The following is a 72,089-nucleotide window of genomic DNA, read 5'->3' as shown; positions in this document are numbered from 1 at the left end:
GCAGAATCAGGTCCTAAACCAGTCCCAAGCCTGTTTCACTGGTCAATATAGCAAAGACCAAACTCTGTTGCTTTCTGAAAGAGTTTTTAAGAAAGTTGGTTCCTTTCCTCACTGTCCAGCCCAACTTTTGCATGGAAATGTTTTAGCTGGAATTATGCTGGAAAACAGTCCAAAGCTGCATTTTCAAACATGGTTCAACGAAAAGTGGAGATGGAAGCATGTCATGCAGGGCCGGCTCCAGACCCCAGCGCGCCAAGCGCGCGCTTGGGGCGGCGTCCCAGTGGGAGGGCGGCAGGTGGCTCCGGTGGACCTCCCGCAGGCATGCCTGCAGAAGGTCCGCTGGGACCGTGGCTCCGGTAGACCTCCTGCAGACGTGCCTGCGGAGGGGCCACTGGTCCCGCGGCTCCGGTGGAGCATCCGCAGGTGAGCCTGCGGGAGGTTCACCGGAGCCGCGGGACCAGCAACTGCTAGAGCGCCCCCCGCGGCATGCCACCCTGCTTGGGGCGGCAGAAATCCTAGAGCCGCCCCTGACATCATGGAACCTTTCTCCCATTCAGGGCCAGCAATCATTGGATATAATGACAAAGAGTGTGTACTAGCACAAAAGCTAAAATAAATTTTGTTTTTATTTAATTTACTTTATCACTGATCCCTGATGAGGCAGAGGCTCATCATTATTTTGTAAATAATATGAATAATATTTTGGTTGCTTCTACACTGTCTATAGAGGAAGTGGGAGTGGGGTTGGGCTGTGGGCAGAATGTAACAGAAAATTGAGGTTGAGCAGAATTGTGGCCTGGTGTAAGTAGGTGAAATTCCATTGCTTCCTGCTGCTTGCACCTGGGCTTAATTTGGAGCACTATGTCTATAGTTTGTTTAATGAGGAGGAAATCTAAGAGCTGAAGTTCAACTAATTTTCAATTTGAATTCAACCTTTCATTCTTCTTTTATTCACTGCTCAAGCAGTCTGTTTATGAATATATAATATGGTATAAAGTCTGTCCTGTCTCAACGTTGTACATTACAGTACCTTCTTGCTTTGGCAGCTGTCTGCCTCTTCGGCTGAGTTATCTAGGTAAAATGAATGATTTTCCTTTCTTTTTTTCTTGATGCTGCAATATATTTTTCATACCAGCAACTGCCAAAACAAACAAATAATAAAAACCCTCTCATTTGGAACCAAGGACATGGTTTGCTGCTCTGGCAGCTGTTCTCCTACCCTCTTCTTGACTCTTGTTTTTCGCCAGGGTTGTTTTTGTTTCGTGGGTAAACAAATGTTACACTCCCCACCATAATTTTTAAAATGTTTTGTTTTTAAATAAGGCTGTGTATGTACATAAGAGTTTCCCACACATTGGTGTCTAACGTATGCAGCATACATAAGCCCCAATACAGCAAACATTTATGCACATGCAAAGTTAAGCAAATATGTGTTCACAGATTTGGGACTTTATTGCGTAAGTCTGAAGCATCCTTTATCTATCATTCCATTCCATTTTTTCTTTGCTTGATTTCATATTGGATGATTATATAGTTTAGTATTCAGTTTTATAAACCTTTCGATTTCCAACAAGGAGAGAGAACTCTCCTCTGTCTCATATTTTCCAAGAAAATGCCGCAATTGTTTTTCATTTGGTGGATACCACCTAGCCAGCCTTCCACTCACTTATCCTCCTTAGTCCTGCTGACGTCTCCCTTAACGTGCCACTGGCCCTACAGAAAACATTGCCCAGGCTCCATGACTGAGACTGAGCCTGAGCAGGTGGTTTAGGTCCCATAACAATTCTGCCCTTTCACACCTCTCCTTGAGAGTTGCGGGAGTTTTTTTTTCTTCCTAGGGATCAACTGCCTGAAACACCCAACAGTAGAATACCATAAATGAAGATTTATCATAAATGGTATGAAAATGGATTCAAAACAAAAGAAACCATTTACTTAACATCTCTAAACTAATTAAAGGCATTAGATTTGCTACATAAAAGAAGAGAATCTTCCATGTTCAATAAGCAAGTCCTGACCCTGACCTCTCCTGTGAGAATTTTAGCCCCAGGTTATATCAGAGAGATAATTTTCTTCCCCTCGTAGACAATCTCTTTTTTTTTTTTAAAGCCCCCAGTGTTAGAAATCATTACCATACTAGCGGATACAGTGCAACTTAAATCTTTTTAAATGGATGCATGATACGCAGCTATTAGGATAATCAGGATCAAAATGGGCATTTTATTCGCTGTCCCCAGGGCCGCTACTTTGCGTAGAAATTAAGATATTCATGTGGTTGTATTACTAGCAGTATAAGTTAATACAAATTGAACAAGGGTTGAACTCCATGAAACTGCAATAGCTGCTGCTTTGTATGCACTCATGCACTTGAAGGAGGTGATGCAAATGAGAAGTTTAAAAATCTGATCATGATTTATGATTCAATTTCCTTTTTTTCTTCTCACTGGTTAGATAAAGAAACTTGCCTGCTTAATCCTATTGAACATACTCAGTCATCAATAAATGTGAAGAATATGTCAAAGACCTAGTAAATTTTATGGCACCCTTTGCCATTCAACAATGGAAATTCAACTGAAAGTTGTGTGAAGAATAAATTAAACCAAGATGCTCTGGCTTGTTTTTTAAGTGAATTTTTGAATTTTATAAGCATCTGGAACAGGGTAAGGTGAACCAACATAGTTAAAGGATATGCTAGAAAGAAGAAGCTAGTTCTTTGCTGGGAACAACATTCTTTTTTGGCTTAAATTGTGTTTAAGGAAGATGAATTTATAAAGGAAACAACTTGTCACATACAAATAAATGAATTAAATCAACACTTCAGTATCTGTTTTTGCTGCTCTAAAAAGAAAGTCCAAATGCCACTGCCAGAGTGAGACCATAACACACAAAATATAATAATAATACTTTGCGTTTACATGGTATTTTCCATTCAAGGCCATCAATGGATTTTGCAAAGAATTAATACATTTGGCCTCTAATCCTGCCTCTGTGAAGCAGAGAAATATTACAATTGGGAAATCTGATACATGGGGTGAAATCCGGACCTCACTGAGGGCAATGAGAATTTTGCCATTGCCTTCAATGGAGCCAGGATTTCACTCTTGAAACATAAATTATCTAAATCCAAATTAACATCCTAAATAAGGGGCCTATTTCTTTCAGAGGTGCTCATCACCTGCTACTCCTATTGAACTCAGTGTAAATAGCTAAGTTACAAGGCAGTAGACAATCATTCCTAATGTGTCTGAGTCAAGTCTTGCTTAACCTGGTTTTATACCAGTTTAATGCTATTAACTTCAGTGAGTTTACTAATAATTCTCACCAGAATGAGACCTTAGGTCGAGAGGCCTAGATTTCTGCATTTTGGGAAGGATGGTCCTGTGGTTAAAGTACAAAAGTAGGAGACTGGAGATCTGGGTTCTATTCCTTGTTCTGCAACATATTTGTTGTGTAACCTTGGACAAGTTACTTAAAGTTACTGGACTATCTATATCTATCTATCTATCTCTATCTATTATATTTACTCTATCTATTAAGTGAGGCTAGAAATACCTCCCTACCTCATAAAATAATGTGATCCATTAATATTTGTAAAGCTCTTGTGATCTTTATATGGAAGGTGCTATAAAAAGGTAACATTTTTTTTATGTGTGTTTGTTTCTCTTAAGGTCCTCTAGTTCATGTATATTGCATTTTTTTTCTATATCTTGCTGCAGTGACTTCTGATGTGCAGGAGCTATTTGTCTGTAAGGATAGAGCATTTTTTTGTCATCTGGAATGAGTTAATAAACTAAAAAAAATGATTTTCTTCAAAGAAAAACATGTACTGTACACACTCATTTCATGTTTTTAATAGTCAGCCATAACAAGGATGTAGATAAACTGAGCACCTATAGCAATTCACCCACTTATAACAATGAACTAGGTATGTGATTTGAGATAACTGTGTGATCTACTAAGTTAAAGTTCAGCCCATTGGCCATGAATATTTTGTAGCCCAATAGTTATTACTAGGGCTGTCAAGTGATTAAAAAAATTAATCACGATTAATCACCTGTTAAAAATAATAGAATACCATTTATTTAAATATTTTTGGATTTTTTCTACATTTTCAAATATATTGATTTCAATTACAACACAGAATACAAAGTGCACAGTGCTCACTTCATATTTATTTTTTATTATTTGCAATATAAAAAACCAAAAGAAATAGTATTTTCCAATTCACCTAATACAAGTACTGTAGTGCAATCTCTTGATCATGAAAATTGAACTTACAAATGTAGAAATATGTATAAAATAAACTGAATTCAAAAATAAAACAAAGTATAATTTTAGAGCCCGCAAGTCCACTCAGTCCTACTTCTTGTTCAGCCAATCGCTCAGACAAAGAAGTTTGTTTACATTTTCAGGAGATAATGCTGCCTGCATCTTGTTTACAATGTCACCTGAAAGTGAGAACAGGCATTCTCGTGGCACTGTTGTAGCCGACGTCACAAAGATATTTACGTGCTCTATGTGCTAAAGATTCATATGTCCCTTCATGCTTCAACCACCATTCCAGGGCACATACATCTGTGCTGATGATGGGTTCTGCTCGATAACAATCCAAAACAGTGTGGACCAACACATGTTCATTTTCATTATCTGAGTCAGATGCCACCAGCAGAAGGCTGATTTTCTTTTTTGGTGATTTGAGTTCTGTAGTTTCTGCATCAGAGTGTTGCTCTTTTAAGACTTCTGAAAGCATGCTCCACACCCTCATCCCTCTCAGATTTTGGAAGGCACTTCAGGTTCTTAAACCTTGGTTCGAGTGCTGTAGCTATCTTTAGAAATCTCACATTGGTACCTTCCTTGCATTTTGTCAAATCTGCAGTGACGGTATTCTTAAAATGAACCACATGTGCTGGGTCATCATCCAAGACTGCTATAACATGAAATTTATGGCAGAATGTGGGTAAAAGAGAGCTGGGGACATACAATTCTCCCCCAAGTTCAGTTACAAATTTAATTAACGCATTTTTTTTTTAACAAGCATCATCAGCATCGAAGCATGTCCTCTGGAATGGTGGCTAAAGCACAAAGGGGCAAGCAGATTCAAACCTGTGTGGATGAAAAAACAAGCGTTATTATCCATAGGACAAGTGTCTTTCAAACTGCTAGGATGAAGCAAATACATCTGTCAGTATTTGTTCTGTTAGATTTCAGTGATACTCTAATGTGTTTTATAATGATATAGTATAACATTCATGTTTATGTAATATTTCATCATGTGCATTTTAAAATTATACTTAGCTGTACTTTCTTGGCACTTAGATTTTTATTTAAGGAAATTAACTTTTTACAAAATGAGCCCAGCAAAAATTCTGAATTTTGATTATTTTGTTTTCTTTCTTTTTTCCTTTTGAAAGCACAGATTCTTGGAAGGTTGCTTTGGTTTTTTTATTGAGTTTCAACTGGAACCTGGAAATTCTAATTGTACTTTGCAATGTAAGTGTATTGGGCAGATATATTCACTTAACCGAAAGGTTAAATAATTATTCTCACTTAAACCATTGTATTAAAATGGAATTTGGATTGTATTGTCCAGAGGCTTCGCTTTGAAAGGAGAGATTTCTTGTCTCCTCTTCATAAAAAATACCTCATAAAATAAACCTTAAACTAGAGTGCATTTTAGAAACTGCAGTTTAAAGAGAGTATAAGTCAAAAGTAGGGCTAATCAAATATTTCAAAATTTCAAATTTATAGCAGTGAGTTTTGACAGCCCCCCCCAAAAAAAACCCTTTTGATTAAATTTTTGTCAGCACTTTGATGTTTTTGACTTGCAGTAAAACTGATTGCATTTTTGATAGTTGAAACATTTGGTGGAAATTTCAAAAGCCTTATTTTCTTTAGGAAAAAAACCCATTAAATGTTTACTATTTTCCTGACCTACCTAGTGGGATTTTCAGAAGTGTTTAGGTGCTTAATTCCCATTGGTACCTAGTGGGATTCTCAAAGTGCCTATCTGCATCTTCAGGTGCCTAAAAACCTTTAAAAATCTGGCCTTAGTGACTTGCAATGAGGCTTAAGCTCCTAAATGCCTGTCACTTTTGAAAATAGGATTTAGGAGCCTAAGTCATTTAGGTGATTTTGAAAATGTTACTCCTTGTCTCTCAGAGGTTCTCTCCCTTCCTCCTAAAGCAAATCTTATGTTTCACCTTGCCGAAGGGGTCTTTTCTTTGTAATCCAGAATTACTTGTCCTATCACACTGAGTATTCAGCAATGTCATGACCTTAGGAGTATAGAACAGACTGTTGTTTGGGATAAAGTTTCTCTCTCACACGTAAGATGTGTCAATGGAACTGTCTCAGAAGGTTTGGGCTGCTGTCCATAATTCATAGTTCTTGACAAAGGCATGAGGATGCTTATTGTGGATTAGGGAGCGTTCACAAGAGGCTTGTCTGACTCTCAGTAAAGCCAGTCAAGATAGTCTGTGAAAGATGGTATCTCAGCTAGGTTGTGTAAGCCTGTGCAAGGTGGACAGTGATAGATGTAGTTTGGGGAGGAGAGACTGGACAGGCAGACGTAAGAGAAGAAGCCTAAAGAGCAAAGAGATATGAGAGCCAGAGGTAGTGCGGATCACAGAAACCAATAGGACTATGTGGATGAGTCCTAACTGGTATCTTGTTAAAAATCCATCATTTAGGATTCCTAGTAAATTCAGCTGTTGAGTACATCCATTTTTCAAAATGGAACCATTCAACAAGTACATCATGCTATTGTTTCTTAGCTTTTTTTATCATAATATCAAGAACAAATGAAAAGTTCTTCTAAATTTGCACCACTTAGAGCTGAGTTTGGCTTTTTGGGGAATGAAGTATCTTATATTTTCATCAGGAAACATGTAAATTTTTAACCCAAGTTTATTTTTGGATTCAGCCAAGTAATACTTTGCCCTTACAGTATCTTTCAGACAAAGATTCTGTGTGTCCTCTGTCTGCAGCAAACAGCCAACTGTTTACATAGATTAAGTGTTTTACCCTCATTTTACATAAGTGAGACACAATGAGGTTAAGTGGTTTGGTCAAGATGATGTCATGAATCAATGGCTGGGATGGGAATAGCACTTCTGATTCCTAGTCTTGTGCTTTAAAGATTTCCTTACTTCACCTTCATCCTGCATAGCTCCTGAACTAGTTAAACTCATCATATAATATACCTCTCTGCCCCTTTTTTCTTTATCATATTTATGATGGCTATAACTACTTCAGCAAACAGAGAACTTCCAATGCCTGGATGAGACTTCTCTTTTATGTTTTGCTATGCAATATTTTAATTTAATATTATGATGTATTTATTGTTGCTGCTTTCTTCATCCTTCTGTCTTTTCATTCCATTTTATTTAACATTTTATTAACAAATCAATGAAAAAGAGTGAATAGTTCCACTACGAAGTGGCACCGAAAAGCCGTAAAAATGGGAGTTGGGGGGTGGAATTAGATGTAACCTTCTGCGTATTAGTTTAACATTAGTTGAAATGTAGCATGCCTCTATCTAGCTTCTTCATAAAAACACCTGCACAATAGAAAACTGATAATTTCTGGTTGGTAAATTTATTTGGAAGATTCTAGATTCCTGAAGAGCAGAACTGAAGCATTTTATATGTCCTCACTTATGCTGAGGACAGAATTTGTTACGCTCTCAGACGTATACGAATATGTTTAACATATATGGTCTTTAATAGCATATGAAGAGCAAACATTGCCACCTAGTGGTTGGCTACAGTGAAGAGGAGGCATGGAAACCTTAATTTACACATCGGCACCTCTGAACAACATAATTATTGCCTCTGAAATAGTCTAGCCGCCAAATACAGAGGTCTAAATATTGGAAAGTAGAGACATGTCTTTATTTCCAAATGATTTTAATTGGACTCAATGAACGTTTTAAGGAAACAAAATACTTTAAAATAAAAAAAACCCCAACAGTTGCTTATAATTATGGATGGTTGTTGCATGTGAGTGAAAGTGATGTTGAGTAACATTTCAAAAATGTAATTGGGGGCCAGCTGCTGTACCACAGTGTGGATCTAAAGGGACACCTGAAGATTCTCCAAAGCATGAGGGAATCCCTGTTTGGCATAGAATTGGCATAGCTAGCTCTACATCACCCCTAGTGTAGGAGACATGATGGGTAGATAGTTGAGGAAATATAGTTTGGGTACAGAGCCTGTGCTCCAGCAGTCACCAGTTGGTATTATGTTCCCGAGGGTCCTGTTACCGTCCAGAATGAAACAGACCTATCCTGCCCTGCTGGGAGCTTAGATGGACTTAAGAATCAGTGCCCAGATTTCCAGTTGTTCTTCTGAATTCTACTGTTTGTTCTTATGTAAATTGTCACTCAATAGTAAAACTAAATCATTTTTACCAAGGTGTACAAAAAGGTTTACCTGGGATAATGTAAATAAATGAATTGCTAACTCTAAAGCCCCATGCTTCCCAGGAATTTAGTCCTCAGTAATAGTTGATATGTGGATGACAGCTTGCTCATCAAACAATTTTCAGCAGTTCACATGTTTCAATTACTGGGTATTTTCGTATATAATTTATAAAAACATAGTACAACATTTTCATATTTTTAGCTTTGAGGCTGAGTTTTAACCTAAAGCTAGAAACCATATGTGTAAATATTTATTGTAGGGCTAGAATTCCTTTGAATTTCACCTTGTGAAAACTTTAACTTATGCAGACCTGTGATGCTTCCATATTGAAAGTAAGTTAATTAGTGAGCAAGGGAAGGTCGGGGAGGGGAGAATGCACATCAACTTACAAAACAGCTTTAGCTAGGGATCTAAATTTAGACCTTATCGATATTAAGGAAATTTATACCAGTTCCACAACATTAATGTAGCTGCAGTGATGCAGACAGCTGTACTGGTCCAATGTAGGTTTCGCAATGGTGCTGCTTAATATGACAACATAACAAATTAAGTTGAATCTAATATAAGCCCCACTGTGCCGTGACACAGCATGTATAAATTAGATGTTTGCACTTGTATAACTACATGGAAGTAATTACCGTGGCACAATTTTTAATGTAGACAGCCCTAGCTATTGTTAACTTAAGAAAGTGAGTCTCAAATGGGCTCCTAACTGTATCACTGCCATATACGTTTTAACTTTATTCTTTGTTGAGAAATAGTTTTGGCAAAAGTTTCAAACTTGTGATCAAATTTGAACCTCCTTTTAAAAAAAATCAGCAATTAAAATTTTTTTTTATAGAAAACTTTATGAAAATCGTGAATAACCATTTTGATTTACTGAAAATCCAGTGTTGTCCCATCAGACTAGTCACGTGCTTAAAGTTAAGCATGTGGATAAATACTGAGGCTAATCTAAAAAATATTTAAAAGTAGTTGAGTTATAAGTGATTGAAAACTAGAGTTCATTGTTCTAGATCTTCATTTGTGTTACCGTAGTGCCTAGGAGCCTTACTCATGGACCAGGATCCCATTCTGCCTAGACACTGTACAAACACAGAACAAAAGGATGGTCCCTGCCCCAAGGAGCTTAGTCTTGCAATCTGTGCTACAATTTTACTTGTCAAAATCTGATCATCTTTCGCAAAATATTTTGGGGAGAAAAGTATTCATTTTATTCAAAATTGTTCATGTTTTTTCACTTATTGAAAAATTCAAATCATATATCAAAATGACAAAAGTTTAGAATTTTTATTCCCCCCACCCATTCTTTTTTTTTCCTACTGGCAGAAACAGAATTTCTCTTCCTTTTTTTACTTCCCTTCCCACCCAGCTCCCTTTTTCAACTAGGGGAGGTGAGGTGAAAGGAGAACAATTTTTTTTTAAAGTGACAAAAAGATGTGTGTTCTCATCATTTTGAAAAAAAATCAAAATATTTTTGAAACATTTTTGTACAATTTCATCAGAAAACGAAAAAAAATAAAAAAAAGCAAACCACAAAATTTTTCTTTGATTTTTTTTTTGTGACCAAAACCCCAATTTCAATGGGGGGTGGGGGGCGGGAAATCCAGCTCACTGGGAAACTTTTTTAGATGTAAGGTACAGACTTTCCACTAAGTTTAGGAGTACAATATTCTCTGCAGGACAATAGTATTGTACCTAATTTCTAAGCATGAAGATTTCACTGCAAGCAGCCCTTTCCACCTTTTGAGCTTGTCTGCAGGATTCAAGGAACGTGCAAAGAGTTAAGAGTCTGACAGGTCAAGTTAGTTGGAGCTCATTGGGCAACCAGGTCCAGAAACTCTATGTGCCAAGTAGGAATAGGAAGCAGGGAGCAGAAACAAAAATAAAAAGCCTAGAGAAAGGTACAGAGCACATGACTGTGAGTTTTATCACTAAACTAGCCAGGGAAAACTTCACAGAAATCAAATTGGCTTAAGACAAAAACACAGAAAGCAAGAAACCATCCTAGCAATGTAGCAACTTACATGAGTATAGAAAATGCCCAGCATTCAGGTAAATATATAGAAACTGTAATAAACCCAACCATTATGCTACAATGTCCAGAAAAAGCAGGAAAGTTCATGTATAGAGTGCAGAAAGGGATTCTTCAAGGGATTCTTCTTCAGAAAGGGAGTGCAGAAAAGGAAAAGATGTTCTTAAGCACAATAACTGAGGAAGCTAAAAACTCAAAAGATTGGCTATTTAAAATGTGCACAAATGGCACATGTGACATAAATGATAGACATTGGGGCACCTCTGCCATTGAAGATCAGGAGCAACTGAGGAGAGTACTGGGAAATGTGAGATCTAATAACCTTAAACTGAATAAATCCAAATGTAATTTTAAAACAACAGAAATAACCTACTTGGGAGAGAGATTAACCTCTGAGGGAATCCTTGTCTGATGAATCAAAGAATCGAGCAGCACCGTAAATGCCAAAATCTGAAGATAAAAAGGACATTCAAAGGCTGTGAGTCATGTTGAATTATGCCAGCAAATACATACCTAATTATGCAGCTTTCACAACTCACGTAAAATATCTCCACCACAAGGTCAATGAATGAGCGTGGATGCCAGAGCACAAAAGAGTTCAATGATTTAAAGCACATTCTGACATCAGCTCCAGGGCTTCAATTTTTTTACCAATTGAAAAACATCAAACCTTCCATACATACGTCAAAAGGAGGACTTGGAGCAGTATTATTACAGTATTGTGGATTGGTTGATAGTCTCATATGCATCTAGGGCTCTGCCAGCTGCAGAGAAGATGTATGCACAAATTAAAAATGAGGCACTAGGTCTGGAGTATGGATGTACAAGATTTCAGGACTTTCTCTATGATATCTTCAAAGCAGAAACTGATCACAAACCACTGATTGCACCACCAATGATAGTGACTACAAAAGCATGATCTGACCAGTCATCCCTGTAAACTGCATGCATGTGCAGCCTTGCAGCAACCCTGTATATATTTGTGCTGTTCAGAAACCTGTGTGGCCCCAGCAGGGCCATGATGTGGCCTTTTAATAGCCTGCTCTGCTCACTCCTCCCTCCCCTTCCCCTACCAACAGGCTGTGTGTGGCTCAGTCTCCTGCCTGTGGGAAGAGTGGAAACACTTCTGGTCTCGGGGACACACTGAATTGGTGTGGGAAGAGGTGGCAGCAGTGGTGTTGATGGAGGTGGGTGCTCCAGGATGCCCCTTAAGCTCAGATGAGGGGCCAGGCCAGATTCTGTGGTGTCAGCTGGGTCAGCAGATGTTCTGGAGCTGTAGCTTCCTGAAACCAAAGCACAACTCCTGCCCTCACATGCCTGCCTGGAAGTTGGTTTCCAGAGGTGTGGCTGCTGCTGCAGCCTAGAGGAATCATGGGGAGGGAGCTGTGGCTCCGGCCCCAGCCTGGAGGTGGGGTGATCTTGACATATACCTCTGCATAGGCTCCTGGCTAGACCGCCAAGGCTGCAAATGGCGGGTACAGATACTAGTATGTGATAGTGGGGAGGGAGCTCTCCTACGGCATCCCTTCCTGCACACCTCTCACCATACACCCCTCACACAGCCACCCCTATACACACAGTCCCCTATTTTGTTCTTGACCAAGTGTAAGCTCACTCAGTACAAAGACAATAGAGAGGAAGCTTTGGAGGTGACCCTGGAGTTCCAGTCTGGATTTCACTTGGTAATGGCAGACACACTCAAGCATATGCTCCATCTGATAATACTCAGCCTGACAATCTAAAACAAGCAGGAAACAAGCATGTGACTATGACAGGAGTGTCACGGTGCTGTACCTCCAGACATACTGGATGAATCAGAGACAGAAACAGCTAACAATGAAATGCTGCATGCAGCGATACAAGTGACAAGTAAAGGAGAAAAAACCCAGCACTTCCCACCTGCATATTCCCTCCACGTAAATGAGCTTTGAGTGATCTCAGGAGAGCTCTTGAAGGGAACACAGATCATGGTTCCCACAATGATGAAATGGAAAATATTGGAACAAATACCCAAAAGGGCACCTGGGAATGACCAAATCAAAAAAAGGAGCTAGAAAAGTTGTATTTTGGCCACAGATGACATTGAAGAAATGGTGAGCAGGTATGGATCATGTCAGTACAGAGATCCCAGCAAAAAGAACCAGTGATACCTTATGAACAACTCACTTTCTCAATTTCCCAGAAGTAGTCATAGAGTTTAAGGCCAGGAGGGGCCACCAGATCACCTAGTCTGACCTACTGTATATCACAGGCCACCACTCAGCATCTGTACAGTAAACCCAACCACCAAATTAGACCAAAGGATTATGGTCCAGAGGAGACTAGACTGCTGTGACACAGGCAGAGAATAGGTGGAACTGAGATGCACCACTGTCTGAGGCTCCCACAATAGCAGGAAAATTATTAAATGAGATATACCCAGATAATCCTAGAAAGTGACTGGCACCCAAATGTAGAAGAGGAAGGCAAACAAACAAAAGAAACAGACAAAATAAAACCAACCTCAAGGTACAAAAAGTAGGAATGTGCTAATTAAATTTACTGATAAATTAAATTAAATCCATGGCAGCAACAGTGGTCAAGCACATCATGGAATTCCAAAATGGTAATAACTGATAACGGACCACAGTTCAAGAATAGGGAATTCCTGGACTTTGCCAAAAAGTACGACTTTCATCATATCTAGTCCCAGATATCCTCAAACCAATGGATTAACTGACTGTGGAGTATGTAGAGTGAAGAATTTGCTAAAGACAAACAGATAGAAGATACGTATTTAGCACTACTCCAATATAGAGCTACATTGTTGCAATGTGGAAAGTCATCTGCTGAACTTGTCTACAACAGACATATGAATAATCAGTTACCAGATGTGGGACAAAAAACCAAGGATAACTAAGGAGTCAGTGATAGTGAGGAAAAGACAGAGAAAGTGAAATAATACCCCCCCCAAAAAAGATAATTACAGTAAAGAAGTCAGATTTCTTCCACAGTTTAAAAACAAAGTTTCAGTGATAATATGCCAAGATGATCAGTCAGTGCCACAGTGATGAAAGAAGAGTTGTTATGCTCATACTCAATGATCACAGATTAAGGCAAAATTTACAAAAGGAATCATAAGCATTGGCTCTAGATGCTGGACAACTTGGCTGAGAAAAGGGATGAGAATAGACATACAAACTGAAAACAATTCACATGAACCTGAGTCTCACAATGAACATGAGACTAAACAGTCTATTGTAGACAAGGATTTAAGTAAAGAGTGTTTGCAATATAGCTAATTGCGAAGATTGCTGAAACACCCTAAAAAAGTGATTCAAACATGTTAAGATTGTGTTTAAGCAACCCAAAGAGTTAAGTTGGTTACTGTATTTGTAATAGTTTGATAGTTCAAGTGTTTTAGTTCTGCAGGAAACGTAAAGGAATCTTTAAAAAAGGATGATGTACAGTAGAGTAAGTTCTACAGGAAATGTAGTAATGCCACACTTCCTGTACACACTACACGTAGTCTTTGGTTTCTGGGCATACTTACTGCTGGGGTGGGGTGGGGGAAGGAGGAGACAAACGGCAGTTGCAGGCTGCAACTACACAGAGTAATAGGAGGTTTTATTACCTCATTTCTGTACATAGTTATATTCATAATAAATACTTTGCCCGGAAACCAGTCTGCTTCTCCGCAAGATACTGCCGATGTAGCTGGCCTATGCAATTCTGAAATTCACTCTGAGAACAGAGCATACCTATTCTGTATGTAAAGGGAGGACTTCAGTGTATTGCAACTCTAATTCAAATCTAGCAGCACATACTTTCCAAAAGGTTGGGGGCAGGGAGGAATGCTCCTGGAACGAGACCTTCTTCCAGGCTAAAAGGGGTTAAAGATCAAGATGGACCAAAAATAGAACTTCCAGAGCTGAACCTCTGTGACTTTTGTGGAGTTCAGATTCAAATCCCAGGCTTTCAGATACAAAATTAGAAGTGGTCACTTATCCAAACGTGGTAGAAATCTTGCAAAAGCAACTTGTAAAGTATTGGATGCCTTTTATCCAAACCTAAGTGTGACATCTATACCTGATTAATCCCTGAGTCCAACATGCTTCCTCCTTAGTCCATCTTCAGTTCAAATTGAAAAGGCTCAACTGCAGCAGCATGTTAACTTTAGTAGAATCATTGGGATTAAAAAACTATTTTCAGAGGTGTACATATAATATAATTCAGGCTTTTATAGAAGCCAAGTAGCATTTGAGATTACAAGGTTCAAGAGCTGATTTGAAGATAAGCCTTGGATAAAATTGCATGTTGAAATGTTCTGTGTCTGTCCAAATACTTATATGGCCCCCACCACCATAGCATCTGAGCAGCTTTCACATATTTAAAACTAAAAATAACCATGACAAGATGTTTGATTGCTGCAGAAATGAACATAGCAGGTTCAAGAAGTGTGAACTCTCATGTATGGAAAAGAAATAGGAAGAGAAAAGCTTTGGCAATGAGTTGTTTAAATCTAGAATTAAGTGAGAAACTCAAGTGACCACCTTATTGAGTAGCCAATAGGTTAATCATGAATAGACACCTAGGGATATCTTTCTTGAACAAAGCCACCAAAGCTTTATTACCTCATAACAATTCTCAGTGACCAGAAGTGGCAATATAAAATAATTGCTTTTACTGCTGAACAGCGATCCAAGAGCATATGAATAACCCTCATTACTGGAGAAAGAATTTCCTGAAAATATGTGCCAATGAACCATTAATCAGAAAAGAAACCACCAGATTTTTCTAATACCAACTCCTTAAATAAATGAATTTGACAAGAGCAAATAAGGAGTAATCACTGTAGAAAAATCAAATGCTGCTTCAAAGGCTGAAGGAAACAGATGCCATATTGTGGGGTTTTGTAGCATGTGTTGAGTATTTTCAATTTTGTTGGCAAAATAATTATATATAGATGGAAAAATAAGCTTTTTCTGGTGAAGAAAAGGTGCCAGACAGGTGCATCTTTATGTTTAAGGAAAAATGGAACTATGGCAAATGTAGAAGAACCCTAGCTTTGATAGACTGCAGGTGAAAGCTGTGTTGTCTTCAGTGGGACTCATGCACATGTTTAAAATTAAGCACCTGCTTAACTGCTTTGCTGAACTGGTGCCAGAAAGGGATGAGTGTGTGTGTGTGGGGGGGGGGGGGGGAGGAGCAGAATGATGCTCCACAAAAGCACATCCTGTAAAATAAGCTACAGAGGGTGTTTTTACATTAAGAGACTGATCCTGCATTCCTTTTCACTTCGGAGTTTTGGATGTTGTATATTAATGCTCTGATCTTTCTCAGAGTTAAGTTAATGGAAAAACTCCTATTATCTTTGGTAGAGGAAAGAATGGATCCTAAATGGGGAAATATCAGTTATTCTTTAATCAGGTTTCAAAAATTGTTTGCTATGGTTTTTGAAAGAAATATGTTCATGAATAACATTTAATGTTATTTTCTTCAGTTTAATTCTGGAATTTTATTTCTGTGTTTTAGCTTAAACTTTTAGACAAAGCTTGTGGGCTTTTTTTAAATAGGTTGGGATTGTGTATTTTTCAAATATTTTCAAGGGGAAACAGCAATGGAGAAATAGGAGAAAGAGTCTGAAAGATAAATCCTTCTGAAAAGTAATCTAGTGAGGTTAAATTAATTTTAGGCCTACCAACCTTGACCACAATCTTTAAGAACAGGAGATCGAGCTTTCTTAGTAACTGATCCATATCTGTGGTACTCAAGACAACAAAATATATGAACTACCAATAATCTCATTGCTTTTACAATGGAATGTAAAATCCATTACCTTGGACCCAGTCTTCATACAGTAAAACAAACAAAACACTCTCAGTGCCTTTGGGAATGTGAAGCTAGAGGTCCTTCCTTGTGATTATTTTTGAACTAGTAATGTTCTTGTATGGTGATGAGGGCAATATGAAAATCAAGATGGACAGATGATGTTTATATTGTGACTTCTGACTAATCAACTTCTTGAAGTTGTCTGTCAGATTGTCAAGAAACATTAGAGGTGGGATAATGTCCAATGCAGGAAGGGAGACAATAAAGAGAATAAATTGGAGTTTGACAAGGACCAGTAACTGCAATGCATATGAGCCAAATCCTGCTCATCTCCTGCACGTGCGTTGTTCCCCAGAAGTTAGTAGGCCTATTCATGTGAGTAGGGTTTGAATACGAAAGGAATAGTTTGTCTCTATGAACTGAAAGTTTCTTTCTGCTTCTCATGTTGCATACACCCTCTAGCAAAGTATAATGGGCATCAGTAAGGTTGTATATTCAGATTCTGGATGAATTCAAATAGACCCAGGGATTTCAATATTTATATAGGGATGTCATGTGTCTTTTTTTTCTGCAGGAAACCATATTTGGGACTGAAATAATGAAAGGTCTGGTTTTGTCATTTATTTCCACTGTCCTGGAACAGAAATACAGAAAAAGGCCAGACCTTGCATTATTCTGAAACCACATAGGGCTCCCTAAAACATTTTTTTAAAAGTCTGTAAAACATAAAAACAAACAGTGGGATCCATGCACACTGCTTCTCATGAAGGTTAATGTTAAAATGAGTTCAGTTGCACAGAATTCCACACAATAGAGACAGCACATTATTTTACCATGCAAAGCTATATTCACAGTAAGACTTGGATGACATTTGTTGTATAACACTTGGATGAGTCCCTTTCCTTTCAGAATTTACTGCTGGAAGCTGCTGAATTCAATAATATGACCTTGATTAAATACTTGAAATAAAAAAAGATGAAATGTGATGCATGCTGCAGCAGCTTTCAATTCACGTGAAGTGCTATTGTGGTCATTAATATGACTGTGAAAACTCAAAGTGGGGTTCCTTATTTATGCTTTCTCAGGGCCAAATCACGTTGATTTTGCTCAGACGAACAGTGCTATGAGAATTCCTTAGGGAGTACTTGTTTGGAAGCAAAGTATGCAGAATCTGGCTCTTGGAGACTTGTGGATCTGAAACTTGGCCTTTCGCCAATATTACTTAATTGAAATGAAGACTTAAACTAAAGTTATAGTATTAGTTGCCAGTGTATACCTGCAATTTCTACAAGTACTTCTCCGTTTTTTAAATCTCAGTGAAGGAAGGTTCTTATAAATACACACATGAGATACATTATTGCAAATTACATGATGCACCCAATATGTAGTTTATATATGGCATAATAAATTGCAGTGCATAACATTGCTACATGCAGCCCCAGAATGAATAAGCAATGCAGTTAAGGTATTGCAAACTGTGCTAATAGGCTTGTCAGAAACACAGTAAAGACTGAGACAAGTAAAACTAGAAAAATCCCATTGTGTAGCCAATAATATTGAATTATTTTGATAGAAAATCAGTTTAGCTTTCAGCATTACTAAAAAGGAGGTTATTTAATATCGTTAGGCCAAATCCTACTCACCTTTCTCTCACAAGCAGTGCCACTGAAGTAAATGGTTGTGCATCTGTTATTGTCTTTGAATCCTGTCAAGGCTCAAGTCCCTTTTGTACTTTGAACTGTATAGAAATGTATCAGTGAATTCCATGCCTCAGACATCTACATGTCAGACAGGATGCAACAAGTGGATAAAACATATGAACAGAGTGGGTGTGGGGGAGAATGAGGTAATAATAAAATGCATAGAGTAACAGAAAAGCAGAAGTCTCAGCTTACCACTTGCCTAGTCAATGCCAGATAAAAGTGATTTGTAGGTATCACAATAGACATGGGCTAGAGTGGTGACTTTGTAACTTTTGATGAGGAGTTTCTCTTGTCCATGGGAAAGCAGGGAAAAAAGTCCATAGCAAATAAACAGTAGGATTTGGCTTCTTGAAATGTATTGTACATGTAATGGAACTCAAAACTTATCCTCTGACCTTTGCAGTTCTGTGATTTAGTACTCCTCAAATACAGCAATATAGGCATTATATTAGCAAGTTGACATGTTGCATTGAATGGCATTACTAGTTTATGACCTAATTGAGTCTAACAAATTAAAGAAATGGTGCAGGATAAGTGATTTGCTCTGTTTTGTTAATCAATAATTTCAGGGTATTGAATAGTCTGTCTGAACTTCTTCTCTTTGCGAGTGTTGTATTCAGCTATATAAAGACATTACCCAACTATCTGAAGGTAAGAGACCCATTAAAGATGGGGTTGAAAGGGCAGATTGTAGACTAAGGGTTTAAAGTAGGGTTTGGGGATTTGGTAGGGGTAGGGATTGGGATTAAATAGTAAGAAAAATGGGGTTTTCTTGAAGGTGAATGGTAAAGCCTTGTTATGTGACTTTGCTGACCCTGCAGGAAGGGAGGCAAAAGTCTGGGGAGATCTTGAGCAGGAAGAGTGTTTAGAAAAATATATACATTTTTAACCACTGCATTTTGAAGAAACTAAATGGCATGGTTGCTAAGTGTATTGGGTTTTCACCCTTTGGAATTTGGATTCTAGTCCTAAAACATGAACAGATGTGGGGAAAGGAAACAGCATTTGGCTCCAAATCAGGATTCTACTTGGTTTAGGGCTCGGGGTTTGGTTTTGAGGACTAGTCGGGGTTAGGTTTGTGTTCAATGCTGATGAAATCTCAAGAGATGCTCTCATGGGATTTTGACCATAAAATAGCAGAAGTCTCATTAAATCAGTTGAAATTCAAGATTTATACTTCAGTAGTAGGGAATCACAGAAGCTCAGCGCTTCTTATCAGACTTCTGTCATAGTCTCATATTTAACTGCGACATAGAATGGAGCCAGACTGATTTTATAGATAAATAATGGGGTGTGAACAAAATTATCTAATTATGCTGGATGTTTCCATGAGAGACCAAAAAGACACTGAAAAAATGGAGCTTGACTAGGCTGTGTAATAATTACTTTGAGCTTCAAAAGAAAGCTAAATTGATTCCCCCCACACAAAAAAAATTACACTGAAATAAGACTGAGGGACTGACTTAGAAGTGACATCATCTATTAGCCTTTTTTGTTCAGTTCACTTAAGACTTTCTAGCACTAGAAAAGGTTCAGAAAAGGGCAACTAAAATGATTAGGGGTTTGGAGAGGGTCCCATACGAGGAAAGATTAAAGAGGCTAGGACTCTTCAGCTTGGAAAAGAGGAGACTAAGGGGGGATATGATAGAGGTATATAAAATCATGAGTGATTTTGAGAAAGTGGATAAGGAAAAGTTATTTACTTATTTCCATAATACAAGAACTAGGGGTCACCAAATGAAATTAATAAGCAGCAGGTTTAAAACAAATAAAAGGAAGTTCTTCTTCATGCAGCGCACAGTCAACTTGTGGAACTCCTTACCTGAGGAGGTTGTGAAGGCTAGGACTATAACAATGTTTAAAAGGGAACTGGATAAATTCATGGTGGCTAAGTCCATAAATGGCTATAAGCCAGGATGGGTAAAGAATGGTGTCCCTAGCCTCTGTTTGGCAGAGGATGGAGATGGATGGCAGGAGAGAGATCACTTGATCATTGCCTGTTAGGTTCACTCCCTCTGGGGCACCTGACATTGGCCACTGTCGGTAGACAGATACTGGGCTAGATGGACCTTTGGTCTGACCCAGTACGGCCATTCTTATGTTCTTATGTTATGTTCTTAAATACAAAAATTAATTTTGAATATGATGCGGTGAGCTGATAGCCCAACAAAGTGTTTTTATATGCATTCCAGCTTTCTGTTGGGATCTTGAATGAGTATATTGTAGTTAATGTATGCAAATATTAGACAGTGTTCTAGTAGACAGTGTTATTTAGAGACTACATTAATGTTACCTGAATACGTGTTCCCTTGACTTATTTACTGCACACTATTCAGACCCTGCTATGAATACATTATTTACTCCTGGGGGAATTTGCACCATTGTGTGTGTGCATAATAAATGAGCCATACATATTTTTTTTTGTGGGAAAAGCTTTTGCTGGAAAGTTTCTGAAGTTCTGCCTTTTGCCCATCAGATGGCACTGTGGCAATAGAACAGAGCAGCAGCTCCTGGCCAGCTAGGGAAGAGATAGAGCCTGACTTCTTCACAGCACCTGTTGTGCCAGGTCAGGAGACAGACAGCATGGGGCTGTGAGGAGGGGGGGTAAAACAAGGGCTCATAAGGGCTAGTGTGGGAGGACAGACATGGGGATGGGGGTGGTGGAAGGACACATGGGGACAGGGGCAGATTGCTTGACTGAATGGGAGAGGCTAGGGATCAGTCAGGCAATCTTCATGGGGGAAGCTCCCTAACAATCCCTCCCAGCCCCGCCCCAAAAAAAACCCTGTTCTATACTTTCCCACCCATACCCAATACCCTTCAAGTTCACACCCAAGCTCCTTCCCATGAATTACTTCACTCTCCCTCAGCTTCTCCATTACTCCGACTCCCCCAAGCCTTTGCAGTGCTTCTGAAGGGTGCGGGAAATACAGTTCTGTACTGTAGTTTAAATGAATTATTACTCTAAATGCTGTATTAATATGCCTAGTAAGGAATCTATTTGTCAAAAACATTTCCTGGATCTTTTTTGTTGTCTGTATTGTTGTACTCATACTTGCTGACAGGTATTTTGAAATGAATGACCAAAAATAATTGAAACTGGTATGATTATATTGTATTATTTTGACAAATAAAATGTGCAGAATATTGCAGAATTTGAAAATATTGTGTGCAGAATTTTTAATTTTTGCTGCAGGATGTTTAATTTTTTGGCACTGAATTCCACCAGGAGTAATCGCTCCGGGATGTAAAATATCTACATCTCTGAGTGGTGAACGATCGCTACAACCAACTGTCTGGCTAAGCGTAGAAGAAGTCCCTGTGTAGACAGAGCTAGGACAATGGAAGAATTCTTCTGTCAACCCAGCTACCACCTCTCAAGAAGTTGGATTTACTACAGCGATGGGAGAACTCCTCTTATTGCTGTAGTAGGTGTCCATACTTATGCACTGAGCTGGGCCATTGTAATGGTTTAAATGTAGACATAGTCTTTTCCACTCCCCAGGCTCATCTTCCAATCTGTCTTCCCAGACTCCTCCCCTACAGCTGTTTTCTTCCCCAGCCAGTCCCAGACACCCCCACATACAATTCCCAGTCCCAGCCTTCCTCTTCAGAAGGCTCTTTGTCACGGTCTGTTCTGTTCATTTCCCTGTCCTCCCATCCAGGTCCCGCTCGTCCCCTCTCATTTGAGTCAGGTGTCATCCTCCATGCTCCTCAGGAGCCGAGGGTGGGGGGGACAATGAGAGCATAAGACAATCTCCCTGCTCTCAGTTCCTGCTCTCAGTGCCTATCATTGCAGCAGTCTAGTTCAGCGTCTGCAATCCTGGGAAGGAACATGTGCAGTCTGGTCAATCCATAGGAGTAGTGAGGGGTCGGGGAATGCTTAGTGCAGATGGAATCTTTTGAGAATTTGATTGCCAAACTCTTAACAGGTCTCTACTGAGCAGGTGTGAACAGAGACTTTTCAGATGCTTGTACTTTAGTCAAATACGAACAGTTAAAATGGCAAATACCTGATACCAGAATGACCCTCTTCCCTTGCCAGCCAAATTCAAGTCCTTGGTCTAAAAGCCTGGACGCTCAAGAGCTCCTCAACAAAATAGATTCATTTTTTAAATTTGGGCAAAATGTAGGTTTCCGTAATCTCCTTTCTGAAAATGACAGACACCTGGCATCATAGGCACTGACTCCGTGGGTGCTCTGGGGCTGGAGCACCCATGGGGAAAAATTGGTGAGTGCGGAGCACCCACTGGCAGCTCCCCCACCCTGTACCCCGCCCCAACTCACTTCTGCCTCCACTCCGCCTCCGCCCCTGAGCGCCTGCTGTGTCCTGCTTCTACCCTCTCCCTCCCAGCGCTTGCGCCGCGAAACTGCTGTTTTGCGCAGCAAGCCTGGGAGGGAGGAGGAGGAACACAGCACGCTTGGGTAAGAAGCGGGGCCAGGATGGGGATTTGGGAAGGAATTCAATAGGGGCAGGGAGGGGGCGGAGTCAGGACGGGGCAGGGCCAGGGGGCACAAGCACCCACCGGCGCCAACAAAAGTTGGTGCCTGTGCCTGACATGAATAATTTTAGCCCGAATGGTTAAACTTTGCCTACATTATAAGCAACTGAAAACATAGTCTTATAATGTGAAATTTCAGGCAACCTTAACTACAATTGTTGCTACTAGTTCCGCCTATAATAAAAGCACATGAAATCATGGTTAAAGTATTGTGCTAAAGTGCAAGTTGGGCTATGTATTGCTTTGGGATATTTATTGGAAATGAATGTGAAAGCCTTATGGAGCTTTGCAGTGTATTATCAACCATGTTGTAGACAATATGAAGGTAGAAAGGAATGCACAAGTCTTTCCCCATCTTATTTAAATTCTTGTAATGATTTGGGTGGATGTAGTCCACCCTGCTGCCACCTAAACTGCCACTAAACATAGTTTTGGTTTGCTAATGTAACATTTACTTTCTACACACCATATATGGATGACATTGCTGAAGTTAATTAAGCTTTTGTTAAATCTTTACCGTATGCTACTTTTTAATTATCATACTTGTGCCTACAGTGTTTGCTATCAAAGTACATGGAGTCCTGCTGTTAACATAGGGTACTTGCTAGATGATTGACTATATTAGTAATTATTTGACAAGAACTTGTATGGTTTTGGAATTGAAAAAATCTAATTACTATCCTTATTGAAGATCATAGGGCATAATACACTCAGAGAAAGCTAACAAGTTCTGCTATTTTAACAGAGAAAATCTACTAAATTAAACTTTAACCTGTCTTTCATCCCCAAGTTTTATAATTTCATCTCCATGCTTTGTTTGCTAATTTTAAATTAATGTGTGCTTTGTTTTCAGCACATGCCTTTTCACCATTCCATTTGCATTAGAACACTTTCTCCAGAGTGGGACAGTAACACATTTGATTATTGCAATTGACATCATAAAGCATTAACTTCACAAAACAACCATGTGGCCCTTCTCTGTGGGTTTGGGATTGGCATTTTATACTCACCTGTTCATTGGAGGGGAAATTTTCCAAGCTTTTTTCATAATTCTCTGTAAAAGTAGTAATTATCCTCTGAGCATACACTGTTAACCTAAAACAAGGAAACTACCTTGATACATATGCTGTCACTCATTCACTGATCATTAAATTGTGTCAACAGAATAATGCTGGTGCTTTACACTGGAATAGCAACTTCCATTTGCTCTCAATGTGGCTTACAGGTATTAATTAAATCCCACAAATACTTATTTTACAAATCAGTAAACTCAGGGACAAAGTTCAGGCCTAACTTTCATTGGTGCACACATTTTTATTTGTCTTTGTTTTTGATGCTATACTTTGAGACTCCTAGGGCCTGATTGTCAGCAGTGCTGAGCACCCACAAGTTAATCTGTTGTGGGTCCTAGAACTAGCTCACGGTCACATATAGTGAAATGTCACAGGCAACAAGGAGACCAAGTCATCTTTCATCAATGGGGGACTTTGTGAAGTGAATCCTGAATGGATTCCACAGAGGAGAAGGGTGGGAAACACTTTTTGGGGTACCTAGTTAAACAGGTAGCAGAAAAATCTCAATCCTCTTCTAATTACCCATTCACGTGGCAAAAAAATAAATTGGAGAAGTGGGACTGAAAAGATCATTCCTACTTTAGATTAGTGAGGGTTGGGTGGAAAGAAAAATATTGCACCAGTTCTCAGGAGGCTGACAAAATTGGCTCTGACAGGAATGATTTTTGTAGTCATGGAACCTTCACCCACAGCCCTGCCCTCAAGTTCTCCAGAGCACATTTCTAAGGTCTGCTAACAAAAGTGCTTCTGCTGATCCTAGTGATTGTGATGTGTGCATTTCTGTTACTCTATAGTGCAGTATGTGCCGAAGATATGAATTGCATCCCCAGAAGTCTCTTATATTGCTGGCTTTAGGAGCAGAGAATACTGCATATGAGACCTAGTAATGATTATAGTTTTCCTTTACCTTGGATAACTGATATCACACAGCAATTTTCTTCTGATGCCACCTCCTTTTATATGTAGGGTTCAAAACACTGAAATAAGAACAAAGATCTCTTAAAGGGTTCCCAACATTTTTGCTTCAGTGCACAACTATTATTTTAGGTCGTCAGCGGTCAGGATGGTGAGTGGCTAAATTGTATGAACTGGGATGGTTCCATGGAAATCCCCTCCCACTAAACATACAGGCAGACAGAAGGTAGACTTAGCTATGTTTTATCAAGTAAAGAAAGGATTATAAGGTAGAGTTAGTAAATTACTAAGAATTCAGTTCACTCCCACCTACCCAAAACAAGCAGACTTTTTGTCTCACGTTTTCAGTGTACTATGCTGTTCACTATGTAATATGAACAAAGAGTTTGCCTAGCTTGTTTAGTTTAATTAGTTTTTCAGTGGCCTGGTCTAGCCATTATTTGTAAATAATGGTTAGATTATTTACATCCAAACTCCTTACACAGTAATTCAGAGAAAATAATCCTGCTCATCATGGCTCAAAGTCATCCCATCTCGATCCCTCAGATTAACAACACTGTGATGACTGGAATAACAGGACCATCTCATGTTACCATGGCAGCCAAGCTAAAAATAGGCATTTTTCTTCCCTATGTTGGCCACAGATATTGCCACAAGTAAAAGATAAAAAACTAACCATGGCTTGTCACTTTCCTGCACTTTTACGGGAGGATATTTCACTATAACCTAACATTTTTTGTGACTAGTTGACACAAAGAAGTATCTTCTCAGTATAGAATAATTGAGAACATAGGAACTGCCAAATTTCAACACATCAAAGATCCATGTAGTCTGGCAACTTGTTTCCAGCAGTGGTTAATGTCAGCTACTTCTATACATGCACCCTGTAATATATGTAATTGGACAGTACTGTACCAAGGAAGGAAATTTCTTCTTGACTTTGGCTGATAAAATCAGCTTATGCACTAACTAAAAATAATACTTTGCACTTCTGTTATGCCTTTCATCTGAAATAGCAAAGTGCTTTACAGACTTAAAATAGCTAAGTATCCTAAAACTGCTGGCAGTTAGGTATCATTCCCAATTTACAGATAGATAAACTGAGGCACAGGGAAGTAGAAGTGAGTTGCATGAGTGAATGTAAGAGTTGTTGGCCTTATTCACTAAAAAAAACCCCTCAGATCTGGTCAAGGGCTATTGTTACAGATGCAGAATGGCTCTTTGTTAAACTAGCTTATGGGGCGAGGGTTTTTTTCAGTGGTGGAAAATGACTAGCTTCAGAAGGGGCACACTATCTTGTCAGCTGACTCCTTTGCTTGCATGACTCTGATAAGAAATTCTTCCCACAGTGTTCTTTAATTTCTACTGGATTCTCACCGTACTAACTTGATTCATGCTACAGAGAACATGGTCAAATATTTAGGGATCCCAAAAACCTTTTTGCTCAACAAAGTATGTTTCTTTAAAGAAAAAAATCATGGTTGAGATGAGTATACAAAGAGTTGCTGTTATACCCAAATGTTTGCAGGATTGGGCCGATAAGAGGGGAACAAGAAAAGGAATAAACTATTGGCAAAGGTTTTAAAAAATGAGATGGTTCTTAGGTCCTTAGTTAAGCACCCAAATAGATGGCCTGATTTTCAAAAGCGCTGAGCATCTAGCTGCTCCCACTGAAATAATTGGAAAGAGCCCAAAGTATGTCATCACTACAATATTACCTTACTCAAATGTGCTATTACCTTATTAAGTAAACCTCAGCAGTGTGATAGAGGAGAGGCAAATGTTCCATTCCCGAATAATTCAGAATGTTCAAGGGCATGGAAGGAAATCAATGAATTCACAGCAATGAGGGTTATTTGAAGTTCTAAAGCAATTGCAATGGTTTTAATCATATTGTAAAAGATTCCAGCAACAAGGAACAGACTGCTTGATAGTGATTAAACTGAGGTGGGAGGGAAATTATTGTAGCATATGCAATTCTGTGGCTTACTTGAGTCATTTCCAAACTGACCACTGTTTTTGAAGCTAAGTCCATAAAGTTAGATTCCTAAATCCATATTTAGGCACCTAAATAAAAATGGCTTAATGTATCAGAAGTACTGAACTTCTACAAATCTTAAAGTCAATGGGAGCTGCGGGTGCTCAGCACCTTAAAATCAGGCCACTTTTATGAAGGTACATTAACTGATACCTGGTATGCACTGAAAGTTAAGGCACTCCATTTTCTAGAAAGCTACCTCTGCCTTTCTATATACCAGCAGCCCAGGATACTTCAATTATCCCATAAATAATAAAATACCATTTATGCATATTTTATGGCTCTGGCTCAATTTGTGAAAGAGGTAGGTAGGTAGGTGTATTGTTAAAATTTTAATTAATAAGTGATATTTTTCCTTCCTGCAACTCTCAAAAGAAGAAAAATAAAAGATCTGCTGATTATTGATCAAAAACCGTCACTGCTTTGCTACATTTAATGAAAGCAAGTGTGTGTAGATAAAACAATATTTATGAATTGAAGTTTTCTATAAATATGGAAATTTTGAATATTTTGGCAAATTAATGAATGAACAAAGTAACTTCTAACAGTTACACAAGATTTGAGAAAAAAGTTGTGTAACTCTTAATGCTCTTGGGTGTTCACCAGTGCAGGTAAAGAAACGGTCTAACAGGGGGTGATACTGTATAATACTGCAGGTTTTTATACTCTTTAGCTTCTTCTTGGGAAAAACTAGTGGCTCATCAAAGCAGGGCCGTCCTTAGGATTTATGGTGCCCTAGGCGAGATTATTAAACTGGTGCCCCTGTGCCTAATCTGCTCTTAGCAACACAAATATAAGCATACAGTATTGGAAAACTTGCCACATTCACGTTATTAAAATGAGTTTAACTTAATTAAGCACACTGTAATGCTGATGCACTAGCACTAAAGAAGTAGCCCTATAGAAAAAATTCTGATTTGACAGAATGATGCAAATAATTTAATTTTTTTAATTTGTCAAAATTTTATTGGAAATTTATATGAAGAGGTATTGAAACAAAGATTTGTTTTTAATTAAAAGCAATCTTTCTGGCTTTTTTGGCTGCAAAATCAGTTTAATAAGCTGGGTTTCCAAACAGTGGGAAAATATAACCCTAGTTTTACTGCTAGGTAAAGCACAAAGTGACCAAAATGAAGTCAGCACAGAATCATCTCATCTAGATTAAGGTAGCACAGAAATGTTACAGAAGTCCTATTGTGCCTTATTTTTGTTTGGAAAGACATTGGCACTAGCAGCACATTCACATGATAAAATACATGATAAATCACTGTCTCTAAAGTTCCATCAAAAACTGACATTTTCACAGCTCTAGCACGATCTGCTATACAGATTCTTCACAAGGAAGTGTCCCTGACCTTTTTAACTCATTAACTATGTATTTACTTTATGAAAGTTGGAGAAAACATTGTGAAAATGTAAAACATTGGCTGCCCAACTTCTGGGCTGGCAAAAGCTATACTGACTCACAGGAAAAAAAAAAAGCAGGAGAATCTTAGTACAACATATGGTCAGTCTATAGCAGGGGTCGGCAACCTTTCAGAAGTGGTGTGCCAAGTTCACTGTAATTTAAGGTTTCTCGTGCCAGTAATACATTTTAATGTTTGTAGAAGGTCTCTCTCTATGTCTATATTATATAAATAAACTATTGTTATTATCTGAGGTCCTGCTCATGCCACTACCAGCTGAGTAAATGAAACCCCAGACCAGCAGCGGGCTGAGTGGGGCTGGTGACTGGAACCCTAGACAAGGATCCCAGGCCCTGCTCAGCCCGCTGCTGGTCTGGGGTTCTGACTACCAACTCCTGCCACCCAGGATCCCGGCCGCCAAAACCCCTCAGCCTGCTACCAGCCTGGGATTCTGCTCACCCAGGCAGAGTGGGGCCAGCGGCTGGGCTCCTGATTGGCAAGGGGCCGGCAGCCAGAACCCCAGAGTAGCAGTAGGCTGAGTGCTGCCGGCACCCCAGACTGGCAGGAGACTGAGCCACTCAACCCCCCAGCCTGCTGCTGGCTGAATGAATGGAACCCCAGGCTGACAGCAGGTTGAGTGGTTCAGCCGGCCTGCTCAGCCCTCTGCCAGTCTGGGGTTCCTTGGGGGTCCCCAGGCCAGCAGCAGGTGCTGAGTGGGGCCGGCGGCTGGTATCCCAGCTGGCAATAGGGCATCAGCCGGAACCCCAGAGCAGTGATGGGCTGAGCCGCTCAGCCTGCCGCTGTGTGCCATCAAAAATCAGCTCACCTGCCACCTTTGGCACGTGTGCCGTAGGTTGCCGACCCCTGCTTTATACACTAGTAAGGAGATGAGCATATTACAGTTGTTGGAGGGCTATCATCAGGAGTAACAGGCTATAGGAAAGTCTGTCAACATTTTTTGTTTCTCTGATGAAAACTGGCCCACTCCCTGCCTCAAACCAAACCTGTCACTAATAATTGTCAACAACTTAATTTTCTGTTTTTGGCTAAGATATTAATTTAAAAAAAAATATTGAAATTGGATTCAGGATTGTTAGCAAGAATTTTTGGCAAACAAAGTTGTTAAATGACAATCTAAGTGGCAACACAGTACTGCTTTCATGCTTGGCTCACCCCCCAGCCTGCTGGTCCAACAGCTGCAGTAGACCCCAAAATCCACCTCTTGGGGTGCAGAGTGGCAACAGCAGCAGCAAACCCTCAGGTCCAATCACACGCCAATGGGCACCACCACCAGCCTTACGGACCATGGTGAAGTTAGCACAGCATCTGATCTCAGGGACAGGTCACCCATGGAGCCACAGCAGCTAATCCTGCCCAGTGCAGCTCCCCCCGGATGAGATGGATCGCTGCCAGCCCGGGGGAGAGACGCACTCCCCAGCTAGGGTGACCAGATCCAGATGTCCTGATTTTATAGGGCCAGTCCCGATATTTGGTGCTTTGTCTTATATAGGCACCAATTACCCCCACCTAGAGTGACCAGACAGCAAGTGTGAAAAATCAGGACAGGGGGTGGGGGGTAAAAGGAGCCTATATAAGAAAAAGACCCCAAAATTGGGACTGGCCCTATAAAATAGGGATATCTGCTCACCCTACCCCATCCCCTGTCCTGATTTTTCACACATCTGGCTAACCCCAGCCCAGCCCTGTGTGACATTCCAATCCTGGCAGAGGAAGTGAGTTACTTTCACTTTCATTCCTCAGCAGGCAGGCAGCCAGCCTCCTCCCCCCACCTACCCCCAGCACCTCACCCAACCCAGCCCTGAGGGAGGGGAGGGAGGAGAGAGAGAGGGATGCTCCTGGGGAGGAGGGAGAAAGGAGGGGGTGCTCCATGGGGCATGGGGGAGAAGAATGGATGTTATGGGGGACAAGGATACTGGTTCCAGAGCCGCAGAGCCTGCCTCACCTCACTTCAGCCAGGGGGAAAGAGTCACACTCACAGGTGAGCTCCTTCCCCAACCTCTACCCCCTCCCCTTCCCAGAGACCCCAGCAGCCAATCCCCTCCCTCAGCCTGTGCTGCATTCAGCTCTCTCTAGGACCGAGCAGCCTGCTCTTACATGCTCCACTGCTTCCCGTCTGGGCCGGCTCCCGGCAGAGCGGTGCCCCCAGACCTAGTGGTGCCCTAGGCGGCTGCCTATTCTGCCTATGCCTAAGGACGGCCCTGCATCAAAGGTTACATCGATGAGCTGCTCTTGTGAGTTAAACCATGACCAGTGGTGATTCCATGATGGGTCCTTTCCATCTTCTGGGAACTCACTGATGATACTTAAAGGTATATAGTGGTGTTAAGGAACTGGGCATTTGGGTAATCTGGATGTACTTTAACTCTTCTCATGGTGTATCCATAATATTCTGTACAAAGTAATTAGAAACGGAATCAATCTAGTTTGATTTGCTGTCAAGTTTGAATAATTGATCTGAGTTTAATTTACACTTAATTTAATTTACATGTAATTTAATGTGTGCTTGATTTACCACTAAGAAAAGCTCTACACTATAAAGTTTTGTCAGCAGAGATGTGTTGGCCAGGGTGTGGAAAAACCACAGCTCCTAGCCAATATAGCTATGCTGGCAAAACACCCAGTGTAGAAGCAGAAGAGTGCTACTGGTGGCATAGCTAATATTGTTCAGGGAGATGGTGTTACTATGGAAGCAGAAAAATACCTTCTGTCTTTATATGCTATGTCTACACTAAGGGATTCTGCCAGTACAGCTATACTAGCATTTGTAATGTAGACAAAGCCTAAAGTACTCCAACATTCTGCTGATATAGTTGCATTGATTTCAACTCAATTTCATAGGACTAGAGTGTAAGCATGGTGCTCCATTAATAAAGAAAATGGATAAAATTGTATTTCACCTTTTCCAAATTTGCCTCTCTTACTCAAACTTCATTTTCACTATTTGCAATGATATCGACTATTTTGGACCCACCAAGAAATTATGTCGGGCAGGATTTGTGAATAACAACCTATGCTGGTCTTGCCATTCAGAGAGAAGTGAAAAAAATGTAGATCTTCTAATTTAATAGTTACATTGAGAAGGCAGAAAGGACGGAAGTTCCCTTTGTTAAATGGTTAGTGAATGAGCCATGATTTTTAATTATTTACTACTTGAACATCCCCCAAATGTTCAATACTGCCAAAACATTAATTACCGTTAGCCATAAGACAACTGGCACAAAACTGGCACTAAATCTCTCCATTTAATCTTAAAAGCAAGAGTACAGGTTTATTGTACTCTAGAAATGACTGGCATTCTTCTGATAATGCTTTTGTCTGTGAAGCAAGTGATATATGGGCAGACAATATTCAGCTAAATGTTAATCAGTGTGTGAGTCAACCTGCATGTTGGAAAAGATACTTGCTTATAAGGGTTATTAACGAATACTTATCCTGGGCCATCCACAAAATGGTATCTACTCTCTTTGGATCAAAAAAATACTATCTCATCTAGAACAAGTGAAATGGATCTATTCATAAACCAACAAGTATAACGATAAGGAGCTACATGTTTGGGTTTGGGTGAGCTCCACTGGTTTCGCTCTTGACAGTGACTTTTTACTCCCTTACTTTTATAAACATGGTGAAACATCAATATTCATCTGCTTTGCTTCATTAAGCTTCAGACAACTCTGATGTTTCCCATTTATGCTATACTTAACCATGTGATTTCCAATTTCTTTTGGGTTTCTTAGATCTTTCTTTGCAATGATATATCACTAATGTTCAGAGATGGGCAAACTGATTTAAACAAACAGAAATTGGCCTAAACCTTAACGGTTTTTAAGGACTGGTCAGTTTTGTTGGACACCATCCTTCTTTCTCCAGGTATTCCTGTCCAAAAGACTCAGACTACTCAGACTAGTCCTGAACCCAACAGGAAGAGGCTCTATTCTCAAACTCTTTTCCAATTCCTAACAGAGCTCTCTACCTTTCAGTAATGTTCCAATTATGACAGTCTCCGTGTATCTCCAATTGCCCCATCATCTCGGGCATTGGAACTCTCACTGAAGGACTGTCTGGATATGTGGACTCTCTACTCAGATCCTATGCCACCAGCACTCCCAGCTATCTCCGTGACACCACTGATTTCCTGAGGAAACTACAATGCATTGGTGACCTTCCAGAAAACACCATCCTGGCCACCATGGATGTAGAGGCTCTCTACACCAACATCCCACACGCTGATGGAATACAAGCTGTCAGGAACAGTATCCCTGATGATGCCACAGCACAACTGGTTGCTGAGCTCTGTGCCTTTATCCTCAGACACAACTATTTCAAATTTGATGACTATATATATCTCCAGATCAGTGGCACCGCTATGAGCACCCGCATGGCCCCACAATATGCCAATATTTTTATGGCTGACCTGGAACAACGCTTCCTCAGCTCCTGTCCACTCACGCCCCTTCTCTACCTACGCTACATTGATGACATCTTCATCATCTGGACCCATGGGAAGGAAACTCTGGAAAAATTCCACCACGATTTCAACAGCTTCCACCCCACCATCAACCTCAGCCTGGACCAATCTACACGGGAGGTCCACTTCCTGGACACTACGGTGCAAATAATTGATGGTCACATTAACACCACCCTATACCGAAAACCTACCGACCGCTATGCCTACCTTCATGCCTCCAGCTTCCATCCCGGGCACACCACAAGATCCATTGTCTACAGCCAAGCACTGACGTACAACCGCATCTGCTCTAACCCCACAGACAGAGACCAACACCTACAAAATCTCCACCAAGCATTCTCAAAACTACAGTACCCGCATGAGGAAATAAGGAGACAGATCAACAGAGCCAGACGTGTACCCAGAAGCCTCCTACTGCAAGACAAACCCAAGAAAGAAACCAACAGGACTCCACTGGCCATCACATACAGTCCCCAGCTAAAACCTCTCCAGCGCATCATCAGGGATCTACAACCCATCCTGGAGAATGATCCCACACTTTCACAGGCCTTGGGTGGCAGGCCAGTCCTCGCCCACAGACAACCTGACAACCTGAAGCATATTCTCACCAGTAACTGCACACCGCACCATAGTAACTCTAGCTCAGGAACCAATCCATGCAACAAACCTCGATGCCAACTCTGCCCACATATCTACACCAGCGACACCATCACAGGACCTAACCAGATCAGCTACACCATCACCGGTTCATTCACCTGCACGTCCAGCAATGTAATATATGCCATCATATGCCAGCAATGCCCCTCTGCTATGTACATCGGCCAAACTGGACAGTCTCTAAGGAAAAGGATAAATGGACACAAATCAGATATTAGGAATGGCAATATACAAAAACCTGTAGGAGAACACTTCAACCTCCCTGGCCACACAATAGCAGATCTTAAGGTGGCCATCCTGCAGCAAAAAAACTTCAGGACCAGACTTCAAAGAGAAACTGCTGAGCTCCAGTTCATCTGCAAATTTGACACCATCAGCTCAGGATTAAACAAAGACTGTGAATGGCTTGCCAACTACAGAACCAGTTTCTCCTCCCTTGGTTTTCACTCAACTGCTAGAACAGGGCCTCATCCTCCCTGATTGAACTAACTTCATTATCTCTAGCTTGCTTCTTGCTTGCATATATAAACCTGCCCCTGGAAATTTCCACCACTTGCATCCGATGAAGTGGGTATTCACCCACGAAAGCTCATGCTGCAAAACGTCTGTTAGTCTATAAGGTGCCACAGGATTCTTTGTTGCTTGTAACTGCTAGACACTAATCATCATGGACTGAACAGAGACACTGTGTGGATGGTTTATTACAACTATCTATAACCCTCTAACCCCGTCTTTTTGTCCTATGACTTCAGAGGTGTTAACAGGCCACTCAATCTTGAATGGTCCCTTAAAATGTGTGCTAACTACTTATTCTAAACAATCTGTTTCACCTTGCATTTAGTTGTGATGCTCTGCTTATACCTTTCCCAGGCCTGAAGAAGAGCTCTGTGTGGTTCAAAAGCTTCTCTCTCTCTCCTCTGCAGAAGTTGGTCAAAAAAAAGATATTCCCTCATCCACCTTGTCTCTCTAAAATCCCTAGACCTGTGTGTCTTGGTCATATTGGTTAACATGGCCCTGTCCATGAGGGTACTTGGCTTATCACATTGCTCAACCCATAAAATGATTTGATAAACATGGCTTTTTCCTTTGATTGAAAGAGTTTGACGTGATAACACTGGTAAGTTTGAGAAACGACCCCTCCACAGTGGGACTGCGTAGCAAGTCTTGCCTAGCAACTGTTGCTAAGCAGGCCTTGCTTTTGCTGCTTTGTGGCTTAGGTGGTGGTCCAATCAGTATGGGAAGGTGAGGAAGAAAGCAAAAGGTGATGCTAGCAGACTGAATGGAATGGACCAACTCTACTGTGTGAAATACTTACGTTTGTGGGGCAAACTTAGTTGTTTAGGGATGATGGTACAACAGAGATCACTTGAAATCAAATCAAGTAATACTTAAAACCTTTCTCTACCAAACAATATTAAAGGAGACTTCAAATATATTCTGCTTTAAAAAAAAATCCTGATAATTAGCAAGCCAGGAAAATGACAGTCACAGATGTCCACAGGTTCCTGATAAAAAGGCACATCTTAAAAGAATACATTATGCTTGGGTAACTGTCATCTCATAATAGGGCAGAAGAATAATAGGCTCAGCTGGCATCAAAGCACGATATACTGATATTTCTTTCCTTTGGAGTGATAGGTGATTATTTTAGCTAACAAGGAGAGGAAGACAGTGTGGAGAGAACATGGAAGCATTTGTTAAAAGCACTACTTTAAAAAAGAATATATTCCACTGCTAGGGGTTGAGAATCATGATAATGACTTCAAGACAAGTTAGAATGAAAGCACTACGGATGCCTAACTATTCAGGGTCAGCTTGCAGGGGAATCTGGAGCATTACCGTGACAATACTGGAACTTTATTATTTTGAACCTTTGTTATGCAGCAATAGGGTGTAATTACACCCCCTTTACTCCACTATATTCTGGCTATGCACCTGCCTGACTGATTCTGAAGACTGTCAGGCTGGTGCAGAGGAGGATTCTGTGTCTTCTCCATCATGGTATCACATAGCTATTGGGGTGGGAGTGGGCAGGCTGAAAGCTCACACAAGTGAATGTTTAAGCTCCCAAGCAGCCTAGTTCTCCTATTTCCCTGAACAAGCTCCAGGGAGATTATTGCTGGTCTGGTGTTTATAGTAATCCAGAACATCTTCAGAAAAAAGGAGGATGTGGAGGGAAGAGGAGACCACCAGGATGGATCACTACATTCTCCCAAATGTTCTTTTTACCATTCTGGCCTGGGAGAGCCTGCCCCACTGCCAGCCATTACCCTAGCTTGGCTATATTTGGCTCCTTGACCCTTGTTCTCTGTTTATTGTTCCTTTCTGGATCTCTCAGTCACTACTGATGTTGGGAGTGTGCGGTACCTTTAAACTTCACCATGGCTAGTTAACAGGCAACTGAAAAGAATCATACAGACTAATACTGCAGGTGTTTATCATTTTACATTAACAATGTACCTTAATATTTAAATTAGTTTATAGTAACAATTTGACCATTTAATCGCTAACCTTTTTTTAGAATTGCCATATCTGTTGCCAAACTCTGTAATCCTTACACACCTTGGTGAGTGGGCCCAGTTAAGTCAATGGGACTACTGAGTGGCAATAAGGTTGCAAAACTGGACCTCATATGGAAGAACTGTTCTCATTTTTGGTTATTTTCTCAGAACATTTTCTGTGGCCAGACTTACAAGTACATAATTGTCTCCACCCTGTCAACATTCAAAGTAAGTACATGATGATTCTGTAATATGCAGCCTTTGCCATGTACCTCTCACTGCCCTCACTTACAACAATGATTGTACTTATGTATTTTTACCTTGCCTTCTCTCAGACCACAAATGAGCCCTACTAGTTATCTCTTGAAAACTCTAGCTCGGTAACTCCATCCAAGGAGGAGTCCAAAGAGAACAGAGGTATAAAAAAGTTGAAAACATATTATAGTTTGTAGCTGACAACAGTTTGTTTTTCTTCTAAATCAGTTGCCTGATGCAGTCTCCCGGTAGCCTGTCAAACCCATTTAGGTGGCATGCTGTTTAACACAACAAAAGATGTGCCAATATGACATGTCATTACAATGAGACATGAAGCCCACAATATTTATAAAGACTTGGTACTCTGGAGGCTCCAGAGAAATCACCATCTTTTTCCGTCAAAAGATTGTTAGAACTATTTAAATGTAAAAACAATATGCATTTGTTTTACTAAAATCAGTTGTGCCTTTTACCTGCCACCTCTCTTCCCTCAACAGGTTGTTAGCACAGTGCTATTGTTTACACATAAGAGAGCTAACACGTTGAGCAGGGGAAATCTTTTTAGCAGAACTGATGGAATTTCCTTGTGTCACAGAAAATCTTTGTTTCAGTGTTCACATTTGTTTGGATTTGTATTAAGTGGGGATTTTAATAGGATAATCTGGCGTACCCCAAAACAGGAGTTGGGCTCATTCTGTAGGAGGTGCTGAATTCCCTTGTTAGTTAAAATTAGTGGACCAAGATATAAATTTAGGACTCCATACTACCCTCAGTTCCCAGCAGATCTCAATAAGAGACTTGTTCAGAGATCAAATGCAAAATCTGGCCTTACTATAGTAACTTAATGTTAGTATTAGTATTTCTGTTTGGTGCTTTATTGTTCCATTCAGTTGAGAAACACTCACCACTAATTGAGAAAACCTGCTCCCTTTTAGGGCCACTGGTATTTCTGCCCCTTGTTTCTCTTCCTTCCCCATCCTCTTTTCTCTTTTTCTTTCTGTTCCTTGTTTTGTGTGTCTCTGCTCAGTTCTTCCCTCTGCATTTCCTTTCTTGTAGCATTGCCCAGTTCTTGCCCCTGCGTGGACTTCACCCCTACCTACTTCCCTATTCTGTCTGCTAAAATGATCAGCAATGGAATAGCTAACGTTGACAATGAAGTGTCCTCACTGGGCTTTAGTGGTACCACTCCAGTGAGGTAATAGGGGGCAGGGGAGTTCATAGTTCAAGAAAAGTAACTGCTTCAAGCAGGCAATCATGAAGGCTAGAATTGTCTAATTGTTTCCTTGTGCTCCCTCTTGTCTGTCTGTATCCACCTGTCATCTCTCATCTTAAACCTCAAGTGTAAGCTATTTTATGTGTTTTTATGTGTTTCTACAGCTAGGGCTCTTTGAAATATAATTAACAGAAAATAAATAAATGAAAGTTTAGATTTTGCCCTATCTGAATGTGTCATGTTCTGGAGCCCACAATTCAAGGAGGATATTGATAAATTGGGAAATATCAGTTATAAACCCTGGCCCTGTTGAAGTCAGTGAGAGTTTTTGCCATTGACTTTGATGAGGCGAAGATTTCATCCAACCAAGTGCACTTGATCTTATGCGTAGGCCATGTATTTTATAGATTCCAAGGCCAGAAGGGACCCATTGTGATCACTTAGTCTGAACTCTTGTGTCACACAGGCAAGAGAACTTCCCCAAAATAATTCCTAGAGCAGACCTTTCAGAAAAACATCCTATCTTGATTTTAAAATGGTCAGTGATGATGAATCCACCACAACCTTTAATAAGTTGTTCTGATGTTCTCACTGTTGAAAACTTATGGTTTATTTCCAGTCTGAATTTGTCTAGCTTCAACCTCCAGCCATTGGACTGTTATACCTCTCTCTGCTAGATTTATTATTATAGTATTTTATTATATATTTGTTCCCCAGATAGGTACTCATGGACTGTAATCAAGTCTCTACTTAATGTTTTCTTTGTTAAGCTAAATAGGTTGGGCTCATTGGGTCTATCACTGTAAGACCTGTTTTCTAATCCATTAATCATTCTTGTATCAGAGGGGTAGCTGTGTTAGTCTGGATCTGTAAAAGCAACAAAGAATCCTGTGGCACCTTATAGACTAACAGACGTTTTGCAGCATGAGCTTTCGTGGGTGAATACCCACTTCTTCGGATGCAAGCTCATGCTGCAAAACGTCTGTTAGTCTATAAGGTGCCACAGGATTCTTTGTTGCTTAATCATTCTTGTGGTTCTTTGAACCTGCTTCAAATTATCAATATCCTCCTTGAATTGGGGGCTCCATATCTGGACACAGTATTCCAGCAGTTGTCATAACAGTGCCAAATACAGAGGTAAAATAACTTTTTCACTCCTTCTTGAGATACCAGCTTTTAATCCATGTAATGTGTGACATGTTAATTTGATTTCTTTCTAGTTTTTCAATCAAAATGTCATCCAGCATCAAGTCAACTGCCTTATAGAATTCTAAGTATATTACATAGCCTTTATTTCCTTTATCAGACAAACTTGTAATCTTGTCAGAAAAAAATCAAGTTAGTTTGACAGGATCTATTTTCCATAAACCCATGTTGATTGCCATTAATTATATTACCCTCCTTTTATTCTCTATTGAGTCCCATATCCGCTACTCCATTATTTTGTCTGGGATTGATGTCAGACTGACAAAACTATAATTATTGGGGTAATCTCATTTAGCCTTTTTAAATATTGGCACAACATTAGCTTTCTTCCCATCTTTTGGAACGTCCGTGGTGTTCCAGGCTTATTGAAAATCAATATTACCAATCCAGTGAGCTCCTCAGCGAGCTCTTTTAAAATTCTTGGATACAAGTTATCTGACCTGGTGCTTTTTAAAGCTGTAACTTTAGTAGCCATTCTTTAACATCCTCCTGAGATACTAGTGGAAAGGAAACAGTTTTATCATATGATGTGACTGTCACCTGTTTTTTCCTAAATACAAAACAGGAATATTTATTGACCACTTCTGCTTTTTCTGAATTATTATTGATAATTCTATCATATCCATCTAGTAATGCACCAATACCATTGTCAGGATTCTTTTTTATCCTAATATAATGAAAAATTCCTTATTGTCTTTAGCTCTTCTTGCCATAGATTTCTCCATATGTCTCTCTGCTTCCTCTTCTATCATTCCTAATTCCTGATTTATATTAATTACTATCAACTTACCCTTTTTTTCCATTTGTTGTTTTTGTTTTTTACAGCTGCCTTCACTTCCCTGCTACACCAGGTCAGTTTTTATCCAGCACAGCTTCTTCCTCAATTGTGGCATTGTGCCTTTTCAAGCATCTGATAAGGTGTTCTTAAACAATTCCCAATTATCATTCACAGCTGTTTGGGCTTATAATTGTTTTCAGCTTGTGAAAGTGGCCTCTTTTATATATATTGCTGGTCTGGACTTCATTCTATCTGCACATGATAAATGTGATCAGTTCATGTTCAGTTGTACGTAAGTTCCCGTTAATGTTTAGTTCTTTGATCAGTGCCATTTATGGCAGTTCCATTTTTTTGCCATACTCCCTCCCCTTTTACCAACTCAGTACTTCCTAAATAGGTTATAACTGTTGGTTTTACCTGGGAATCATCCTGCCAGGTTTCAGTAATACCAATTAGATCAAATTTGTGCTCATAAATGAGCAATTCCAGTGCCTTTTGTTTGTTAATCAGGCTCCTAGCATTGTTGTATGGGCAATTAAAGATTTTTTTCGTGTATTTTGTTTCCTTGATTAAATTTGTTCTCAACATCTCGATTTTGTGCTATGTGTTCATAACTTCCTCTTTTTACCCTTCCCTTTGTTATTAGTTTAATTCCCTCCTGACTTGAGCCAGCCATTCCCTGAGGAGATTGGTCTCCCTTCTGCTGAGGTGGAGGCCATCCAAACTGCACAGCCTCCTCTCCCCAAAGAAAGTGGGCTAGTGTTTCACGAAACCAAAGCCCTTTACCCTGTACCACTTACCTAGCTAGCTATTCACCTCTGGAATCTTCTGCCTTCTGTCTTCTTTCACTCATGGGTCAGGAAGAATCTCAGAGAATATCACCTGGACATTCTTCTTTTTCAGCATGCTTCTGAGTTCCCTGAAGTCATCTACTATCTGCGAGATGTCCTGTGATGGAGTGTCATTAGTGTTGATTTGAACCATAACCAATGGATCCCTTACCGTTGACTTCAAAAGCATATCAAATCTTTGAGTGACGTCTCATGTCTTGGCTCTGGAAAAGCAGCAAACTGTCCTGTTGTTGACCCCTTCCTTGAAGAATGTTCCTTCAGTTCTTCTGATTATTAAATCCCCAACAAGGGGATTTGACACACCTGTCCTAAGGTAAACCAATAGGAGAGCAGATATGTTGAGACTCGTGACTTTTTCTCTGTTCTAAAATCTCTTACTTCATCCACAGCAAAATATATTTGCATGCTTTGTTTCCTCTTTCTCACTTGACTTTTTAAATTGACAATGACTAATCAGAGATATATCAAAGGACCTTCTGTTGGTTTTGGCATACCAAATACATCAATGAAATAATAATAATGAATACAAATCCTCTTCTAAAGGTAAATCTTCTAGTTCAGTGAAACTGTACCACAAAGCTTATGTTCTTTGGAATCACAATGTCACACTGAAAATGAAATAAGGTTGCAATTAACATAAATTCCTACTTTTTCTTATGTGTTTGTGGATTCAGTAATAGTCTTAGGAAGAAATAGAGACATATTTTAAAAGATGCAGTGCCTCTCTTAGACAAATCACAGTGGCACTTATGCACCAAAATCAGAACATAAAACATCCGCCAGCCGCAACTTGATTTTTAGCAAGAGACACTTAATATTTAAAAATTCTAAAGACATCTAAATCTGAAGGCCTTATTATCCTCCCCCTCATCCCCCACATCATGGTAGAACAACAATAACTTCACTGAACTAAATGGAATTACATTTGCATAAGGGAGAACAGAATCAGACTCTAAAAGACAAAACGCATGGATAAGGGTACTAGATGTGGCAGTGAAGTGTGTAAGTGAAATTTTTAACACATTCGGACAGTGAGTGAATAACTAATGAGAGCAGTTGAACTAGCAAAAAAAATAATTTTTTATGGCTGAGATACAAGTAGTTGTGTCTGAACTCAGCAATTCATTATTTCAGTGGAAATAATTTCCATAGGAGTGTCTGAGTTTATGGATGAGAAAAAGATAAATGGTTCCCGTTTTGTTCTGTTTCTTCAGAAAAAAAAGTCATCAGAAAGGCTGGTGATTTGAAGGTACGTTGAAAACAGAGTATCCAGGCAAAGGGCATGTTTTTGGATTATGTCACCAGAAAAAGGTATCTAGAGATACAGGATGGACAAACCATAATATCCTCTGACTCTCTGTGGTCTTGTCCAAAATAGAAAATTGTGGACTCATTTACTAGCAATGGTGCAACTGCAGACAGGGCCTGGGAATTTTTGCTTTTTTTTTATGGTTTTCAGGACCTGGTGGTAAAAATACCTTAGCCTTGTCTACATTACTATTGACACGATTTCTACCACTTCTGCAACTGCACTATTGCTGTAAAATTGCCAAGTGCAAGACAAGGCCATAGAAACTGAAAATCGCTTAGTTCGGCAAATCTCTACCTCTAGATCTTTTTCTTCTCTGATATTATCAAAACAAAACAAAAATATACTCTGTCTTGTTTACTCTGTTTTCAGGGTACTGTGAAATTTTTCTCCAAAGGTTCAGAAAAACAGAACAATTTGCCCTTTTATCATCCAGAAATCTAGTGTAGATGCAACTTGTGTAGAGGTTAAAGGGGATTAGGAGACTCAGCTGTGTCAGTCATGGGATGCTCAACTCCGATGTTTCTGGATATAAAGTGAGTGACTTTAGAGATGAAGGTGATCTTTCACCCCCATATTCAGCCATGGAAAATAATCCATTCAAAGTGCGTTAATTTCACTAACTACAGCTATTGACAGGTGGGCTGTTATACAACTTGGCTGTGACAGATATGGCAATTATTGTATTAAATGTATGTATTATTATGGGCCAGGATTACATGCAATCTTTCTAGGGGGGAGATGACAGATGTGAGACCTGAGAGTTCAACAAACTATAGTAAAAAATGTGCCAGACATGTATGGATTTTTGGACAATGTTTTAAGTGGATTTCCAGGAGAATCCCTAAAGAGAGGCTTATGCAAATTCCCCAACTCTGGTTATGTAAAAACCCAGCCTTTTGAAGCTATGCCGTGAGGAGATGGTCATTGTCTGTTGATTTCCTGTTACAGAAGGCCAAAATCAAAGACACAAGCTGTAGAAAGAAACAACTGATCTGCCCAGTCCTTGTTCTGGTTCTGAATCTAAGACTGATGAACTTGTAACCATGGGGAAAACCCAGTTATGAGTTTAAAAGGACTAAAACCTACCAGAGCCCTACACTGGAGTTGGGGGTGACCTCCTGCTAATCTTTTTTCATGTGTATAGGTTCTTTTATTGTTTAAATATGCTTTCTCTATAATGTTTTTATCTTAAGACCTAAATGAATTTGCTTAGAGGGAGCTATGTGATAATTTACAACTACAGGCAGCACACTGGTCATAGCCCTTGGAGAGAAAGTAAAGTGCAGGAGCTGGTCTTTTAGGCAGTCTGGCTTACTGAGGATATCACAGTGTAAGGTAGGGAGTGGTGCAGCCTAAAAAACCCTAGTCAGGAAGGAGTCACATGATGGTCTCCGCCTAAGAGAGGTGATGACTGGAGCCAGAAGTCTAAAGTGGGTGCCGTTGGTGGTCCACAGAGGGCAAATACAGGTGCAGTTACTTTGATACTGTAACAATGGCAACTAGCCTTATCATGCAGTATCCCTTGTTACATATGTGGAGCTAGGAATACAGTGTCCTTCTTAAATTATTGCTGGTTAGTGTTCATGATGAAAGTTTATCTGCTGTCATTTATTAGATAGAAGATAAGCACATTTCTGCCTTGACAGTTCATTAATATTGTTTACCTTCACCTTGCTAAATGGTATGGTGTAGTGTTGGAGGGGTTTGACAATCAAGAATTTCATCATACACATCAGGCAGGAATGATCTATAATACCTACTTCACTTGGCTACATTTTCTATACTTCAGCTTTGTCTTTTTTGTAGCATATTCACCTCATACTACGTCATTCATTAAATGATTCCTCATTCAATGGCTGTATTGGGAACTGCAGGAGGCTGAAAGGCGCTTGTAGCTGGAACTTCAAGTGTATATAAAATTTTAATTATGCATATTTATACTCAGCCATTTCTTAGTGTTAATGTTTCAGGACATAGTTGTGTGTCAGTGAACTTAGATCCTGTGAGGCATTTTATGGTGTTTGGGTGACCAATTCTGTGTGGTGAATAGCCATTACCTTCACAACAGGGTGGCACTGGAACAAAAATGTCATCCGTTATTAGCTCTCCTTTCCCACTAAGTAGAGGACCTACACTTTTATTCATCTTTCTCTTAGTCCTAATGTATTTAAATAACCTCTTCCTATTATCTTTTATGTCCCTTGCTAGATGTAGCTCACTTTGTACCTTAGCCTTTCTAATTTTGTCCTTATGTGCTTTTGCTGGTCTTTTGTACTCTTCTTTAGCAATATGTCTACACTGACACTTTTTGTAGAATTCCTTTTTGATTTTCAAGTAATTAAAGAGCTCCTGATGGAGCCATATTGGCCTCAGACTCGTTTTCCTATCTTTCCTTCACATCGGGATAGTTTGCAGTTGTGCTTTTAATATTGTCTCCTTGAGAAACTGCCAACTCTTGTGAAGTCTTTTCCCTTAGATTTTCTTCCCAGGGGACTTTACCTACTAGTTCTCTGAGTTTGTTAGTCTGCATTTTTGAAGTCTGTTGTCCCTATTCTACTGTTCTCACTCCTTCCTTTCCTTAGAATCATGATATCTGTCATTTCATGATCGCTTTTACCCAAATCACCTCCACCTTCAGATTTACTATCGATTCCTCCTTGTTGTTCAGAATCAAGTGTGATATAGCTGTCTCCCTGGTTAATTCCTTCCCTTTCTGAAACAAAATGTTGTCTCCAATATATTCCAAGAACTGATAGGAAATTTTGTGTTTTGCCATATTACTTTTCTGATAGAGGCTTGGGGAGTTAACGTCCCCCATTACTACGTGATTTTGTGTTTTGACTATTTGTTGTTTATTCTAGAAATGCCTCATCCACCTCCTCTTCTTGATGTGATGTTCTATATTAGACCTCTCCATAACTTAATCCCTGTTTCGTACCTCTTTTATCTTTACCCAGTAGTTTTCAACTGGTCTGCTTCTCACCTCCTTCTGACCTCAGAACAAATGTATATATTTGTGATGTGCAATGCAACAAGACCTCCCTTTTTTCCTTCCTGAACAAGCTATACTGTCTCTCCCAGTATTCCAGTCATGAGACTTATCCTACCAAGTCTATGGAGACGTCAAGAAGGCTGAGTTATTTAATGCCTGGTTTGCTTCAGTCTTCACTAAAAATGTCAATGGTAACCAGATACACAACACAATCAATATTAACAACAAAGGAGAAAGGAACACAAGCCAAAAAACAACCTTGACAAACTAAAGAACAGGTCTGATTTCAACAACATGAAATTCAATAAAGATATGTGCAAAATACTTACATAGGAAGGAAACAATCAAATGTACAACTACAAAATAGGGAATAACTGACTAGGTGGTAGTACTGCTAAAAAGGAAATTGGGGTTATAGTGGATCAGAAATTGAATGAGTCAACAATGTGATGCAGTTACAAAAAAGATGAATATCATTCTGGGATATTGTACATAAGACATGGGAAGTAATTGTCACTCTATTCGGCACCGGTGGGGCCTCATCTGAAGTATTGTGTCCCATTCTTGGTGCCACTTTAGGAAATATATGGATAAAATGGAGAGTCCAGAAGAGAGCAACAAAAATAATAAAAGGTTAATAAAAACCTGACCAATGAGGAAAGGTTAAAATAATCTAGACAGGTTTAGTTTTGAGAAAAGAAGTCTGAGGGGGGAACTTGATAAGTCTTCAAATAGGCTAAAGGCTTTTATAAAGTGGATAGTGATCAGTTGTTCACCATGTCCGCAGAAGGTAGGACAAGAAATAATGTGCTTTATCCACAGCATGGGAGATTTAGGTTAGATGTTAGGGAAAATTTTCTAACTACAATGGAAGTTAAGCTCTGGAATAGACTTCCAAGGGAGGTTGTGGAATTCCCATCATTGTAGGTTTTTAAGAACAGGTTGGGTAAACACCTGGAAATGATGGTCTAGGCTTACGTGGTTCTGCCTCAGTCCATGGGGCTGGAATTGATAACTTTTCCAGGTCCCTTCCAGCCCTACGATTTTATGAATAGCATAGTCCATCAGTATACACCACCTGTGCAACAATGTGGAAGCACACATACTTTACTAAAGGAAGGCCCTTCAGTAGTAATCTATCAAGCACAGGCACCACGTTAATAGATCCATGGCCAATTGTAGGATAGTAGGAATGGCACAACCTGGCCTCCAGAACTTCACAAAAAACAACAGGGATTGAATCCAGGACCAAGATTTTCAAAACTAGGTACCCAATGTTAAGCTCCTAAATCCATGCTTTGGTACAAGATAGGTGGTCTGAATTTTCAAAAGTATCAAACACCCAGCAGTTCTAGTTGTCTAATAGGATTTTCAAAAGAGCCAAATCCCATTAGGCACCAGTCTATATCTTTGGGCATCTAAATATCTTTGGAGATCTGAAAGTCTATAGCATTGTTTATGATTCCAACCAGCAAAGGGCCTTGGTTCATGCACACACACACACACATACCCCTCTTGCCAGGTCACTACAATGTTAAAACATAAGTTTGATGCCTGCAACTTATGTTTATGCAAAGTTGAGCAGACTATCTGCCTTAAATACAGTTATAATATGAGGGGAAAGTAACCATATGAAAAGATTTATTTTAAAAATGATGTATACTGCACTTTCAAAGAAGCAGGTTGCTTGGTTAGGGCATTCCCCTCCTACACTTACAGACAAGAATTGGAGAGGGAGGAAGTGGAAGACCGTAGGGCCACTACTATTATAATCATCAGGCAGCAGAAAACGATACCCTCTTTTTCCTGCTACAGCACCAGGCAGAGAAACACACATATGACTGCGTCAGATAGCCAACTACCAATTCAGGGGCCAGATATTTTTCTAATGGGAAGACTGATAAAACCTGAGCTACAGCCAAAGCACCCATCAGAGCAAGGACCGTTAAGCCTGGAGTGTTAAAGCAAAGGATGAATCATTTTCTCTCTGCCTCCTAACAGTGAGATAACTCTGTGTTTGATTGTTTACTAGGGGATCAGAAACACAAAGAAGTCTGATACTCTTTTCTGTTTAGACTGATTAGAACACTTAAATCCCAAGCAGCATGCTTTACAATGATAAATGCTGGTAGCTAGGCAACATTGCCAGTATATCACCTTACCTAAAGGCTGCTTCAGAAATGTCAAGGCTTCATGGACACAAGGCAAGGTGTTTATTAAAGAGATTTAAAATCAGTTGGAGAAGAGGAATTCTTTTTAAATGCCTGATTTAAAAATAAATAAATTTTTGGGTTTGGGTTATTTTTTTGTTGTTTCCAGCACAAATAGGGGAGAAGTAATCATTCTTTCCACCTGCATATAATTAAATGAGATCTATATATCATTAAGCCTACCTAAAAGGCATGATTTGCCATAGTATTCATGGCAAAAAGGGAGTGAATTTACCATTAAAATGCATTGGTTATGCTGCATATATTGCAGAAAGGAAGTTAATTTAAATTGCCTTAGTGGTACATGTCAAACTAGAGTAAGACGTTCTTTTAAGAGGTACTGATTGCACAGGACAATATATAATAAAAGTTACTTAAATTTATGTAAGCAGAGTCAGGATGAGCTCTACCCTGACATCTGGTGGTGAATTGTGGCGAGTTGTGGAAAAGAACTTCAGGGGCTGATCTTGTTTGCATAGGCACCCCCCTCCCCCGCCTAGCATGAACCCACAGCAGCCCAAATGGTCACTTTGGCTGCTGTGGGATCCTCAGTTTCTCTGTTATTGGGCAGGCAGAATACAGGATTGTTACCCTGATTATGTGAATCAAGGACAATGAAACTGTTTTTGACAGAGGGACTCGTGATCAACTAAGTAGCACTCACTAGACAAGGGGCATGGGTTCCAAAACCTAGTAAATTGAGAGAGGCTGGAGACAGGTATTTGTACATGGTATGGGCCCCTTTTGAGGGCTTGAAATGCCATTTACATCTCCTCCTTTCTCTACTGTGGAATATCAGAGCTAATTTTAATTCCATTAGGAGTCTAGTTACAGGCTGCTGAGCTGAATTCACATTGGGCCAATGGTGCACCAGCACTGAGGCTCCCCTACTACAAACTGAAATCACTAAAGAGCTAAAATCACTGTGTGCTGTGGGGGGGCCTGAAGCTATGTTGCTGAGCAGCTAGCAGAGTGGAGCAGTTTGCGGGACAACTGGAACGGCTCGTGGGACAGCTGGTGGAGTGAAGCGGCTGGTGGAGTGGCTCATAGTGAAGGCTGCAGCAGAACTCCATGGAGAGGCGGGGCAGTCGGCCTCAGATCACATAAGGTGCCCCTTAACACCGCTGTGCCATCCCCCCCGCCCCAGGCTGGGAAGTAAAACTCTGCAGATAAAGTTTTGAACTCTGGGGCTGCACTAACCAGGGACAGAGACTTTTGGGTTGTTGGACTTTTGGGTGATTTTTGGGTTGATGGACTCAAGAGACTTTTGGGGTGTTAAACTTTTGGGACTTTGGGTGATCTTTTGGGTTGCTGGACTTAAGACCCTGAGGGGAAAAGGATACTTCCAAACTTACTTGGGGGTGTGTCTTTTGCTCATGGTTTGTGTTATGAATCCTGTTTGTAGTGTTTCCCCAACATAATGCTGCATTGTTTCCCTCCTTTATTAAAAGGATTTTGGTACACTCAGACTCTGTGCTTGCGAGAGGGGAAGTATTGCCTCTTAGAGGTGCCCAGGGGGGTGGTATGTAATTGTCCCAGGTCACTGGGTGTGGGCTTGAGCTGGTTTTGCATTGTGTTATTGAAACAGGACCCCTAGATACTGAACCCGGCCCTTGTTGCTGCCAACTCAAATGGGCAGAAGGGTTACATTTTTATACAGACTGTATCTGTAATTGCATATATTAACGTAGTCTTGCATCCTAAGAGATCCCAAAGCACTTAAGAAAGTAAGAGCTTGATACTTCAAATCCTTTCTTCATTCAGAGCAAGGTTTGAATATCGAGCAGAAAATCAGGCATAGGAACACATATTGTACAACGAAGAGAAAATAAAATATTGACTAGCTCCTCATTTAGTGAACGCCATCTATCCTGTACACTTTGAGGCAGTGTTCTTTAGAAAAAAGAGTATGTGATTGTATAATTGAAGACTATATCATAATGCATAAATACAAGGGGGTGGGATTAAGGTTAAACAGTGTTTCTTTAATTTTGCAGTTTCTCCTTAATTTTGGTATTTTCCAGCTTTGCAATCTTAACAATCTTCTAATGTTGTATTTCTTTATGTCATACTATGTAGAGTGGCTGTTGCCCAGATTCTGCCCAAGGATGCAGCAAAGTTATGCTGCCCCTTTTCTGATTGCACTGTCTCTTCTGCACACGACACAGCATCGGGGAGCACTGGGCCTTGGTGTACAGATTCAGTCCAACACTTGGGCCATTTGTCCATTTGGTGTCTCAGACCCATAATTGTAACTTCAATGAAATTACATTCAGAAGGAATTTGGTTCAGTATAACTGTGTAATAATTTTACTTTTTCCTTCTGTAGCTCTTAAATAATTGTTTGTTTTGTATTTAATTATCTAATTGCACATGCAGCATAACATTTTAAGAAGTAGGCGAGTCAGTTAATTCAGATTGCTAGTAATTACGTAGATTTTGTTTGGGCCATTTATGAATACTTAACATGTTGAAACAAAATATTAACATACCATTAATGATTTTTCCTGTAGCACTGAATGTAGAGGCACATTTTAGTAATTATGGTAGTATTGGGTTTGATAAATTGATTAAATTGGTGTTAATTGATTTACCAGCTGTAGAGTATTAAAGGGAACACATGAGACGGAGACAGGGAACAGTTTGGGAAATGTACAGAATAAGAGAAATTGTGGACTACTTTATTAGCAAATTGAGTACTGGAGTTTTCCTTTTCAAATGTTTTAACTTGTTGAGCCTTCTTGGGAATGTTGGTTTTTAAAGGGAATGTTTGGGTTTGTGATTGTGATACATGTGGCATGTACTAAAAGAAATATAGCCCTCCAGAGGTTGATGAACAGTTGTTTCCACATAACATTCCAATGTGAAATTTCAGACTGACATGAACTTTGATTTTTAGAAAACATATGGAAAAAATTCACCAAACTGCTTCCTTTGAATCATAAAAAGTGCATCCTCAGGAACTGATTCCATCACTGCCTGTGTGTAGCTTGAGTGGTGACAGTAACATGACATAGAGCTATATGATTCATCTACAGCTTGGGCAAATAGGGCACTTGTGACTATAATTTAGGGTTGCCAACCCTTCAGGATTGGCCTGGAGTCTCCAGGAATTAAATCTCCAGGAATACATCCAACCAAAATTGACAAGACTACTGTGTTTGCAACCCTTCCATTTTAACTTTGTGGTCATTTCAGTATTCAAGCTCTACTAGTGTGAATACTCACAACAAATGAATGTTTAGCTCCTCTGAATTTGGGCTGAAAGCAGACTTCAAACTACATACATGCCAACTCTGAATTTTACACTCAAATATCCCGTTCCTAATTTGCACGGTTGTCGGTTGGCAGCATGTGTAATCAACCAGAGTACAGAAAAAAATACTGTGTGTCATAAATAAACAGATCAGGGTTAAGGTCTCTTTTACCTGGAAAGGGTTAACAAGCTCAGTAACCTGAGAAACACCTGACCAGAGGACCAATCAAGGGACAGGATAATTTCAAATCTCTGTGGAGGGAAGGCTTTGTCTGTGTTCCTTGTTGGCTCTGTGTGCTCTCTTTGGATCTAAGAGAGGCCAGACATGTCTCCAAGTTCTCCTGGAGTATTTCCTACTATCCAGTATAGTGAGTATTAATTAGAAAGGCGGATTAGTCTTATAATTTAATTTCTACATTTGCAATTGTGTGTTTGCTGGAGAAATTCTTTATTTCTGTTTGCTGTTACTCTGATTATTCTGAGGAGGAGGGAGGGGAAGTCTCTCCAGTTTTTATAAGTTAGACCCTGTATTTTTGCATCCTGGTATGACAGAGATAGTGTACTTTCTTTTTTTGTTCTTTTAATAAATTCTTTTCTTTTCTTTGGACTTGGTTAATTCCTTCTCTTGTGGAGATTCAAGGGAAGGGGAGGGGGGAAGAGTGAGTTCCTCCTGAGGGTGATTCACAGAGTTGAATCGGTGTGTATCTCTCCAGAGTGGCTAGGAGAGAGGGAGGGGGGAAGTGGGCTGCTTCCCTGTGTGTAGAGATTCAAGGAGTTTGAATCAAGGTATCTCTCTCTCCGGAGCAGGCTGGAGAGAGGGAAGGGTGGGGGGAGGGGAACTGGCTGTTTCTCTCTCTCTGGTGAGATTCAAGGGGTTTGAATCTGGGTTCCCCAGGGGAAGCTTGGGGAATAGGCAGTGTGTTACTCACTTAAAACGTAACTGGTGGCAGCGAGAACCAGATCTAAACTAGAATTTTAGTTTAGAGGAGTCCATGCAGGTCCCCATTTTGGAACCCAACAGCTCTAAGTGGGGGTGAGACCTATGACACTGTGTTACTAGCATCACTAAATAACAGCACATTTTTAAAAACTTGAACTTGTTTTTGCTAATCCAAAAAAGAGTTTGAGGCATTTGCAGAGCCTTAAACTTCAGAAGGCTTGTAAGTCCCTAGTAAGAATGAAAGAATGTTTGAAAAATATTATTCCGAGAGAGATTCTGTGTTCCTTTGGTTAACTCTAGAAATAGTTTTTGGGTTGCTGCCTGCACATAGGGAATGAAATCCTAAATAGTGATGACAATGGCCTGGATGAACAAATTATACTGGTGTTTAGTATAAAATGATGGAGGAAGGAAGAGTGTGACTGAGAGTGTGGAGCTATTGAGATGGGCCTATAGGGAGAAAGCAGTGACACAGGATGAGTCAACTTTGTGCCTGTTGTGTTTGCTGTTGTTCAAATGTTCTATCAGATGTATATTTTGTTAATTAATGCTTATGATACTTGTAGATCAAGGTAACTCTAGCAAAACCTCGTGTATCAGGCTATGAAAGAAAAATACCATTTTAAAAGTACTTTTTCTCTATTCAGCTATTTAAAGGAAATGCGTTTGCAACTCATAGTTGAAGTAACATGCTATGAATGACTCATATCAGTCCAGCATTTAAAAAAAAAGCGGTAAGGATCAGTTTGACATTAAACTGTATCTGCTTAAGTAGTCTTGATTCCTTATGGGAGTCTTAGTTTGGGTGCTTTGTGCCCCCATTCTCTTCCATGGGCTGGGCTCCTGGGCCAGATATACACATCCCATGATTTTGTTGGATGGAAATTCTGATTTTTTGTTTCTCTCTATGAAAAACTATTTTTCACATTCTAGGCTCTTCAGAAGTTTTGTTAATATTTGTTTGTGTTCTCCATAAAACTATTTAGGCTGTCTATTGCCTTTGAGAGTCTATGCAGGTTGCAAACCACTGGGCATCTTTTTTTTTAAACTGTGTATGAGTAGCATTTACCAGTTGGGGATAGAAGCAGACAATTGTATTTCATAACCAATATGTCTCAAGTAACGTTAAGAGAAGTGCAAAAAAAAATCTGAATAAAGAGCTTATATTCATACTTATAGTTTATATACGAAACAGGGGATGATGATAGGGTTCCCAACAGCAAATCTGAAAAATTGGGACAGGGGTGGGGGGTAATAGGCACCTATATAAGAAAAAGTCCTGAATATCGGGACTGTCCCAATTATCAGGACATCTGGTCACCCTAGATGATGAGGATTAATTGGCTAATCATTGCAAAGTATTTTGGAGATTTAAAGTATTGCGTAAATCCTACCAGGTGGTATTATAATACATACTTTTTTTCCTCAGGCTTACATTTTATGGTACCTTCTTCAGTTCCCAGAAAAAGAAAGGAGCAAATAATTAAGCAATCAATTTGCAAACACCTAAAAGATAATAAGGTGATAAGTAACAGTCAGTATGGATTTGTCAAGAACAAGTAGTGTAAAAACCAACCTCATAAGCTTTCTTTGTCAGGGTAACAAGCCTTGTGGATAGGGGAGAAGTGATAGATGTGGTATATCTTGACTTTAGTAAGGTTTTTGATATGGTCTTGCATGACCTTCACATAAACAAACTAGGGAAATACAACCTAGATTGAGCTACCCATTCCAAGAGAGTAGTTATCAGTGGTTCATAGTCAAGCTAGAAGGGCATTTCAAATGGGGTCCCACAAGGATCACTTCTGGGTCTGGTTCTGTTCATTATCTTCATCAGTGATTTAGATATTGGCATGGAGAGTACACTTACAAAGTTTGCTGACGATACCAAGCTGGGAAGGGTTGCAAGTTCTTTGGAGGATAGGATTAAAATTCAAAATGATCTGGACAAACTGGAGAAATGGTCTGAAGTAAATAAGATGAAATTCAATAAGAACTAATGCGAAGTACTCCACTTAGGAAGGAACAATCAGTTTCACACATACAACGTGGAAAATGACTGCTTAGGGAGGAGTACTGCAGAAAGGGGCCATGGTGGATCACAACTCAATCTGAGTCAACAGTGTAACACTGTTGCAAAAAAAGCAAACATTGTTCTGGGATGTATTAGCAGGAATGTTATAAGCAAGATACAAGTAGTAATTTTTCTGCTCTACTATGTGCTGATTAGGCCTCAAATGGAGTATTGTGTCCAGTTCTGGGTGCAATATTTCAGGGAAGATGTGGACAAATTGGAGAAAATCCAAAGAGGGACAAAAGCAAGTAAAGGTTAGAAGATTGAAAAAACTGGGTTTATTTAGTCTGGAGAAGAGAAGAGAAGACTGAGAGGGGACATAACAGTTTTCAAGTACATAAAGGTTGTCACAAGGAGGAGGGAGAAAAATTGTCCTTAACCTCTGAGGATAGGACAAGAAGCAGTGGGCTTAAATTGTACAAGGGCAGTTTAGGTTGGACTTTAGGAAAAACTTCCTATCAGGGTAGTTAAGCACTGGAATAAATTGCTTAGAGAAGTTATGGAATCTCCTGTAACCGGTCGGACTCACCCCTGCGGTGCCTCCTGCTGGTGACTGTGGGGAATTAGCTCTTTCCAGCCCACGAGCACCCTCTGCAGGCCGGTGATCCACCTGTTTGCTACTGGCCCCGTGTCCCTCCCAGGACCCCAGTGCCCCTTTAACTGGGTTTCCCCCTCCCAGGGGAACCCCCACCCCACTATCCCCACTTTGCCTCAGTGTTGGCTACTGCCCAGTCTCCATCTAGCCCCCATTCACTGCGGCAGACTGCAGTATCCGCCACTCATCATCGGCAAAGGGGTTCGGACCTGCTGCCTTTGCCTACCCCTAGGTTGCCCCCTGCAACCCCCAGTACCTTTTGCCCTGTGCTAGGCCGCAGCCTGGGGTTTTCTAGGCTGGAGCTTCCCCAGCTCCTCAGCCTTTCCCCAGCCCTGCTTCACCCTAGGTACCTTGTCTAGCTCCATGCAGCCAGGCCCATCTCCCTCTGGAAACAGAGAGAGAGTGACTGGGCTCCTGGCTCACAGCCTTTTATAGGAGCCAGCTGTGGCCTGATTGGGGTGTGGCCCTGCTGCGGCTACTTCCCCAATCAGCCCAGCTTTGAGAGCAGCAGCTCTCAAACCCTGCCAAGCCGCTTTTAAACCCCTTCTGACCAGGAGCAGGGGTCCACCCTGCTACATCTCCATTATTTCGAGGAGCAGTGGGCGCTGTCCAGGGTTCTCTGCTCGGTGTCCCCGTCCGGATCCCTTCTTATGACCCTTTGACCACACTCCTGTCCCTGTTCTTTTATTAGTTGTCCTCCGCAATTAGTGGGTTTCTGCGGCCCTGTGGTACCTCCCCTTAGGCTCGGGGGGGGGGAATCCATTAGCATGGGGCGGGCTTCCGCCCGCCCCCTCTCCCGGATAACCCAATAGATACATCTCCATTATTTCGAGGAGCAGTGGGCGCTGTCCGGGGTTCTCTGCTCGGTGTCCCCGTCCGGATCCCTTCTTATGACCCTTTGACCACACTCCTGTCCCTGTTCTTTTATTAGTTGTCCCCCACAATTAGTGGGTTTCTGAGGCCCTGTGGTACCTCCCCTTAGGCTGGGGGGGGGTTCCGTTAGCATGGGGCGGGCTTCGCCCGCCCCGTTTCCCGGAAACCCAATAGATACATCTCCATTATTGGAGATTTTTAAGAGCAGGTTAGACAAACACCTGTTCAGGGATGTTCTGGTTAACACTTAGTCCTGCCATGAGTACAGAGGGCTGGACTAGATGACATCTCGAGGTCCCTTCTAGTCCTATGATTCTTTAACTGAATATTGTAAAAAATAACTGCATGCAATTTCAACATGAGAGTAATCAAGGCAGGAGTATCCTGTGACCACTTTGCTAACAGGATAAACAGAATATTTGTCAGACAATTCCTAGCTGATGATGGTATAGGTTTATTTGTATTACAGTCGTGCTCAGAGACACTAATTGGGATTGAGGCCTCATTGTCTTGGACATAAACACCAAGTATGAGATGGTCCAAGCCCTGAAGAGTTTACAATCTGAATAGATGGTAAAAGAGGTTACATACAAGCAAAATGTGAAAAAGTACAAAACTTGATGTCTTTTGTTTACTAGTTCCCTCAGACCATTCTCTCATTAGTTTGTGTGTGTACAAGTGCCCCAGCAAACCTGCTCCACCACAGTTGATCCAAAATGCCCTTCCTTCTCTTCCCCCTGCCTTAAGAATTATCCTCCATTTGATAAACACGAGGAGCAATCAGTATGTTTGAGAGGGGGAGGGGAGAAGAAGGGGAAGGAGGTTCCTTTTCTATTAAGACCAGTTCTGTAAGGTAACTCCTGAGTGTCTAAAGGTGAGCTCTCCCCACATGCAACTACAACTGCTTCAGGATTACTGCTATAATAATGACACATGCTTTAGGTAAGCTTTTTAATGTTGTATAACAAACTGCAGTGCTAAGTTTGCACAACCATGTATCATCTACTCTGATCTACTCTCCAGGCTCCCCATAAACTGAAGGTTTTTTATCCTCATTACAAACCCCAAACTGCTAGAGAGCCTCCTGGCATGTACCCCTGCAAACTCTGCAGCCTCCTCCCTCATCTCCAGTCAAGGGGTGATCAAACTTTTGCCTTAGAGACTTTTAGGTAAACTTGTTTTATGGTTCAAGAAAATAGCAATAAACAAAAATACAAACATCTAGGCTTCATTCAGTGAAACCTTAGGGAGCCGAACAATCACCATGACTGCTGACTATCACAATAATTAATTGATCTTATCCTCACCTGGCTCTTGCATGTATCCTGGGTCTTTTCCAGTCTGGCCACACTGTTGGATGGGTGGCTTCCTCATGGCAACAGAGAAAGATAAGACAATGATGCTGATACTACTTGACCTATCTGTTGTCTTTGACAGTGTTTTGACTATGTATCCCGACAGAAGTTGAAGGAGTATCACTGAGCTGACTTTGCTCATTCCTTTTCAATGGATCCCAAAAGGTAATGACATGCAGCTGCTGCTGCTCCCACAGAGCTTTGACATGGAGCATCCCCAAGGGTTCTGTTCTGTCCTGTCCCAGTTCCATCTTCACATCCACAAATGACTCCCAAGGGAAATTTTTCTAAGCAAATTCAGACTTCATCAAAAATGTTTCGAGTGTGTTTAGGGACATGTTTTTTTCCTGTTGACCAGGCTAAGGAGACAAACATGAGCTGTCATCAAGGCAGGGAACCCGTGCTTCTGTACTAAATAGCACTAGGTTTCCAAGTGGTAAATATGTAAACGTTTTGAGAATGAACTGCACTTACAAAAAATCGTCTGCTGCTATTATGAACACGTATCACTTACACATATGTAATTTTATCATAGATGCTGACGCTTTTGGCTTGATGTCTGAAGATATGAGAAATATGTTGGAGGAGAAAAATAATGGCATTCTGAACCTTGACACCAAGGGAACGGAGCAGATATCTCAGTATTCAGACGTAGTTACCATAAATCGGTCAGGTATTTCTGTCAAGACATGTGAATGCTAACAGACAGCTAGCAGATGTGTCACATCACATATTGCAGGCTGCCTTTATTTCATTATACTTTAAAGGCTTTAAAGTAAATTCCTGGCCCCAACTGAGGATGATGGCACTTTCTTCTACTCACTGCATATGAGTGACAAGTGGAGACTGTGACAAGTGCATTGACATATGATGGGATCTTGCATTCTTTAGACCAGAAGGGAGAATGGTTAGAGGCACTTTGACTGAAGTGATCAAAATTATGTAGGGTCTATTCAATCCTTCCTGTTTACCCTGTTAGCTAGCATCCGAATAAGGAGACTCAGTGACATGAAAGGGCTACGTACTTCAAATAAACGAAAAGAAATAGTGTTTGATGCAACATATAGTCGGCTTCTACAGTTCATTGCCACAGGATGGAATCCAATATCACAGAGGAATTTTTAAAAGAATGGGATCATTTACAAGGATTTATTGACTTTGGTAGCAGTGATAGAAAGGGAATCAAATCTCATCTTACAAGCTATCACATTAGGAAGAAATTGTTCTTCCACATTTTCTTTCCTGAATCCTATCTACAACATTGCACCATCAACCACATTTCTGCTAGTTGTGGGGAAGTGTCTTACTTGGAAGCATTATGTATTGGCTACTGTTGTATGTAGGATCCCAGGCTAGGTGGATAAAATGGTGGTTACAACAGGAAAAATTAATGGTCCTTCATTCCAATGTGAACACTAGAGCCGTGTGTCTCAACTGGGGGTCTGCGCCCCCCTGGGGGTCCATGAGCCCTTTCAGGGGGTCTGCGGGGCCTTGCAGTTGAAACCTGGTACCCCAAACCCCGGTGCCCCCTGTGGGGCTGAAGCTGTGAGTGGCATGGGGCTGAAGCTAGCAGCCACTCCACTTACCTCCTCAGCTCCCAGCCCCCTCTAACTGCTCACGCAGCTGGTAAGAGCTGCCCAGGTGGGGAGACCCGGCCCTGGGGATGGCAGAGCCCTTGGGGAGCAGCCACCGCAGGGGGAGCTCTCCTGGCACACAGCCCCTAACTACGCCTCTCCCTACATCCTGAGCTACCCCCCTGCCCACACACAGCCCCTAGCTGTCCCCCTCCCTGCACACAACCCCTAGTTACCCTCTGCCTGCACCCTTAGCTACCCTCCTGCCCGTAGACAGCCTCTAGCTACCCCCTGCCTGCATCCTGAGCAGTTTTCAAACTTTTTGAGCTGAGTCTCCCCTTTGTGTTATATTTTTGGTTGCTATCCCCGCACAATCCAAACAGGTTGGGTGGCCTCCTGAGGTGAGTCAGGGGGTGGAGTTGGCACGCCCTCCCTGACTGTGTGGAGCTGGTCCAAGCCCCACCAGCCCTTGCCCATCCCCCCCAAATAGAAGTCAAACTATGCCTATGCCCAAGGATCCCCCCCAGGCCCGGAGCCCCAAGTCCCCCCTTCCCCACCTCAGCAAGAAAAAGGTTGAGAACCCCTGAACTAGAGTGTTTTTGAGACATTCATCTCAAAGTAGCCCAGTGTGACACTGGGTGTACAAATCATCTGAGTCACATGAGTCACCCAGGCAACTGAGAGGATCCAGGCTAACCCTCTGTTTTCCTGGAAACTGCAGGGGGGTAAGTGAAGGGTTAAGGTCTATGGTGAATATGCAGATGGGCTTAGTAGCCAATTTAGAAAGGTGCTGGAATTAAATGAGAAGGAAGCACATAGGTTCCAGTCATGAGGAGAGTGGGTTAAATGAAAGGGTAAATGGTGCACTGCTGCGTGTACCCAAGGAGAGAGCCTTTTCGTTTGTTTGAATTGCTATACTCGGGAAAGGGGAAGGCCATTGTATTTGTTAAAACCTTTTTTTTTTTAAATACTCCATACATGGGAAGATTGAAGCTTTGTTTATCAAGGAATTAGCCTTGATTCAGTCACTAATGTAGCTGTGGTGTTGGTTAGAATTGCAGCTAATTCCAAGGCTGTAGTTTGTTTTGGTTTAGATATGAAGGCTGTTTGCGCTGCAAGCAGGGCCGGCTCCAGACCCCAGCGCGCCAAGCGTGCGCTTGGGGCGGCATTTTGCCGGCAGGGCGGCAGCCGGCTCCGGCGGACCTTCCGCAGTCATGCCTGCGGGAGGTCCACCGGAGCCGCGGGACCAGCGGAACCTCTGCAGGCACGTCTGCCAGAGGTCCCTCGGAGCCGCGGGACCAGCACCGCCAGAGCGTGCCCCGCGGTGTGCCGCCCTGCTTGAGGCGGCGGGATTCTTAGAGCCGCCCCTGGCTGCAAGCTCATATTTGAACATCCAACATTACAGACTTTTGTGGGCTTCCCCACACTGGGAAGGGACACCATGTTAGAACATGACCCTGAGAAATCAAGGTAACTAACACAATGCTAAATGTGACTAGGCACTCAGTGTAGACAGAGGCTGGCATGTTGAATGTCACAACTCCATTGTCAACACGAGGTTAAGTCCTAACATGGTGAGTTTCTCAATGTAGGCAGTCCCTGCAAGAATATGGATGCTTACCAAGATAAAGGCTAAAAAACAGAAGGTATTTTTTTTAACAAGGGCACGCTGAACTTCAGAAAACAAAGCAATATCTCTGGCATAAAGTGGCAACAAGGGAAAAAAACCTCATAATGGAAAAATACTTTTCTGGCCATCTAGTTCATTTTTGAGAGATGAAGAACATCTATCTAAGATTGCACAAGATGCAGGAAAGAGATGGATGTATGGTATTGTAGATGAACATTCAGGTAGTGGTAATCAGAATGGTGGGGGGAGGGAGTCAACAAATTTCCTAGAGTAATCTTTCCCCTCTCGGTTCCCCAAAACATCGAACTTATTCTAAGGAATAGGGAAGAGTTTGTTCTCTGTCAATCAATAAATGAATGTAGATAGAATTGTAAAATAAAGCATGATTTACTATTGCAGAATTTAAGAATATGGGGAAGAGAGCCTCTGTAAAGAACTTTAGAGTGAGTACTAGAAAAAAGTTTGGAAAATGTGCTGAGCGAAATATGAGCAAAATATTCCAGATAAAGGACATTATAGAAATAAGCAATTGCACTGAAAGAAATAATGGTGGTAAAGTTTGTCATCCTGTTGAATTGAGAAAGTTATTTGATTGTACTATGAGAAACAGCAGCAAATTCTGGGGAAGTAATGTCAACCTTTTGAGTGTGATATGTGTTAACATTCCATTGTTTAATGGAATAAAGCTACACGGCAGTTGTCATGGAGGATAGGTAGTGAAAGAGTTAAGGAATAACGCTGTTGAGCCAGATCCATAAATAGTGGAAGTCGTTGTAGCAGTTTCTGAGCAGAAATCCATCTGAACAGTAAAGCTGCTTAGTCTAGCCTTAAGTCCTCTTCTGTGTTTTCTTCTCACTGTGCAGGTAAAACACAGGCATAGCTCCTGAGAGGGGCACAGGGAGCCATGCAGTGGGATTCCTCTATTCACAGATGTTCTGTGAATCATGGGATTGGAACTTCAGTTCCAAGTGGAGTTGGATTGACAGCTTTTCAAAATCATGCCTCCCTCTGCACAAATCCTCTCCTGTGAGCACAACATTCCTCGGAAACTGCCATTCCAACCTTGCTGACTCTTCTGAACATTTCACCTGATATTTGTCTCTTGTGCTATTGTGTATATTTACTGTTTGTGTGTCTATTGCTCTCCCTTTAATCCCTTACCCTCTTCTGCTCCTTTGAAAACAATTAAAAAAATCATTCCAATAATCTATAGAAATTTCATCCTGTTTTCCTTGAACAGATTTCAGTTTCTAAAACATAAACTACAGATGCTACTGTTGACTTGTGTTTTGAGCTGGAGGGGTCCTTTTTGCAATCTCCTGAGATACTTTCAGATCATGTTCCTTGTGATTGTTTTGTGTAGGCTCCTCTTTGCAGACTTTAGTACCCTTGAGCATTGCAGTATTTGTTTCCATTTGTTTTTGTTTTGTTTCCTCTCTTTTCCCTTTAGTGTTTGCCACAGGGCCGCCCAGAGGATTCCAGGGGCCCGGGGTCTTCGGCAGCGGGGGGCCCTTCCATTCCAGGACCCGCTGCTGAAGTGCCCCGAAGACCCGCGGCGGGGGCCCCCCCGCCGCCGAATTACCGCCGAAGCGGGACCCGCCGCCGAAGTGCAGCCCGGTCTTCGGTGGTAAGTCTGCGGCGGGGGGCCCCCGCCGCGGGTTTTCGGGGCACTTCGGCGGCAGGTCCCAGAACAGAAGGGCCCCCCGCCGCCGAATTACCTCTGAAGACCGAGCTGAACTTCGGCGGCGGGTCCTGCTCCATCTTCGGCGGTAATTCGCCAGCGGGGGGTCCTTCCGCCCCGGAGCGGAAGGACCCCCCCCGCCGGCGAAGACCGGGAGCGAAGAAGCTCCTGCGCCCGGCCCCGCAAGAGTTTTCCGGGCCCCCCGGAGCGAGTGAGGGACCCCGCTCCAGGGGCCCCGAAAAACTCTCGTGGGGGCCCCTGTGGGGCTCGGGGCCTGGGGCAAATTGCCCCTCTTGCCTCCCCCTCTGGGCGGCCCTGGTTTGCCATGCAATTTTTATTTATGATTAAAGAAAATAATCCAACAAAAGAGGAATCAGCCTACAGGAAATCAGTGGAGAAGCGGAACCTTTTCTTTCCTTAATAATAACAATTAGCGCCCATAAAGCCCACAAAGGAAGGTTAAGTATCATAATGTCTATTTTACAGATGGGAAACTGAGGTACAAAGAGGTGACTTGGCCAAGATCACACAGTAAGTCATTGTGGTCATTAAGAGCCATACCTAACCCCCAGTACAGCGTGCTATCCATATTGAACCATATTGCCTTCCTTTAAGTGCACATTAAAAGTGCTGGGCTGGCAGCTTGGGAGCCTGAAATCCTCTGAATAGCCACAGACTAGATAAGCATGGACAGTGATATATCAGCCTTTCCCCATTAATATGCCCCAGCCCTACTGTGAAAGGCCCACTGACAGATCCTTGGTGGTATAGTCAGCATTCTTATTAATCTTTTGGGTCTCTGCTGAGGCTACCAGGGAGGATGCCAGCACTAATTGTGTTGGGGGTTTTGTATGTGATCTGGATACCTGCCCATTAGGAAATGAAATGAAAGCACTTGGGCTTTAAGGGAATATGTTAAGGGAAGAAAAACAAGCTGTCAATTTTAATCAGTGCTTCATTTATATTTGTCAGTGGGTTTTTTGGTACCAGAATTAATTCTCTTAAGCCCAAATTCTGAAGTCTGAAGAAAAATATCTGTGGACTGCAGTGGGAGATTTGCATTCATAAGGATGAAGTCAAGACTAAGAGCTGGATGCTTCCTCCCTCCAATGGTGAAACCAGTGACAGACAGTGAAGGGGGAAGGAATACTCCATGTGGATCCTCTCAAGGAACTCCCCTGTTTATTCAGTCAGGGGAAAAGGGTTGCCAGCTGCTTGCCTGCCCCAAAGCCCATGGTTCCCCCCAGAATCAGTGGAATGCCAGAGGCATCTTTGAGGACATCCTGTGCCTCACTCTGTCTGTCCACTCTGTTCCTTGTCCCTGGCAACTTGTCTGTGATGCAGGCCACGACTAAAACCACAACCTCTGAGAGTGTCCTTCAGTGTTAGCAGCAGAGTGGGAGTCATAACTGTGCTGGTGCACTTGGTTGGAAGCCTCTCCCCATTTTCTCATAGCGTTAGGGCAGGATTCCTACCAGCACTCCGAAGTGTTGAGAGAAAGATCTGTTCAACCATCCAAGCTAAGAAGTTATGATCTCTTAGCCAAGAGGCATGTGCTGTGCTCCTCAGCACAAATGCTGCAGCTCTCACTGCTGCCTAGCTAGCGCATATGCTGAAGCTCATTGTGTACCACCCCGCACGCATATTGCTACTTTCTGGAGCAGCAGTAAGGTGCACACTGCAATCATATGCCCCACATCCCACATTTAGCCATTCCTTGTGTCCGCTGAAGGCCCCTGATTCATATACATGCATAATCGGCATTGCTATAATATCCCTCTCCCATTCCATTTCCTCAGCTACCACCAGCGAGAGACCTAATTACTTGTCTGCTTATTGTGACTTAATTAGTGTATTCGTTTTCTCTTCAGCATGAGTTTGGTGGGGGTGCAACTTGATTAGAACACCTACAAGCTACAGCAGCTGCCTGAAGTGCTAATTATTTTCTACTTTGTTAGCTAACTATGTTGGTAATCCACCAAGATTTGGGAAACATTCCTAGAGTCCCTGTTCTCTTAGGGCCTAGTGTTATCAGTAGTTCACGAACTTTTATTGTAACATTTTTTGTGGTGTAAGCGCAACAAGTAAAGTTTCATACCCGGACTTCAAGTACACCGTAGGCATTTACAATTAATTGTCCATGGTGAAGGTCCACGTAGAATTGCCACTGGTACAAAATTTGCACAGAAAGAAAAAAGTAATACCAGAGCTTGACAAGTTTCAGCTCCAAGGAAGTCTGTCTTATCCCCTTGCAGGAAGAAATCATTGCCAGTTGGAAGAAGTAAGAGGAAAGGCCTTCCTTGTGAGGAACCATGGGAAGCCTAACATTGTCGATCTCTGTGCATCTGCACACTGCCTATGCTTCTGTCTCCTCCCTAGCAACACAGTGGTGGTAATGGTTACCTGTCCACTGCTGCCAACTACCATACACCTCAGAATGAGTTAGAAGGTGCAGAATGGAAGTTAATGTTGCAAGGAGATACTCACTGGAAATTAAACTTACCAGAAATGGTGCAGATTTGTTGCGGGAGGGGGATTTGCCACATAAAATAGCATCTTCCCTCTCTGCCTTATCTAGCTGGCTATGCTCTCTGAAATCATAAATGTATATACATGTAAGGACTACCTGAGTGTAAGGGACCGGGGTGTAAGTGGTCTGGCCTAGCAGTAATAGCTGGACTGAGGTCTGCACACCAGCGATGGTAGATGCCAAGCAGGAGTTGGAGGAATCACAAGAGCCAGGTCCCGTAAGCAAGAATCAGGCTGAGGTTGGAGACTGGAGATCAGAGTTAGCACCAGACTAGAATCAGGAGGCAAGAAACAGGGTCAGAATCAGGCTGAGGTCAGAGATTAGGAGATCAAGCAAAGTCTGGCATTGCAGCAGGCTGAAATCTGCATGGTTGCCCGGACAATTTTATGGGGCAACCCCTGGCGTTAAGCATGGGTGCTTGGCCAATCAGAGAGCCACAAGGTTTTGTCACTCTGGGCCTCTTGGGTGGCATTTCCTACAGTGCCCACTCTCCACATGCTCCCTGGCTGTGCCTCTGCATGGCCTCCTGGTAGCACTGTGGAAATATCAGCTGTCCCAGGCTCCGCAGACCCGGATTCTAGTCCCCAGATCCTTACGCTGAGGCTTAGGAGGGAGGGAGTGTGCTGTGTGGGGTCAGCTCTTCTCTTGCCTTTGTTCAGCTCACTTGAGTATTTTGAGTCTGTCTTGTTCCCCCCTGTAATAGTCCGAGGTTGGGGCCGTGCCCTCTCAGGGGCCGTTGGGAGCCAGGCCGCCTCACTACACGGCCCCAATCAGTCTCCGGGTTCTGAAGGTTTTTGGGGTTCTGCCCCTCAAGCAGGGGCGGAACAGAAGGCACACAGTTCCTGCAATGAGTCCCAGCCCTCAGTCAGGGCGGGACAGCAGACACTAGGTCTAGGCTCCGGTCCTGGCAGCCGGAGCTGAGCAGTTACAGAGGCAGTAAGCCCCAAGCCCTAGCTCAGGGCGGGGCAGCACCCAAGAATCCAGGGAGCTCAGATCCCCTGCAAGCTGAGTAGTAACACAAAGTTAACAAGCTAAGCCCCGGCCCTTAATCAGGGCGGGGCACCAAACACAGCCGTTCTAGGCTCAGCTCCTTACAGCAGGAGCTGAGCAACAATAATAGTTCAGGGCTCAGGTCCTTGCATCAGGAGCTGAGCAATAACAGTTCAGGGCTCAGGTCCTTGCATCAGGGACTGAGTATCAATAACAGTTCAGGGCTCAGGTCCTTGCATCATGGACTGAGTATCAATAACAGTTCAGGGCTCAGGTCCTTGCATCATGGACTGAGTATCAATAACAGTTCAGGGCTCAGGTCCTTGCATCAGGGGCTGAGTATCAATAACAGTTCAGGGCTCAGGTCCTTGCATCAGGGGCTGAGCAATAATAATAGTTCAGTAATCCCCAGCCCTAGGTCAGGGTGGGGCAACAAACAATAGTCCCAGGGGCTCAGGTCCTTGTCTCAGGAGCTGAGCCACAAGAGTCAGTAAGCCCAGCCCTAGGTCAGGGTGGGGCAACACACAATAGTCCAAGGCTCAGGTCCTTGTAGCAGGAGCAGAGCAGCAAGAGTCAGTAAGCCCCCGCCCTAGGTCAGGGTGGGGCAACAAACAATAGTCCAAGGCTCAGGTCCTTGTAGCAGGAGCTAAGCAACAATAGTCAGTAAGCCCCAGGGTGGGGCAATAAACTATAGTTCAAGGCTCAGGTCCTTGTAGCAGGAGCTAAGCAGCGGCATCAGTCTCAGGAGGCCCAGGCCCTCAGTCAGGGCGGGGCAACAAACAATAGCTTAAGGCTCAGGTCCTTGTAGCAGGAACTGAGCTGTGGCAGCAGTTCAGGAAGCCCAGGTAAGTGCAGGCTTCTCTGCCTGAACGCTGGTAGGAGGGGGAGGCTGCCACCCGTGAGTGGGGTGGCAGGGGGGACACAGGCCCACCCACTCCACTGTGTCCCAGCCCGGGGCCCTAACAGCGGCGTGGATCCGCTGCAGTCAGTGGGGATCCTGGCCGCAACACACTGACATGGGCACGTCAGTGCCCTCAGCCGGACAGGGGTCGGCTACCCCCAGGCTACACTCCATCTCCCCCTCCATGGGTACCTGCTCCTCGCTGGGCTCTGCAGCGGGGTCCCACACCAGGGGCTCCTCGTCGTGCTGAGGGCTCTCGAGGTCGGGCTGCTCCTCCGGACTCGGGTCACGGGAACGCTCGGGCAGCTCCTCGGCTCGGGCAGGCTCGGCCAGTCCACCTCGGGTACCTGGCTCGAGGGAGGCTTGGTCGGTCCACGTCCGGGTACCTTGCTCGAGGGAGGCTCGGTCCGTCCGCGTCAGGGTACCTGGCTCGAGGGAGGCTCGGTCCGTCCGCGTCAGGGTACCTGGCTCTGGGCAGGCTCGGTCCGGCAGGAGCCTGAACAGGAGCGTCCATCCTCTCTGGCCGCTGGGCTCCAACTGAGTGTTGAGGCCGGGCTTTTATACTTCCTGTCCCGCCCCTTGACTTCCGGGGGGCGGGAACAGGCGGCGGAGGCTCCGCCCACTGAGGTGGCTCCGCCCACTGAGGAGGCTGTTCTGGTTCCTCTCTCTCAGGGGCTGTCGGGAGCCAGGCCGCCTCACTACACCCCCTCTGTGCTAAGTGCTGGAATTGAGCATAAGAAGTGGTTATGAGTTACTGTTGCTCTGTTTGTAACTTCTTCAAACATGTCACCATCTAGCCAATGTGGAATTTGGTAAAATGACTTCAAAATAGAGATACCAGCATACTGAACCTTACGCCTGACTGAAGTGTCATTAGAAATGTCTGCCTACGGTATCTTAGAAAGCCATCCAAAGAGAAAAATCATAGGGAATTACTTTTTGTTAAAAGATAATCAAATGTCAGATAAAATATCAGCAGGGAGAGAATGGATCAGATACTTACAGATGCAATTTTGCATAAGACAGTCGATTTCAAAATAATGAGGACAAGTGAGAGAACATTTGAGGTAATTTTGGGTGCATCAATCACTAATTCTAATTTTCTTGGAGTATGTAAATTCTGACAGCAAAGGTTTTGCTGCACTTTATTTCTGGATGACATGTCATTCCAGGACTGAGCATTTACGGTGTTACTCAATTCCAAAAAGCAAGTAATACTTACAAGTAGATAGTTGCTTTTTGGCATTGTCACGGCCAATTTGGACAGTGAACTAAGCAGTTCTAATGAACTGAAATAATTAAAGTGAAAAAACAGTGTGTGTAGGGAAAACCAGAAGGAAAGTTCAAAGCAAATATAATATAAGCTGGGGGAAATCATGTCTACTTTCTAGAGGGAACCCTTTCATTCTTAAGAATAATCAACCTGGAGAAAAGAAACTACATAACTCCGATGTGTAAATCTTTCTTTCTTTCTTTCTGTCTCTGCATTCTTGTGCTTACTATAGGCTTGATCCATTGAATACAGTTGGCTTTGGAAAGACTTCTATTGACTCCATTTGGCTTTAGTCTGCTCATGATGAAGTAAACTGAAAAACTCCCCCTGACCTTAGTGGGTTCTGGAACAGGCCCTGTATCTAAATCTGTGACCAGGATATGCACAGCTGAAAGTGAAGAGACAAAGAAAAAAAATTAAAAACTATTTTACTATGACTAAAGGTCATTGTGAAAGTTAATTATATTTGATTTTCTTTTATCCCCAACAGTCAACATTCTGAACATCTTAGATATTGATAAGCAACGGGACACGATGACTGAACACTCATTTTGCTTCCTCATCAGAAAATAATGAAAGATGTGATCCAAAAGCTGTTGAAAGTGGCACATAATTAAAGACAAACCTCTAGATTTTTCATTTTACACCTACTTTAACATTTTCACTTTTCTCAATTCTGCAGGCCTCTTCTAATTTTAGAGTGTTAAGTAACTTTGTATATTTTACAGAAAGAGAAATGCAAGGTTTGTCTATATTGGATGCCTAAGAACAGGGGGATACACAGTTTAGTGGAAGTGTTACTAAAGAGAGGGAAAAATAAAGAAAAACAATAATCCTCAAATGGAGCATGACTGGATGTTCCCAATCAAAACAGCTCTTTTGTAGGCAATATTCCCAGAAAGACCTTGTAGGGTTGCTTAAAAACATGCCTTTCTGAGCTCTTCTGCCTTATTTAATTATCTCTTCTTTGTATCATTGTTTTTACCTTATGATATCTGTAAAATGTTGAAAATGGAAGAAAATAAAAGGAACAAGCTCATAAGCCAACATGGACTTTCCCACAGAAAACCCAGCTAGAGAAGGCTAGGAGAACTTTATCACTAATGGAAAGAGACAGAAGGATGCCAATTTTTTAAGCTGAATCCTCCTCCCAGATCTGGAGGATCCACAGAGAAAGAGGGAAGAGAGGAGCCAGCTCCCATGAGTGGCTACTGAGCCACAGCCTGTCCTCCTCTGTGGCTGGACAGCTCCTGCAGGAGTTACACCACCATTATTGGGTCCCAGGTGCATTCTGCATAGTGTATTACCTCCCATATTAAAATTCAGGCAGAGAGCAGTGATACTATGGTTAGATTCATTGTGGAGAGTCACATCATAGAATCATAGACTATTAGGGTTGGAAGAGATCTCAGGAGGTCATCTAGTCCAACCCCCTGCTCAAAGCAGGACCAACACCAACTAAATCATCCCAGCCAAGGCTTTGTCAAGCCAGGCTTTAAAAACCTCTAAGGATGGAGATTCCATCACCTCCCTAGGTAACCCATTCCAGTGCTTCACCACCCTCCTAGTGAAAAAGTTTTTCCTAATATCCAAGCTAAACCTCCCCCACTGCAACTTGAGACCATTGCTTCTTGTTCTGTCATCTGCCACCACTAAGAACAGCCTAGCTCCATCTTCTTTGGAACCCCCACATCATCTACTCACACTTCAGGGGTGGAGCAGGCCTTCTGTTCATGAGGCTAATTTTCCCATTCCCTAATTTGAAAAACCCAAAATAAGCCACTTGAAATTTGTCAGGCCATTTTCTCCATCCACAAAATTAAACATTTTCAAAAAATGTTGATTAAAATCAGAAAAGCTTTTCCCTATTCCCCCCCCCCCCCCGAGTATTGAGTGGGGATGTTGAATTTTAAATCCCTGTATCTACACCCTCAATAACCTTTCCCTTCAGGGCTTTTTCCTCTCTGCGTCCCTAAAAACAGTGGTATCTTTCCCTGTTTTTTTGCAGATTAATTGGCTATCTGAAGAGTTCCTGCTCTGAATCAGACAGAGCAAGGATATGAACCTACCATGTCCCAGGTGAGTTCCCTATTTCTAAGTGTGTGAGTCTTTTGTGTTTTTCATTAAAAATGTAGAAAGGTCCTGTTTCCACTCCAGTGCAGAACAAAAACAAATTTTGAAACTTTAAATTTTTTCATGAAATGGAATGATTGTTTTCTGGCCAGCCCTAGTGAGGGGGCTTCTGAGTCTCTTGTTGCAGGGCAGGGGCAGTGGTGCAATAAGCCTCTTGGGGTATGTCTACACTACAGTTGGATATCTGCAGCTTGCCAGCGGACTTGGTCTCAGGTTAAGGGGCTGTTTAATTGCTGTGTAGATGTTCAGGCTCTGGCTGCAGCCTGAGCTTTGGGGCCTTCCCATCTTGCAGAGTCTCAAAGGCTGGGCTCCAGCTGCATGCCTAATGACTACACCACAATTAAACACTGGCCTGTGTGCCGTGAGCCCAAGTCAGCTGGCACAGGCCAGCCACAGGTGTCTAATTGCAGTGTAGACATGGGGGTCTTCAGGAGGTGTAGAGTGCCTCTGATTCCAGTGCTTTCCATTCTCTTCTCTACTTCCCTACGTTCTCCTGTCCCCATGCTCATTTCTCTACTGCTTTTTTGCTTTAGTGGTCTCCTCTATTGACTCCTTCTCCACTGACCTCACCCCAGGCCCCTCCCTGCCCCACCCAACTTTTCAACACACATGCCTTCCTCTTTCAGACCTCTTAGTGTGTTCACTTTCTGTGACTCTGAGGAGGGGAGTACTGCGGCTAGCAGCATACTTGGGAAGCAAGGAGCCATATCACGCTCCCTCTCTCTCCCACTTTCCCCATCATCTAGATGGATCCAATAAACTTAACCCTGTTTGTCTCCCACCATTCTGTTCTTAAGCTAAAATTTGGCAGAAAAACGGAGAATGAAGTCACTACCAGATGACCACCACGTCTTAAAATGTTTTAATTTACAAACAATTTATCTGAATAAATTTAGATAAAATCTCTCTTTCTTACTGACTAGCCTCCCTATTGATCAGTGCCCATTTTGAGGTCATTCGCCCATAGTCACTTGGCCCCCTGTTTTGAGCCCGTCCAAGCCAATGAGCTGTTTTTGCATTAATATTTAAATCTCAATTTTTGAAATCAGAGTTCAATCAACTCATCTTTGATCCTGAGCACTAGCTCTCCAGTCAATATACCCAATAAAACAACAGGGGCCAGGGGGATGCTCAGGTCTCTCTCTCAACTGGTTTGGTGTCTTCTTTGTTACAGAGGGTCAAAAAGAACGTAGAAGATTTCTCAAACTCTAGTGAATACAACTGATTTTAGGGAGCCATAACTCAAACTCCTTGTACAATTGTAGAAAAATTCTAATTCAGCCCCAAATTTAACCTACCAATTGTGATGCTGATATTCCTTTGTGGAGTTTGGAATGGGGGCAAAAATCAGCTTATTATAAAGGGGTGGGGAGTTGCAACTTTTAACTATAGAATGGCTACAGCCACCCTCCAATAATGTCTATCTTGGTGATATGTTCTGAGTTTCAGATGAAATGTGTTTATATTAGATCATGTGGTGTTAGCTGTGCTTTAGGTAACTCCATAGAGGGTGACACAAGTTCTGCTTTATTTTGCATTGTCTTTTCCTTTTCCATAACAAAAAACAAAAACAAATTGTGAAACTTTGTATGTATCTGATCATAAACAAATTTTATGTTAAAAAGGTCAAATTAGAAAAAGAATAGTCCTGCCATAGTGTGTAATGAAGTGACATCCATACAGTACTATCCCATAGTGGCATTGTTTTTTATGATTTATTATTTGTTTTACATTAGTGCCCCATGTACCCCCAACCTAGATTAGGTCCCTATTGTGCTAGGTGCTGTACGTACAGAGTAAAGGAGCCTCTGTCATGAAATGTTTAGAATCGAAATGGACATAAGGTGGCTGAAAGGAAGGATTATTAAGTCCATTTGAGAAGTAGGGAGCTGAGGCATAGACAGGTAAGTGACTTGCTCTGGGTCACATAGAGAGTCTGTGGCAGAGCTGGGATCCGATCCCAGATCTATTGGGGCACAGTCTAGTAGCCTAACCTAGGGTTGTGAGGTCTCAGAATCTTTGAGCACTAGATTGGTGGTGCAAAAAAATGTGAAACAGAGTTCTTTGGGCTGGGCTCAGACTTACTGACAGCAGATATTTGATCAAGATATACGGAATACAGGAAAGGAAGGGAATAGGGGACATATGAAAATATCAACAGATGCATCTAAGGAACAGATTCTGCTACCCTAACTCAGGCTGACTAGTACCATACTCCTCAAGTAGTTCAGTTCATTTCAATGAGACTGCTTGGGTAGTAAGGGAGTACTTAATACAAATAAAGTAGCAGGATCTGGCCTTATGTTGTTGTTTTTTAAAAACTGGAATAATTGTGGTAAATGAATTTACACCTAGAAACCTGAAAGGGCAAAATAGAAAAAAGCTAGACTTGGAAGATGAAAACGAGTGTGTGTGTGTGTGTGGAGGGGGACTATTTTTCTTTGCTAAACTCATAATTACTTTAGAAATGTTAAAAAGTGTTAGAAACTTCATCAAAGGTCAGCTCTAATTTTTCTTTAAGCAGTGAACATCATACTCATAAAATAGACATTAGAAACAAAATCTTATGTTTCCAGTGTCCAGCTGAAAAAGGAGACCAGGTAGGTGAGGTAATATCTTTCATTGGACCTACTTCTGTTGGTGAGAAAGACAAGCTTCTGAGCTTCACAGAGCTCTTCTTGAGGTCTGAGAGCTCTGTGGAGCTCGAAAGCGTGTCTGTTTCACCAACAGAAGTTGATCCATGAGAGATATTACCTCACCCACCTTGTGTGTGTCGTATCCTAGGACCAACACGGCTACAACATTGCAAACAACTAAAAAGACACAGGTACATTTTCCTTTCATCTATGACAAAAGGTAAAAGTGGCAGAAAAGTCCAAGATTTGTTAATATTCATTGAAGAAGAGGAGGGTTTTTATAAGTTCAAAGGCAATATGCCTGATTCTGTTCTAATTTATACTGCTGTAAATTGGGAGTAATTCCATTTTAAATCAGTGGATTGGGGAGGAGTTTCACCAGTGTAAAGACAATAAAAGCAAGCTGAGACTCTGTTTCTGTAGTTAGTTCTTTCCCACTGTCCTTGCTGAGTTTTGGATCTACTATACCAGGGGTAGGCAACCTATGGCACGGGTGCCGAAGGCGGCACGCGAGCTGATTTTCAGTGGCACTCACACTGCCCAGGTCCTGGCCACTGGTCCAGGGGGCTCTGCATTTTAATTTAATTTTAAATGAAGCTTCTTAAAGATTTTAAAAACCTTATTTACTTTATATACAACAATAGTTTAATTATATATTATAGACTTATAGAAAGAGACCTTCTAAAAACGTTAAAATGTATTACCGGCACGCAAAACCTTAAATTAGAGTGAATAAATGAAGACTCGGCAGACCACTTCTGAAAGGTTGCTGACCGCTGTGCTATACACTGATGGCAGGAAACTGAGTTCCAATTATGTGTACTTCTTGTTGCTGTTTAGTGTAAAAAACCCAACTTTTATCAATGTAAATTAAGTTTTTGCATGACATGAAACAGGACCAAATGGTCTCCCGGGCATGTGTTCTCACACAGGGGCTGGAAACACAGTTTAGACTAATTTCCTCAGGGAAGATGGAGTTTGTTCACTTTCTTCAGGCCCAATGTTGCTAGTACCTCACTGCCCATAGCTATCTCAAAATCACCTCACAGCAGAGGGGGTTCAGAAACTGGGCTCCAGCCCAAGCCTGAACATTTACATTGCAATTGGATAGTCCCACAGCCTGAGTCAGCCGACACAGGCCAGCCATAGGTGTGTTAGTGCAGTGTAAACCTACCCTTCAGTGCCTAAGCTAGATTCCAAAAGAGAGGTTTCCAGCTGAAAATTGCTAGCAAGATAGGCATCTCCCTGTGGCCCAATTTTAAATGCCTATTTTGTGAGGGG

At 41.7% G+C, this 72,089-nt stretch overlaps 1 long non-coding RNA gene across 1 annotated transcript; it reads left to right on the top strand.

Moving 5' to 3' along the window:
* Positions 1 to 39,944: 39,944 nt before the first annotated feature.
* Positions 39,945 to 59,819, top strand: LOC120397407. The gene is made up of 3 exons (XR_005593780.1): positions 39,945 to 40,166; positions 55,996 to 56,133; positions 59,528 to 59,819. It is a non-coding gene; the product is annotated as an uncharacterized LOC120397407 (long non-coding RNA).
* The last annotated feature ends 12,270 nt before the right edge of the window (positions 59,820 to 72,089 follow it).

Source organism: Mauremys reevesii, linkage group 1 (genome assembly GCF_016161935.1).
Source record: "Mauremys reevesii isolate NIE-2019 linkage group 1, ASM1616193v1, whole genome shotgun sequence".
NCBI classification, from domain to species: domain Eukaryota; kingdom Metazoa; phylum Chordata; order Testudines; family Geoemydidae; genus Mauremys; species Mauremys reevesii.
The sequence above is the reverse complement of the archived record's forward strand: the minus strand, read 5'-3'. Positions and strand labels throughout refer to the sequence as shown.